The 72089-nt window shown below is 46.8% G+C and overlaps 1 protein-coding gene across 1 annotated transcript; it reads right to left on the bottom strand.

The window, feature by feature from the left end:
• Positions 1 to 34562: 34562 nt before the first annotated feature.
• LOC135898624 (protein Tob1-like) lies at positions 34563 to 66263 on the bottom strand. The gene is made up of 4 exons (XM_065427673.1): positions 65708 to 66263; positions 49231 to 49399; positions 44520 to 44718; positions 34563 to 41384 (listed from the first exon to the last, which is right to left on the bottom strand). The coding sequence occupies exons 1-4, from the start codon at positions 65715 to 65717 to the stop codon at positions 40551 to 40553; spliced, it is 1212 nt and encodes a 403-aa protein (XP_065283745.1). The 5' UTR covers positions 65718 to 66263; the 3' UTR covers positions 34563 to 40550.
• Between the last annotated feature and the right edge of the window lie 5826 nt (positions 66264 to 72089).

The raw sequence follows: 72089 nt of genomic DNA, 5'->3' as shown, positions 1-72089 counted from the left end.
AAAGATACCAAGCAATCAATCAAAAATTTACTTTAATTGATGCAAAAACTTTTGCCGCTGCTGTTGTTGTGTTTTAGATGTTGTCAAAACAGACAAACGTCGGCACTGCATTGTCCAAATTCGTTTTATGCAGTAGCGTGACCTTCAGTGACCGGCCCTATACTGTATGTGATCTGTACTGCGTTCTACCTCATTCTTTATATTTGTCCTGTTGCTCTCGCTTTCCTCTTTCCTCCCCTCCTTCCTATCTTCCATTTCTGTGTTGTTGTAACCTCCCTTCTGAAGACTAGGCAAGCGTTGTGCCCCTTCCGGTGGCAATCGCCAGCCTGCTCCTCGCTTTCCCTTCCCTGTTAATTGTACATACGTGTTCAAAATAGGTAATAATAATAACAATAATTCTTCGCTACTGTGTCTGCCCGCGTTATAGTTCTCAGAGACAAGTGATGTGCAGAGTACTGGACCAGTTGGACAATCGACCACTATCAGAACTAAAAGGTTTAGGTCAATGCTCCGAAAAAACATCCGCGTTGAAGGCCTTACTCGCGTTATTGAGGTTCCTGCGGTCTACGGGGCTTCACGATAGACTCTGAGAATTCCGCCCCCTACCGCTCTTTACTGTACGCCCTTTGTTCGTGCTTGTCTCTCTTTCTTTCTATCTTCCTCTTCCGCTCTGTTTCTCTTTTTATCCCCCTTAACCCTTCCCCCTGCGCAGGGTAGCCAACCGGAACTACCTCTGGTTAACCTCCCTGCCTTTCTCTGCATTATCTTATCTCTCTCTCTCTCTCTCTCTCTTCGCTACTGCGGAAATCACACAATACCTCTCTCTCTCCCTCTCTCTCTCTCTCTCTCTCTCTCTCTCTCTCTCTCTCTCTCTCTCTGTGTGTCTGTGTGTGTGTGCACTCGATGCGAAGCGAGCGCTGACGAAGTTGTCAGCGTACAAAAGGAAACCTCGTAACCACTGTAATCGATGAAAGGAAGCCCTGGAGATGCGCTCGGCAGATGGGCCCGCGGATCGCGTCGTGAACGCCACGAAGCGTTCCAACCATCTTGGCCGACATCCAAGACGTCCGCCGAGTTTGAAAATCCAATTACTGCGCGGTGGCGCATTCCGATTCACTATTTGTAATCGTTATTCGCATGCGCGGAGATTGCAAATTTTACAATCCCGTTCGGCGGTCGCCTGCAAACGCTGAATATTGTATCTCATCGTGACTCTTTACGTTTCGCAAGGAAGGCACATGTTCGCTACGCCGTAAAACGCGCTCACATGCTCGTTACCACCAAGCCAGACGAGATGAAACTTCTGCAGTAAAACACGTTGTCGGACTGGTTGGTGCATAGCTTTCAAAAAATGAAGCGCCAAAAGTAACGGCACACTAAGCAGGAACAAAGACAGGACAAGGCGCCTTGTCCTGTTTTTGTTTCTTGGTAGTGTGCCGTCACTGTTGGCGTTACATCTTTTGAAAAGAAACTTCTGCGATGAGGGGAGAGATAACGTTCATAGTTGCTTGCGCGTACTCGGAAATAAAATTGCTACGGAGGGCTCCTGTGACCCTTTGCGTAGCATTTGAGTGAAGCGTTTTCAAGGCATCCTCGCTTAACGTTGCTTCCAACAAATACGAGGGACCTTCGGTAATTTCTTTGTTCATGCACGTAAGAGGTCCAAGCATCGACATCGCATCACCTTTTTTTTTCTGCACCCGTTAGCAGCGAGTATTTCAAGTGCGCATCTCTGAATATTTATTAACCGTACGATCGTAAAAGCTGATATAGAGGAAGAGATGAATGACCGAAGTGCATTTACACTAGTTGGTGCTCCGTCGTATCTGCACGTAATGTTGAATTCAATTCAATTAAATTAAGTTCACTTTATTTCAACAACAAAATGTTGAGGACCACGAACAAAAAGCCTTTTTGGTCCGCAGCCCTTTCTAACAGGCAGTGACAGAGCATAAGGTGAAGTATTACATATTCAATTAGAGTCAATTGAGTCCCAGTAGGATGAGTGACCAGCCCAACGCACATATATAGAATGAATACAAGTGAAACATAAGGCATATACAGCACATATAAAGTGAATGTATGTAACAATACACCTGAAACAGAAAGAAAAAAGAGAACGCAAATTACGCTAATGTGGGTTATACATCTATGAAATTTATGAATGTGTAACAAGATACATACTGCAATGCACAATTCGGCAAATACACTGTAACAAAAAAATGCAATTTATTTATTTATTTATTTATTTTACCCTCAGGGCAAAGCATTACAGAGGGGAGTGGGTAATACATAACACAGAAATACAAGCAACAGCAGAGAACAATTACGAAGACATAGATAAGTTAGGATAAGTGATCAACACAATATATCATTCAATAGAAGCGGTAACAGCAGTCCGAAACAATACAGGGTCAGGAATTGTGGCAATTGAGGAAGGAAGGTGGTTCCAGTCATATGACGTGCGAGGAATAAAAGAATCCAAGAATATTTTAGTTTTGCATGTAGAAATGCCTACCTTATGTATGTGATCTGTGCGGCGTGAAACATATGAAGGGCGAAGAAGTAACTCGTAGCCAATGGACTCATGATAAAATATTTTGTGAAAAAGGCACAGGCGTGCAATTTTGCGTCGTGATGCAAGTGAAGTTAGGCCCAGGGTAGTCTTCATAGTGGTTACGCTTGATGTACGCCGAAAGTCAGAAAGAATAAACCGCGCTGATTTGTGTTGTAACATCTCCAGTAGGTCGATCAAACTCTTAACACCAGGGTCCCAGATTGATGAAGCATATTCCAGTTGTGAACGTACGAGTGTGGTATAGAGTAGAAGTTTGATGCTAGTTGGGGCTGCGTGAAAGTTGCGTTTCAGATATCCGAGCATGCGATTAGCCTTGTTAGTGATGTGCTCAATGTGCGCATGCCAGCTAAGGTTAGACGTAATATGAATTCCGAGGTACTTGTATCTTGTAACAGGATCAAGCACCACACCATTAAGAGTATATACTGGTAATTCACTATTAACACGAGAGATGCGCATAAGTTTGCACTTTTCAGCATTTAAAGTCATATTCCAAGTTTTGCACCATGTTGAGATAGCGTTAAGGTCAGACTGAATCATGTGCTTATCACTATCATTTGTTATTTGCCGAAAAAGGACGCAGTCATCGGCGAAAAGATGTACAGAAGAGGAAAGGTTACTGGGTAAGTCATTGATAAATATAAGAAAAAGCAGGGGCCCCAAGACAGTGCCTTGGGGCACACCGGAAAGAACAGGGTGAACGGCGGAGTTAACATTATTGACGGAAACAAATTGCTGTCGATGGGTAAGGAACACTTCAATCCATTTTAGAATGTTAGTGTCTAATCCTACCATGCGCAGCTTTAGTAACAAAAGATGATGGGAAACCTTATCAAATGCCTTCGCGAAATCTAGAAAGATGCAGTCGGCGATAGAGCGGCAGTCTAAAATTGCGTGAAGTTTGTGCGTGAATAAGAGTAGCTGTGTTTCGCATGAATAAGACTTCCTAAAACCGTGCTGAGAAGGATGAAAAAACGAGTTTGATTCAAGGAAAGTGACAATATGTGAAAAGAGTATGTGCTCCAAGATTTTGCATGGGATGCTGGTAATAGATATGGGCCGGTAGTTAAAAGGCGAGTGTTTATTACCAGATTTATGTACAGGAACCACCTTACCTATCTTCCAATCGGCCGGTAGTTCACCGTTTTCCAATGATTGCTGAAATATTTTAGTTAAGGCAAGTGATGAATACATTTTAGTACTTTTTAGGAACTTTGTAGTAATGAGATCGACACCAGCACTGGAAGATATCTTAAGATTGTCAATTATTTTAGCTATACCATCAGGGTGGATGACTACAGGGTACATAGGGAGGAAGTTGCTATGATCCAGTTGAGGCAAATCCGTAGTTTCACCATGTGAAAAAAAGCTCGAAAAAACATCGTTCAGTACATTTGCACAGGCAGTATCGGATATTGGTTCGTCACTTGAATTCGTTAGTATTATTCGAGACGTTTCAGAGGGGTTAATGACGCTCCAAAATTTTCTTGGGTTATTGAGCAACATACCCGGTAGAGTGTTATTCTGGTAATTTGCTTTAGCGTTTATGACCGCAAAATTGTAACTGAAAGCTGCAGACCGATAACGGGACCAGTGATGTTCAGTGCGCGATTCTTTAGCTGAACGGAAGAAGCGTTTTTTACGGTTAGACAAGCGCTTAAGATGCGCGTTATACCATGGCGCATGCAGGTGATAAGATATTACGCGAGTGGGTATGAAACGGCTGGTGAGATCTAAGATTTTGTTCTTGAATAAGAGCCAGTTTGCGTTCACCGATCGCGAGTCGAATTTGTCGAAAAAGGTGGCCAGGAAAGAGCCCAGTTCATTATTAACTTTGTTGAAGTCGGCGCGATGATACATGCGTATTATTTTAGTGTGACTAGCAGATTTTTGTATGGGAATGTTTACAGAAAAATTTAGCAAAGAATGGTCGCTTAACTGGGGCATGTAGGTTATTTCTGAACACAGTTCTGGGCATGTTGTTAGTACGAGGTCTAATGTACTTCTCGTAACTTCAGTGACTCTAGTAGGCTGAGTAACAATTTGGGTAAGATTGAACAGTGAACATAAATTAGTGAATTCCTTGCATAGCGCCGAAGAGGAGGATGGTTGCACCGAGGACCAATTGATGCCCGGAAAGTTAAAATCACCCAATAGAAAGATAGGTGACGAGGGGTAACGCGTTACTATGACATTAATGGTATCGTGAAGGTCTGCAACAAATGTAGGAGAGGCATTAGGCGGCCGGTAGCATGCGCCTAGGATTATTCTGCGGTAGCCTAGTTGAAGAGATACCCATATGATTTCGATGCTTGACGTTATGTGAAGAGAATATGATTCTATTTTTTTACTGACTGCTATTAGTACGCCGCCACCTTGCCGATCTTTCCTGTCACAACGATAGAAGTGGAACCGATTTGATGAATCGAATATCTCAGAATCACGTATGTATTCGTGCAGCCAAGTTTCAGTTAGGACGACGATGTCAGCGGAACACGCACTTATGGCAGAGGAGAGTTCAGTACGTCTTTTGATGACACTTCGGATATTAGTAAATAAAATTGATGTTTGAGCTGCGCTTAACCCACGGCCACTACCCCTCGGTAACTGTTAGGCAGATTTACAAGAGCTAGATGCAGCGGGGAGAGGCGAAGGCGTGCGCTGGGTCACCGGCTTGGTACGTTCTGCGGTAATCTCAAATGTCTTATCGTTTACAGGGTCATACATGTAGGATCTATCGTTTACGACTAATTTATTGTATTTTAATTTAAAAGATGGGGCACCGGGCAGTGATTTGGCGAAGCCTATAAGTTTTTTGCGTGCTTGGCGTGTGGCAAACGAGTAATCTTCTGCCACTTGAATGTCTTCTTCTTTTATGTCTTTTTTACATTTCAGGATTCTTTCTCTGGTTTTGAAGTTGTTGAACTTCACAATCACCGGACGGCATCCAGAATTAGAATACCGCCCTAATCGATGAGCCCTATCTATGTCATTCGGCGATAGTTCGGGGTCAACGTATTTTGACAGGACATTTAGAAGTTTTTGTTCTGTTTCATCCCATGTTTCATGGGCATTCTTATCGGCGATACCATGAAAAATTAAATTATTTCTACGACTCTGGTCTTCTAATTCATGAATTCGTGCCTGCAGCAGTTGATTTTGTTTGCGAATATCAAGAGCAGTGCATTCGAGGTCCTGCTTTACTCCGTCAATTGCGTCAAGTGAGTGTTCAACTGTCGTAAGCCTGGAATTCATATTTGCGAGAGCTGAATTAATACTCTGCTGTCCGCACCGTAGTTCTTCCACGGTTTTTTTTTATATCTCCGTTACTTGCTGAAAGCGCGACTGACTGTGCCTGCAGTTCCTTCAAGATACGAAGTATTTCCATGTTTTGCTCCGATTGTGTTGATATGACGTTAGCGGCACTGCTGCTTTCCTCGCTCGAGGTGTCTGTGCTCGAAGCACCACCGATAATTTTGGTACGCGTGTGAGAAGGACCTGGATTTACTTCCACATCTCCCGACAACAGCAAAAGAAGACAGCTGTTGAAACATTCAGTCAACACGCTCAAAAACACCCGTGGGCACGGGAGCAGCAGTAAGCATTGATTGTCACTTTTCTTAGCATACAAAGGAATGTGGTTACGCACCTGGATGGCAAACAAAGGCGGTCTGTTACTCATTGTCGCTGCGACGCTGCTCACGTGCCCACTGAAGCGGTCCCACGGATACCGGCGCTTAAATACTGGCGTTGAACTTGCAGTCGATGACCATGCCGCAGCTCTGGAGTGGAAAGGACTGTTCACAAATCTTGAGGGCGCCGCCTGGTGAACGAACGGAGGCAATTGACACGAGGCAAACTGCGTCACTTGGTGCAAAGAAGCACTGTCACGGGCAGGATTGCAGATACTGTAGATGCCGTGTGCCACAAGTGGAAGCAGCACCTGGATGGCAAACAAAGGCGGTCTGTTACTCATTGTCGCTGCGACGCTGCTCACGTGCCCACTGAAGCGGTCCCACGGATACCGGCGCTTAAATACTGGCGTTGAACTTGCAGTCGATGACCATGCCGCAGCTCTGGAGTGGAAAGGACTGTTCACAAATCTTGAGGGCGCCGCCTGGTGAACGAACGGAGGCAATTGACACGAGGCAAACTGCGTCACTTGGTGCAAAGAAGCACTGTCACGGGCAGGATTGCAGATACTGTAGATGCCGTGTGCCACAAGTGGAAGCAGCACCTGGATGGCAAACAAAGGCGGTCTGTTACTCATTGTCGCTGCGACGCTGATCACGTGCCCATTATGTTTTTTATTTTTTTATTTTTGCTGTAACAAAGGAAAGAAATGAAAAAAACACGATAACGAATGTTTAGACAATGTAAATTTTGTTTAGACAAGACGGTAAGCTAAATCACAATATTTGGTAGGTGCAATTAGTCCTTGCCCGTGGCATTTGCCATAGTTCACAAATGCGCGTATTCAGCTTCCTATCACTACGTTTTAAGTACGACATAGTAATTAACGTGTTATTATTTCTGTTAATAACCTGTCTTGTACCACTAAATTAGTGTTTGCTAAAAAATATCAGGTATAGGAAGTAAACTCAGTTTTTCTTTTTTTAAGTGGTAGCATGTGGGCGTTGTGAAGAACATCCAGAATACTCCAGACGGCCTTTTTTCTATTTTATCTAGCGCTGTGACATTAGTAAGATTAGTGGTACCCCAAACAAGATGGCAATAGTTAATTTGACTGAGAAGTAACGACTTGTATAGGAGGAGCTTGATGCTCTCAGGAAGAGAAAAAATCTTTACCTACACAAAATTCCACTCACACGGGATATTTTAGCAGCGACTAAATCCACATGTGTGTTCCACGACATATGTTGCTCGAATACAACCCCAAAGCATTTAGCAGTAGGGACAATTGGAATAATCGAATTATTGAGTTGTAATGTTAAGTCTAGCAACGTTGCGATTTTTCGGGTCTGAGCAGAAGATCTGTCGTTTTCTTAGTATTTGTCGCGAGCCAATTTGCGGTAGACGAAGAGGACAGCTTTATTAGCGCCTGATTTGCAATGCCGATAGCCTCTATGGAACTTGGTACCGTAACCAGAATAGTCGTGTCGTCCTTGTACATAATAAGTTTTGCATTACTATCTATAGTAACTAAGTCATTATTATACACACAAGAAAGCAGAGGGCCCAAGATACTTCCTTGTGGCACTCCCGCGTGAACTGGCCTTGAATATGACATGTTTCTGTCTATGATCACTTGTTGCGTGCGGTGTTGAAGATATGATCGTATTAGTTCAAGGAAGACGCTACGAAAACCGTAATGTTCTAGTTTGTTGAGTAGTGTATTACGATTGATACAATCGAACGCCTTCGAATAATCAACAAAGATACACAGAGTTACATAGCTGTTGTTCAAACAACTGCAATGTAATTTCTTTTTGAGTAAGTAAGGCAGCTTCTGTTTACTGCCCTTTCACAAAGCCATACTGCATAATAGCGATCAGTTTGCGTTTGATTAGAAATGGTATCATCCGAGCATGTACCAGTTTTTCTATACCTTTAGAAAGAATGGGACACAGATATTGGTCGCTAGTTAACTCGTTTTTATCACCGCTTTTGTGCAAAACTATTACCTTCGCAATCTGAAATCCTTTCCGGAACGTACCGCTGGAGAATATTAAGTTAAATATTTGTACTATTGCAGGCAGAATTAAGTCTAAGGCATGCTTAATTGGCATGGTCTCAAATCCGTCGACCCCACAATATGGACTGTTCTTGGTTGACATGAAAGTAATGAATACCTCATTTTCCATAGTCAGTACTAAAAAACGCAGATAGATAAGTCCGGCAGCCAAAGTAATTCAAAGAATTAGAATCATGAGTACTGTTTACTAAAGTTGTAAAATAGTCTTTGAAAGTATTTGCAAGCGCTTCATCAGATAAAACTTTATCACCTAATCTTATTCCCATCTCGTCGCCCGAGAAAACCATTAATACACCTCCAGGCAACATCGGATTTCTCTATAACGTCATTATTGAACAAATTGCGTAAATACTGTCTCATCTCTCTGCGCAAAAGACTATTTGCTTTGCTCTTTTGTACCTTAAAATCATGCAATGCTTTTCATTTCTGGTGTCAATAAAGGTGTTATGTAGGTGGTTTTTGGCGCGAATTTCACTGATACAATTTTTAGTTATCCGACGTTTTGTGCCCTTACGTACCGGTTTAACCAGTCTGTGTTTAAAGCATTTATCATAGGCATTGCTACTGGACAGCCGCCACCGTGTGGCTGCACTGAGGAGAAAGAAGACGACGTGGCCCCGCTTGAGATAGCGTCGCCATCTTCGCCACCGTTGGTCTACGTGTAATATTGTAAATAGACTTGTACATAAGCTACACGTAACATTAATTTAACCTTTAACCTAGCGCAATAAATATTTATAAGCAGTTTCTGGGCCTCTGGTACGCATCGGCTCGCATTGCGTCGCAGTGCGTCGCGAAAGTTGTTCAGGCTGTGCACATTGATATTTCTAACCGTTTGTGGGAAGCGGTGTTTGCATGTTGTAAGTGAACACTGGGTCACGAAGAGAAATATTGGAAGGTGATCACTTATATGGGCACTCACAACACCACCAAGTCGCCTGCATGGTCAACGCTATGGCTTCGACGAACCACTTGTAGTACATATAGTACAACTTCCTTATGCTTGTTTCTTTTTTCTCTCTTTCTTTCGTTCTTTCTTATGCTTCTTTGAAAACTCTGGACTCGTAGTTTGTTGTGCGCAATTTGTAGCTGGTTGGGGCTTCGTTGCTAGCTGTGTTTGTGGTCGATTGTCCTTTGTTGGTATTATCGTACGCGTGTCTCGAGTCTTGTCCTCTGACATCGAGTTTTCTCGTCAACAAAAGGTTCCTGCGGCTGTATTACATCTAGAGACCATGACTATATGACTCTTGCATCCTCCTTCACGCAATGCACTTCTTGGCCTGTAAATTATCTTACAATAAATAATAATAATAATAATAATAATAATAATAATAATAATAATAATAATAATAATAATAATAATAATAATAATAATAATAATAATACTGATGATGATGATGATGATGAGGAGGAGGAGGATGAGGAGGAGGAGGAGGAGGAGGAGGAGGAGGAGGAGGAGGAGGAGAAGGAGGAGGAGGAGGGTGGTGATGATGACGATGTACCCGCCGTGGTTGCTCAGTGGCTATGGTGTTGGGCTGCTCAGCACGAGGTCGCGGGATCGAATCCCGGCCACGGCGGCCGCATTTCGATGGGGGCGAAATGGGAAAACACCTGTGTGCTTAGATTTAGGTGCACGTTAAAGAACCCCAGGTGGTCAAAATTCCCGGAGTCCTCCACTACGGCGTGCCTCATAATCAGAAAGTGGTTTTGGCACGTAAAACCCCAAATATTATTATTTATGATGATGATGATGATGATGACACTTATTATTAGTAGTAGTATTCTTATTAATCTGCCCAAACAAGAACGATCATTTCCGTTGCGCCTCCAATGTACAGAAGTTGGCTTCCCATTGCTTTTTCCTCGCTAATTTGAAATCGTTCCCTGTTGGATTGGTTTCTCAATCGCTCGTGTCTTTTCTTTTTTTTTCTTTCTTCCTCTTCTCATCCGTCTTCGAAAGCGGAAGAGAATCCCCTGTTTTTTTGTGCTCCTGCGTGCGCGCACCCACACTGGAGGGCTTCTTTCCCGCAACGCAGTGGTTCATCCGTCAGCGAGCCGCTCGGCTTGCACGGTGAACAAATCGCCCCCCCCCCCCCCCCCCCCCGTTGAGCAACACAAACGCTTCCCGCTTAGCCACCCAACCTCGCTTACGCCCATTTTCGCCGACTTCGTTCGTTCCTATAACCGAGTACTAAACCGGGTGCTCTTCTTTCTTTCTTTTTTTTCTGGTCAACATATTTTTCTTAATATAGCCTACGACATATATCCCTCCTCAGACCCTAAAAGAGTCCATGGGCATAATGGCTTTTCACGTCGGTTCTTATTACTCACCCGTACGTTGCCCCCAGGAAGCGAAAATAAAAACAATTTCTTGTTTTACACATCACGGATATATAGGTGCTGAAATGTGCGCTATTTCCCTATGTTTGTGGACAAATTCACGATCTCCCCTCGTTTCCTGTCGTAAAAAAAGACCGCTCTTCTTTGCCTAAAGACAGAGACGGAGATGTAACATAATCTTATAGTCCAAATAACTCACATATTATCTAACCTGATAGTCATAACTCCCATATCCAATTATTCCATATGACATGTGAGAACCTAGATGGTTCTATATGAAATCCGAAATGTTTCATATAAGATTATTGCATATGGAAGTTAGGGCGCATGTGGGTTTTTTTTTTTTTGGATAGGGAGGTTGCATGTTCATTCTGCATCCTTGATACTCGTGTCATATCGCAGCATGTGACATGAACTTCGTGGGCGCTTTTCGTTTCCTGCGACCGCAAGCGGTCCGCATATGGACATATAATCAATTTTTCCCGAAACCTGATAGCAACAATATGACTAAACCGCTTTTATACATTTCTGCATGCGTCTGAATTCATGTCTGCGATGAATGTTTCGCGTAGTTTCTTCAGAGTGAATAATGAAAATGATTGAAGATAATATGCAATATAATGCACAATGTACCTTAATATATTTATTTATTTATTTTATTGTACCCTCAAGACTGAAATACTAGAGAGGGGAATGAGTAAAAAACGTACACAAGTATCTATTCACAAGTATGTATTCACAAGTAGTATGTATTCACAAGTACGTATTCACAAGTACACACAAGTATTTGGAGAATCCAGCTCAATGGGAATTTACGCATTGAGCTGGATTACTCGAAGAGTTATACATTTCGTGCACGAGAGATAACGATGCGTAGCGGATTATTTTATTTATTTTATTCATTTCATACCCACATCGCCTCGTTCGCATACAACATTTCGCTTACCAATTTTTTAATTACTAGATACTCTAACGCCCATATTGGAATTAGCGAATGAAAGCCGGTGATTTCACGAGGAACGACTTTTTTTGTGTCGAGCACCAGTTGTGAGATGAGCGCTGTTAGACTTGCGGCAAGAAATGCTATGTTGTGGACAAGCACAGTATAATTTTTGTGAAGGAATTTGGTCGTTATGGTCCGAACTAACACGAGATCCGGTATTGAAGTTTGTGGATTTCTGTTGCATTCCTCTCGGTTGCTTTGGGATTGGGTTCAACTTAAGACAGACGTATTCAAACGCCATACGCCTGAAACGCGAACCCCTAAATTGTGCGCATACTGTTTCTTTCTTATTTCGAGTGGTCTGCAGTGTGGTGAACCAGGGTGCGGTGTATATGTGCCTAACGGCGTCGACATATTTAAATAGTAGCCTACCTTTAATGATGGTGAATGCAGCCAACCTGCCTCCCTTTACGTCAGCTATCTTCCATGAAATGAACGGAAATAGACAAGGTAACCAATGAAAGGTACACGATATACGAAAAAAGTACTAGGAAGAATATCTTGTTCGGAATTCATACACGCTCATTTTCTTACACCGAAAAAGAATACATAAACCCAGGTACTTATCTTTCAGTGTTTAAAGCGCTCATCAGTTTGTGGGCTGTCGTCTGACATCTCACTCGCTTCCTTCCATTAGCTGTTATTAAGTTGTAGTTCCCGTTCTTATTGTTCGTGTGTAAAAAGCTAATTTGTGCTGGTGCGTGATTAAAGGTGTAATGAGGTTACATGTAATGTTCCAGATGCAAATTCCAGCTCATATTTGTTGGCGAGTCGAATGATTCTTGGTGTTTTCAGCTCTATCGTGTAATAAATTTCACTCTTTTTTTGTAATGTGTTTTTTTTCTTTGAGTAATGAAACGCCCTTTATAAATATAATGGGCTTATCTTAGCAATGCCATGTGAATATAAAAGAATCTCATTAGTCGGTTGAACGTGAACGCTGACAAAGCCTGGCGATTCACCTTCAGAGTAATTGATTTTCATCCTGAGCAGCTACGTCTTCATTAAGTACAAACGGGTTAACAAATTAACAAACAAACAAAAAGAGGTCGAGGCAGTAGCGTTAGAAGCTTGAGTAACCTTTCTGCGGAAGTAAGTCAATCGGCGGGACTCAGTTCATTGTTTATTTCAAAGCTCTTTGGAACTCACGACAAAGACGCGCAGACAACGGCAGCAGACGACGCAGTGGGTGTTTACCTTCGCCGGCGCTCTTGTCGTCTGCGCCGCACAGAAGAATCTAAGCCAGCCGTTCTACGCCACACACACACACACACACACACACACACACACACACAAAGAAAACGAATTCCCCATTGTTTAACTATCAAAGAGAAAATTACTTGACAGTATTAACCTTACTAACGGAACGCGAGGGCATAGACATATCCCGCGGGCTTCCCGAGCGGCGAGGTTTCCAAATGTCGCCGCAGATGGCGCAGCGACTCGCATAGAGGAGCAGATGAGTCCCGCATCGTCGTTTCGCGTACGGCTATTTTTGACCGCGCCAATCTCGTCTCGGAGTCCTTTTTATGCAGCGACGAAAAAGCTATTCCGTATCGGCGAGCAGCTTCATACGAAAGACGCGCTTCGTGCACTTTGCCTTTTCTTTCTTTTCTTTCTTGTTCGATCGAGATAGTCGATCGTAAAGTAGGCGGACGATGAAGCGAATTACTTTTCTACGTGTCTGGGATTGAGGCCGCACACAATGTTTCTTTCTTTCACGCCGTTTCTTTCGCTCTGGAAACAATGTGCAGCCAATTTGCACTGCGACGCAGTGAATTTCGTAAGGCCGTTCGCGTATATATATATATATATATATATATATATATATATATATATATATATATACTCTTATAGTATAAGGTTAGTGGCGTCGCCAAGGAGCTGACAGATATGGTAAATGAGAAGCATGGAGCACTTATTTGGCCATGCCAACGTTCTGCGCACCGGCGAATAAATAGAAGAAAAACGAGAAAGTGGCAGTTTAAGCGTACGGAAAGAGTTAGGGAACTTATGTGGTCGCGCTTACGCTCTGTGCGCCGACGAACAGCGGGGAAAATGGGGAGGTGACATATGTGAACGTTAAGGAGGGCTCAGTACAGGTTAACGTTCCTCTCTCCGGCGAACGAGACCCGGTAGCACAGGTTGCACCTCTGTGATCATAACCCTGTAGGGAGCGACATTTAGGGAGGCATGATGAATGACTTCCCTAAGCTATATGTATATATCCCAGTATGATCTCCGACATCCTACAGCGGCTTTCCCTAAATTCCCTAAATGTGCGCCAAGAAAAACAAGAATAAAGGGACAGACGGGCTTAAGGCAGCACTGCGCCCGTGCTTACGGGCTCACGGCGCACCACCCCCCCCCCCCCCAATGAAAAGGGGGGGAGGGGGAGTCGTTCTGTGCTGCGACCGAAGAGTGAAGCGTTCGCCAAGGGCCAGTGGGTCGCCGAAATGCCACGGGGTCGCCTATGCGGACCGGCTATCGATCCGTCCCCAAAGCAGTGCCGCGGCGGGGTCAAGGTTGGCCGCGACGCGCACGCGCGGCTCCCTCTACCGCCCCGGCACGGCGCATGCGCAGTGGCGTCGGACCTCGTTTCTTCCCCTCTTCCCGGGCGCGGCGCTGCGTCCGGGACCGGCTTCAGAATAGGGAGGCATAAAGGAAAAGAAAGATACCGAGGGAGGGAACGGGGAGAGAGAGCGCCAGCATCTCTCGAGCGCGTTAGCTATAGCAGCAGCCCTGAAGGGTGCGTTCGTTTTAGTTTGTGATCGCGCCCATCCCCTCCCCTTCCTCTTTCGTCCCCTCCCCTCTCTCCCTATCTCCCTAGCGCGGGCGCCCGGTTCTCCCGTCAGCGGCGACGGCACCGAGTGAGATGGCTTGTTTTGGAATTGTGATACAGTTTTGCGCAATGTGCGCTTGTCTCGGCCGCGCCCGGGATTAACGACATTTCTCCTTCCTTAGTTCCTCCTTCCGCCTCCTCCCCAGCTCTCTCTCTCCCCTTTCTCTCCCTATTTTTTTAATATTTTTATTTAGGACCCGCTTTTTTTCCCCCACTCTTCGGCGCTCGTATCGTTCGCGATGCCGGTAGCTCTCCGGGACTGTTTATTATCGGCGGTCGTTACAGCAGCGAGCGACCATTAGTAAATATTCATGCTGACATGCCCATTTTCTCTACCGTACCCCAGTTTTTCTATCTCCCTAAAGGAAACAAAAACAGCAATACTCGTTAAGCAGGTAAGCGAGAAATTGAGTGACGCTACCGAATGGTCCTTCCTTTTCTCCCACCAACGTTATTCCCGTTCTTCGCTTAGGACATTGTGTTGGTAAACATTGTTAAGCAAAGTTTGGTTGCTATGCCTCCTTCTGGCTTTCTCTCTTTCCCCCTTTATGCGTCCTCTCTGTTCCCGGCCCTCATTCGTTTCCTTACCCCTACACATTGCGTCAGAGGCGCCGGCGGACTGTTACTATACGGCTTGTAACGTTAACGCTAACGCAATGGAACACGTCGCTCGATACTGCTCCGCATTTCTAGAGGCGTTGCTGTTCCAATCTTCAATTCTTTTCTCGCTTTACGAGCGCCATCTGCGGGATGGAGATTCGCTGTTCTTTGTTTCTACGGGGTTGCGTCACAATTATTTTTTTTTTGCTCCTTAATTCCGCCAGTGTTTTCAGTTGGCGTTATCTGTAGCGGAAGACCGATCTCGACAGAGATGTGTCCTTTTTCTTTCTTCTTCTTTTAGTTCTTCTGCAGATGATTTACGGAATTGTTAACAGTGAGAGAGTTAGCAGAGGAGTCAGAGGAGAGGGTCACTAATGCTCATAAACCATAAGCCAGCATATATTAGGCTTACGCTTCAAATACGGAGGTTACCGATGCCCTATAGTTACACGGCCATGCTAACCGTGGCGTACCAACCTCCTTATGCCATTTCAAACACCACATCTGCAATAGCAAATCCTGTGTTTACCAGTGATAAGATATTCAGTTTCAGTAAAACCCTTTGCCTCCACCCATATATATATATATATATATATATATATATATATATATATATATATATATATATATATATATATATATATATATATATGTATATATACTGTGTCTCAACTACTATCTCATGCAGTTACATAATGCTACACAGAAAACCTTAGCCCGGGCATTTTGTTAACCAATTTAACTGCCCCATACGCCGACCCACTTAAATTTATCCTTTGACAATGCCTAAGCACGGTGGTATGCCGTAACTTAGGTTCAACCTAACCATCCTTATAACGCATATGTAGCTCGAATATAGATAGAATCACTAGCCCGCTCCTACGCCTTGACAAATGGACAGGCTGAGACGCCGTTTCTGAGATTACCCAGGCGACCCTCCTGCCATGCGACTATACTACACATGCGTTGCAAAGCACGTGCTTCATGGAACCCCTCGTGAAACCTATCACCTTAAATTATCACTGCATAGTAAATCTGGATTGATACGTTACGTTTGTGGAATACAGGGAAGACCATTCTAGTCATAATCGGAGGCTTCGCAAGCCAGCGAAATCTGCAAGGCAAAGGACGTCTGGCGACACCACCCTGAAGTTCTCGCACTAGCGCCTGTGACGTCATGAATCAGGTCTGCTCGGAACGAGCCAGTCCTTTATCAAACATGGATTGCTCTGGCATTCTACAGAAACAAGAAAGGCAACCAATGAGGTTTGATGCCTTCTTATAGCGCATAAACGTCCTGAAACACTCCTAAATTTGTCTGGATCTGTTGCATCTGTGACGTCACTGTGACGTAATGCCGAGGCTCTTTGGGCGCGTGACTCGGCGAAAAGATCTCCCTTGTCTTCGCCGCTAATGTTCAACACTTTAATGCCAAATCAATGCAAATAGCGACTGAAAGGTTTGGGCACACAAAGAGGGCAGAGTTGCTGATTTACACGCAGTATAACTATTGACGCAGTCTGTAGTCCCCCCCCCTTTGTTTTTGTCACTGCTTCGCTGATTAGGCAAGGACAAATCACCTGCGCAAGCCTACAAACGGTTTCTTGAAGGGGGTAAAACTACACAATGTTTACTTCACAATTCTTTAAGACACACCCGAGTAAACCTACCACGTGCGGTGCCATCGATTCTGACGATCGTGATTAATAATGTTTTGCTTTTTGAAATGTAGCATAATCACGATTAGTTATAGAAATAAATTTACAAGATCAGCAGACCGTCGTCATAGGCTGCTCCTGATCGGCCTTGGCTTCGTGAGGACGTGTCAATTATTGCTCTAAAACCCGCGTACCCGTGCACAAACAAAAATCGTTAATATCCTATGGTCTAGAGTTTTCCCTTGTCTTTTGTTTTGTGAACAAATGTTTGTTCACGAAAAGTATACACGAACACTTATCGGCGAAACTTGTGAGACAGTGAGACAGCGTGCTGTCATAGGCAATCAATCTACTTTGCCGATAAACATCTATAAACATTCTGCTGACTGTCTAATTAAATTTTAATAGTCCTTGAACAACCCGTACACTTACGAACGGGTTGTTTGTAGACATTAGCCGACGCAGACATTAGTGCAGACGCAGACATTCGTCAACAAAATGTGCGAGGCCTTAGCTCCGCACGTTGTAACTGTACCATCTGTAGACGACCACTGGTAATCGTATGTACAGTCATACCGAACACTAACTTTTTGTGGCAGCTCAAGCAATACATATACTTCTCAGAGAATTCTTTGCGCAAAGTGCACGTCAAGATTATTTAGGAGATATTTACGTCCGGATTATCTACAGGCTTCACGGGTAAATATAGGCTATACGCCTTCTGCGGGCTGCCTAATCCTTGTCAGGCCTCGAGGAATGCAAGCCCTTGCGAACTGGTTGCTCGAAGAAGCTCTCATAAATATGGACGTGCTCTCGCCAAACGTCGTGAGACCACAACTCGACGTGCTATGTATAGGTACACTTCACGGAACTTCGCAGACAGACGTATAAAGGCTTTTACGCCTGGTCTCTCGTTGTTGCGAGACGTTAAGCGATACTGTCTTGCACGGTGGTGTGACGTACGTTCGCGGACCGCGGAGCGCAACAAAATATCCCGCGGTGCACTCGAAGCTCAGAGCCCGCTCGACTCCGCATCGCCCAGCTCGTATCGATCAGTGCCGCGGCATCGCACTCGAGTAGATTGATCACTGACGACACTCCGAGCGTCGCGACTTGGCAGAGAGATGGATGTAGACCTTGTTCGTGTGTTTATACGGGGCCTCCTCTCTCTCTCGCTGCTGGTTACACGTTTACTCACTGGTGTACTGATCTATGCTCTCACTGCTGCTGCTGATCCGATGCGGTGATCGCGTACCGGCAGTTACTTCTGGCCCTGTAATGCGAACGAGAAGAATGAAGGGGATGGTTGGGCTCTTGGGCTCTCGAGAGGGCATCCTAAAAAGAAACGCTGCAATCAGTTTAGAAGAACGAAGTCGCCATCTTTTTTTTATTATTCGAAAAAAGAACTCCATTTTAGTTCAGTTTGCAAGGAAAGCGTCATCACTGAAGTAGGAAACGACAGCCAAATTTCCGTCTGTACTTCGTTTGGCTCCGGAAACCTGGCTCCAGGCGCGTCAACGCTACGTCACTGGTTTCGAAACATTCTCTCGTATTTGGGTCGTTGTGGCCGCCTGTGAAAGGTTCTCGAAAGTTGTCAAGTTCCACATTTGGCTCTTTTAGTATACAATGTAGTCCACCTTCACCGACAAAAAAGAAAGGCAAACCAAGTCCGAGGCGACGCCTTTGATGATGATGATGATAGCAACTTTATTGTACCGCCGGATAAGGAGGCCCCTACTCCCCGTCCCCGGCACACAGGCCTTGGGGACGGGGGCCGGAACCTCCGCGATTAGAAGCAAGCAAACAGGTCTTGACTCTTCGCGGCTTCTTCCGCCAGGCGGATGGCGTGTTGCTGTGGAGTAGGGTCCTCGCTCCGCAGCAGGGGTTCCCAGGCCTCTCTACAATTTATGTTTGCTTTAGCCCCTGGTGAGCTAGCGCATTCCCAGATTATGTGATCGAGGGTCCCTCTCGCCCCACAGTGTTTGCACTTATCGGTTTCTCTGTCATGCATAACATGGTATGCCCAGACCGGGTTTACGAAGTTCCCAGCTTGCAGGCGCCGCCATGCGACTGCCTCTCTATTGTTTAGACTTTTATCCGGTGGTGGCACCAGTCTCCTGCGTAGCCGATAATTTTCGACAATCTCCGTATAATTTTGCACACGCTCGTCCATGTTCCGGCAGTCGGGCGATTCCACAGCCACCTTTAAACAAACTCATGACGTCACGGTTGGTTGGTGCGGCAACTTCAAGGTGGCGTCGCCACCAGTCTTGGCGTCGATTCTGGCTTGTCAGGCTTCCTGTCGAGAAAAGGGCGATAATCTGTTTTTTTTTAATATTAAAGAGGGGAGATTTACCCATACAGCCTAAGTCATTTACCTTTTTAGTGTCTCTTTATTTACAGAAGTGCAAGCCATTAAAAAAACGGGCGATAAATTATCGGGTTTCATTTATCCAAGTATACAATTATTTGTCACGCTAGGCCTAATTTACGGCCCCTGGAGTAAAATCCTAGGCCATATGCTTGTATACCTGTATCGCGCATACCCCTGCATACCCCTGTATAACCCTTGCATACTCCTAGACTAAGGGCCCCGACCATTAGCGGTTTTCTGATTATTCTTTTTATAAAGTTTATCTATCTATCTATCTACCTGTATCGCGCTATAGCTGGCAGTATATTATCCCAACCAATTTCGCAATTTCACCACACCACCTGGTTGTCTGCCGTGCACAACTGCGCTTAACATTGCCTGGGGACCCAGTCTGTAACTTTGAGTGACCACCGGTCATCAGCCCCACGCGTCACGTGACCTGCCCAAATTCGTTTGTTGCTCTCAACGTCATTGTAGCACGGGCTAACCCCCCGTTTGCTGATTACCCACTGCTCTCTTCCTGTGTCTTAAAGTTACGCCTACTATATTTTTTTTATTTGTAGCATACCTTACAAGGCCCCTACATGGGGATTGAATAAGGGGGGAATAGAATAAAGTACATACAGTCTAGTAACAATAATAATAATAATAATAATAATAATAATAGTAATAAACACCAGCCAAGTGCACAGCCTAAAGGTCAGAGAAACATATTAGCTACATAAAGCCGCATATGAGTACAATAAAAAGGAACTCTATAAGTTTGTAACAAACGTATAGAAGTGCAAGAAAAGGTAGAAACAATAACACAGAACAGTCAGTGTGATAATAATAGTTAACAAGGGTTAAGCGAGTGGAGTGAGTGCTTGAATTTTTAACGGTCAGTTTCCGCAAGTATGTTGTCGGGGAGGTTATTCCAGAGCCGAATGGCACGTGGGATTGCAGACGAGTTAAATGCTTCTGTTTTACCGTAGATGCGCGTGAAGCTATCATGATTGTGTAATCCGTGCGACGTGTGTATATGTATCGCATTATCGCTCATTGCGCAGTTCTTAACTTCTTGTCAAGCTTCTTTCCTCACCTCCAAGTTTATGTCACCTGCGTGAGTACCTCCACGAAGCAATTATTGTAGACATTTTGTTTATTCGAGGATTACGGTAGGCTGCCGATTATCACTTGGGTCTGTCTGCCATATGTGCTCCTACACGTATCTTTCTTTCTTTATACTATTTTTTTTGCAAGTAGATGAGAATCGTGTTTGTCACTGAATTTTCATTTTGTAATGAAGGAAAACGTAAATTCAAGGGAAGGAAAAGGCAAATCCGCCGTACCTGGCAGCCCGAGGGATACCGCAGGCGGCAGGAGCACTGACTAACACTTTGGCCGTTAGGGTCATAGTAACACGCGCACGAACGCACGTATGTACCCTGCATAGTGAATGGAAGGAGAGCCGTCGGTTTAACGTCGGCTCACGACCCACCACATACTTGTCATGACGATGTTGAGTCATGTTGAGTCATGTTGAGTCATGTTGAGTCATGCTGAGTATGTTGAGTCATGTCATGACGGCACCATTGCCTTTTTATTCCAGCTTCGCTGTCATTTCTTTCCCTTACAGAAAGTGTTCTGTTCATCGCAAATGTAAGGCTCACCCGATAGTAATGCTGCGTTTCTGTTTAAAAAGAAACTTAATTTCCGAGGTGCTTTATTCGGCTTCGTCTGACCCTGTGAACCTAAATAAAAACATTATGCAAAAAAGGGGGAGGCGTGCAGACGGGACACAAGAGAAGAGAAGTGGACAACACGAACGCCTCTTCTTTTGTGTCCTCACCTTTTTTGCATAATGAATCCTTACCAACTAGCTCAGCTTTCTGTCGTTCTAAATAAAAACCTTCCCCAGCGATTTCTGCAAACCACGCCAGAGTAAAAAATCTGGACTCTGAATTATTTTGACTTTTGCGTGGCTAAGTGCCAGTGTTTCAATTCACTCACTAGAATATTCACCTAATACAATGCCGAAAATAAAATGGAGGCCCGTAAGTAATTCCGAAAGTCGGTTGAAAGTTCACAACAAGAAAAAATCGTTAAACTAAAAGTGCAATGAGCGATTGCAAGCAGGAATTCTTTATTTATCGAAAGTAGTAGTTGAATTGAGACTGAAATAAACCAGTATTGTGATAGACATCTAAAGACATCTATGATAATAATATTTGCTTGCGTAGACAGCAAACGAAAGTATTTATTCCAGACCCTCGAAATACCCCTCACGTTTTAAGAAACGATGTCTTGTCGATGAATTCTGTGAACACAGATTTCATATCGGTTTTAACACTTTTGGGACGCTGCTTCATTCAAGGCAGTTCTGCATTACTTTCTTTTCGACAGGAATGATCTGGAAAAAAAAAAGATGTCCAAGGTCCTCTAATATCTGCTAGCTATGTTTGCGAGTTCATCAATTCCCCACTGAAAATTCACTGCCTTTTACCCATCTAATTTTCGCCTGAATGAAAACCAAAAATCCGTTAAATCAAGTGAAAACTCCGCTATCATGACTATACTGCATTACGCAACTCCTGATTGCACCCGTCGTTATTTGGTTTCTCAACTTTTCTTCCTCAAAAGTTCATTTCTTCCTTTCATGCATACCTCGCAAACATTCCTTTGTGTCCTAAGCACTAACGTGTTCTGGAAGTTTTCAATTATGTTAGCTCATGAACAAACAATGACTGCATAAGGTATGCAATTCACAAAGTCTGTACGCTGATTGAACATTAGCAATTTACATGTATATAGGTTACTTTCGAAGTTCTAAGTAATTATTTTTCTCTGCCACGTCCTGCAAACCCTAAAGTGAATATCGCACAATGAAAATGTGATGTGAAATACTCTACAAAACGTACGACGCAAGAAGACCCGTGGGCTACAGGATGGAGGTTATGCAGATACGTACGCTAGACCGACACAGCTCTGGCTTTCAGCTATTCTTGAGTAGCGTCCAGGTTAGCCCTTTGTTGCCAACCCAGTTCTGAGTTTCGACACCGCCAAATTTCGCCATCTAATCTTAGCCGAGAAACTCCACAGGTGACAAAACGTTCGTTCATTAGTTCGCACTATGGAAAGCAGGTTGCTTGGTTGCGAGTGCTTCAATACTGACTCCTGTGCGGCTGCAATACCTCTGTTCAACTCTGTAGACGGGTACAGTAACCACTCTGGTCATCTTCAACGAAAGCAAGCAATATACTTCGGTTCAAACTAGCGTCAAGGGTGCGTTGGCGTAGCCCACCTATATCGCCACCCTCGAAATCATTATGAAACCAGTTTAACTGATTTAACGTTCAGAGGCGGTGGAGCGACAAGAGAGCTGTTCAAAGTCTGTTCAGCAGCGTACGTAAAGTTTTGCTAAAGTTAACGCACGGATTACCCATAAGCCCGTGCAAGTGCTCGAGTGCAACTAAAATAGCTCGCCGACGAACACAGTCCTTGCGACCAGCCGCAAATAATCGTTACACGCTGAATGAATACCGTTTTGACGTTCCCACTAGAAGCAAGTCTTGCGACAACTCGGCTTTGAACACGCGCCCACCTTTTTGTCCGCGCCAAAAAAAGGTTAGCTTTCACGGCAGATTTGGTTGCAGAGTGCTCTTTCTACGCGCCTGGAAATTGAAAGGTCACGCCACGTTCACGTTACGCTCAGTAATCACACAGTTTGCGAAAGCAGACGTCGCGTTGCAGCAGAGTCTCAATTCAGCTGCGAGCTGCATCCTATGCTTTCCGTGCTTGTTTGATATCCACTTTACATATTAAAATTAATACAGCATATAAAAAATCAATTACACAGAATTGCTTCAAATAAACCTGCACCACAGTATTGCGTGAGAAGAAAGCATCATAAGGACACCGAAAATTAGAACTAATTATGGTATACAGCATATAAACTGTCAAATTCCCATTTTCTTAAATGGAATAGTGCAAGAAAATAACTTTAATGAACACGCCAATAAAAAACATATCCAGAAGGTTAGTGTTAGAATATGATACTGCGCAAAATTGAGGTTTTCTTCTGCGTTTTCCTGGAAACTTTATTTCTATTTCATTTGTGTGCATTTTTAATTATTTAAGTTTAATCGTGAATGAACTGTATGTGAAAAAAACTGTTTAAAATTATTGTCTGAGTTATCTTGAGCGAACACTATTGTTCTCAGCATTCTTATGTACTAGAGTGCATATACACAGTGTACGTGAATATTTCTGTATATTTGTAACTTTCCGTTAAATAATTGCTCTCTTTATTTATCGATTGCTAGTTTGTAGTTAATTGTACAATGTGTGTCTATGTATACAATGAAATTGCATCCCATTTCATTTCTTGTATGTGCGCTTTCTCCGCTTGAAATGCTATCTGGAGCAAGAGTCCTTGTCAGGCTATATGCCTGTAGCTCTTGCTTCACTTTCTTTTGTATCTTGAAAGAAATAATAAACTTCTTCTCCTTCGTCTTCTTCAAGCAAAAAAAAAGCACAGTTATATTGCTGGACATGATACGGCCAGTCTACGGCGCTCAGGTTGTCGACGTCATCGTTCGCTCTTTTTTGAAAGCTCAGTAAAGTTCTCGTCCACTGCATCACAACGAAAAGCCATCGGTGGCCGTTTTAAACTCGTTGAAAGCTCTGCCAAAGTCACTGCGTTCTTCGAGACAAAGCAAGCTCCTGGTGATGGGTCGTGTTTCCAAGGCGTTCTTCTCGCTGAAAGCTGTGCCAGAGTACGTCTGCTCCATCACACGGCCAAGCCTTTGGCGGCAATGCGGAGGTGCTGGCTTCCGAGTCTTCTGGTCGAGAGGTGTTCTTCAGGTAAAGGAAGATATACTCGACGACGTCACACCAGACATGGTCGGCACCGTACTGGCCCGCTGGAGGTACAGTCGGCCTTCGACAACGTCTCGCACACGGCGGCTCTCGGGAAACTCGGTGGTACTACTCATTGCGGACAGCAGACAGAACAACTGCGTACGATCCTTCTTTGGTGGGTGCACAGACACCATAGTGATGAGCCACCTCAGGTCGAGAGGGCGTAGCGTCCCACCGACATGCGCGCCGCAAAGCGCTGTTATCTCATTAATCTATAGCGATGCTCGCATTTCCAGCACGTCTCGAGGTCGTACCGTGTACGGGGCACTCCACGTTTGCGCACGACATCGCAGTATCGGCGAACGAGGGCTCCCTGGGAGACAGCAGGACGCCTTACAAGCGGCGACAGTTGCCATTAGCAACTACGTCGAGTCGTGCGACCTCTGGCGTGCCCCAAAGCGAACGGCGGTCATCAAACTACGTCGGAAAGCACTGTAACAACAGCAGAAAAATAAAAGGAAGCGTGGCTGCTCCCACACTGACAAAGCGGGAGCACAAGAGGATCACGTCGAGGTTCACGGATGCGGCCAGGTAGCCAGACAGGGACACTCCCCCCGTCAGCGTCTTGAACCGAAAGCTTCAGCAGATCCCCGTGGTGACAGTGTCGCGAGCAGACACAGTCGGTGCAGAATGTGGATGCCATCGCGTTGGCCATTGGCCGAAACCGCGGCATACATCGGGTCGTCGAGCTCAACGAATCACAGGCCGCTTGCAGAATCACGCTAAAGGTACAAACTCGCGGGTAGATAGTAAAAACGTTGACACCAGCCAAGCTACGCATTGCAGCCTTTCGCATTGATGCATCTCCCAAACGTCCTCCGAGCAAACTAATTTGATTCGGATTGAACCTCAAGAGAGCGTACGCCAGCTAGTCCTACTCCCCATTCTTCTCTGATTACTCAACGCTCAGCAAAACTCTACAACACGTAAGATACAAGAAGACCTGGGGGTGTTATGGGCCACAGGATGAAGTTTGTACAGATACGTGCACTGGACCATCACCGCTCTGGCTTCCAGCTATTCTTGACTAGCGTCCAGTTCAGCCCTTTGTTGCCAACTCAGTTCTGAATTTCGACAGTGCCGAATTTCGCCATCTCTTCGAAGCCCACAGCCTCCGCAGGGAGCCACACGCTATTTTATTAGTTCGCAATATAGAAAGCAGGTTGCTTGGTTACGAGTCATTTAATACTGGCCTCTACGACTGCAATGTCTCGGTGTGTTGCTTAGACACATCTACGCGGGCATCAAATCAGTCTGAGGGAACTAAACCCATACATGTAATTATTAGACAAGCTATTTGGATACTTAGCAAACTACTTTGGACGTTTTACTTACTGTCGTAGCACCCACCGTGGTTGCTCAGTGGCTGTTGTGTTGGGCTGCTGAGCACGAGGTTGCGGGATCTAATCCCGGCCACGGGTGCCGCATTTCGATGGGCGCGATATGCGAAACCACCCCTGTACTTAGATTTAGGTGCACATTAAAAAGTGTCCTCGATACACCTCGCACCGGCTGTCACTAGCGACCGCGTTGGCACGCCTTGATGACAGGCCACTTTCAGAACAGTCAGTCTTAGAATGCCGGCATGAACTGTCGTCACAGCGAAAGTCGGTCAAGGCTTTGTTGACCTTTCTACGTGACAGTGGCCTATTGGAAAGACTATAATGACCCCATTCCGTCCTTTTTCATAATTTTTCTCACGCTTTTATTGTTGTCACGCTCTTCTTTCCGTCGTTACTTCCCCTATCCCTTCCCCTAGCGCAGGGTAGCGAACCGGAGGTTTTAACTCTGGTTAACCTTTCTGCCTTTCTCTCATTTGCATCTCTCTCTTAAAGAACCCCAGGTGGTCAAAATTTTCGGAGTCCTCCCCTACGGCGCGCCTCATAATCAGAAAATGGTTTTGTAATTTAAAACCCCATAATTTAATTAATTTCTTTACTGGCGTAGCCTGGATGCGATTCCAACAATCAAGGCAGCGTGACAAGGCAAGGACTTATTAGTCACTGTGTGAGAGGCAAGATGTTGGCCTTCTACTTTGCAGTTAAATGTATATGAAAAAAAAGAAGCATTAAGTGAGCTAGAGCTGTGTATTTCATTTCTTAAAGGCAATATGCTTGTCTTGTGCCAATGTAACACTATCACGTTTCCCAGAAAACGACGCAAAAGTGAAAGGGAGATGGGGGACACCATTGTACAATTCTCACACAGGCTCCCTGTGCCCTGATCATAAACTGTGCCAATGCCTGACCCTAGATAGTTAAGTCTTCATCAACAAGAAGAGGTTCAATACATTATAAGCTTAATAAAAAGCATGGGAATCTTTCTGCCCGTTTAGACAAAAGCAAGAGAGGCTAGCATGCACACAAAAACGCCGCTGCGTTCATGACATGACGTCATATGACGTCATCTCATTGGTTTCGTGCTTTGAAGTGAAAGTCAAACAAAAAGAAGTCTGATCTTCGTTCTCTTTTTTTTTGCGTAGACTGAAATTCTACGTATGCTTGATCTGTCGGTATTTTCGTGCAATATTGTACCGATGTGTATATATATATTTTTTTTTCATGAGCGTATCTAATATAGTGGGTGGGTCCTATGCGTTATGAATCTGTTTTATTCGTATTCGAATATTTTATAGTTCATTGTGGACAATGTAGGTTGAAGATGCTTTGTCTTTTTTCTGGAATGCTGTAACTAAACCATGCTGTGTTTATTTTCCCTACTGAATGTAAGCGAACATGGCCAAACTCCAAGCGGAGCAGGAGACTGTCGGGCCTCGATGAATTTTGCTCCTGCTGCCATTTCTCTCACAACTAGAAGCAGAATAATTAATACTTTCTTTCTCTCTCTCTTTCTTTCTTTCTTTTCTTCTTCTTTCCTTCCTTCCTTTCTTTCTTTCTTTCTTTCTTTGATACCGCATCAGCCCTCTTTCACAGCTGCACAGCTGAAAGCAACTGATCCTTACCACAATCCCGCGCTTGCCTTAGCAGGCTGTAGAGAAGTGGCGCTCGTGGGTCATTTGTACGCAGTATTATCTACTCTGCAATCAGAATTGAATCTCGTGAGATATACCTCATTTGCCAGTGGATACCTTCGCAAGTAGGTATGGCGGGAATGAAGAGTCTGGTCAATTGTGCCCACGACTATGAAGAGTTTTTCAATTGTGCCCACGACTATGACTGCCCCAAAATGTTTCTTAAGAGGCAGCTTTAGCTTGGGTGCTCCTATCTGAATACATCTAAAAGGAGAATTCGTTTTTCTCGGCAACCAATACACCAAATTTGCCGAAGTTTGTTGCATTTAAAAGCTTAAAATCTAGTGACTGTTGGTTTCGAATTTTTTATTTAGGGCGTCAATTTTTTATTATGGATTGGCAAAATGTGAAAATTTTCAGCAAGCAAAACTATCAGGTTTATAACGCTGTAACTCAGCAAGGAATAGTGATATTACAATTCTGTGAATTGCATATCACAGTACGTGTAAAGCGGACAAAATTGATATGTTACACGTGAAGCAAAAAAACAGTAATATGGAAATGCAGCTTTTGCAGAACCCTTGTAAACAATGTAAAAAATTCACGTAAGATATAAATTGACATATCGAATTTGTCCGCTTTGAATGATCTAACGCATGCCGTTTACTGAGCCGCAATATCTGTCCTTGACACAGACTTATTAAGTTGTAAACTACGTGCTTCTATATTGTTTCAAACTTTCGAATTTTTGAAAATCTTTTTAAAACACTTCAGGCACTAAATCAAAATTCCGCTTGCTAGAGTCACTAGAATTTACCTTTTTCTGTCAAATGCAACAAACTTCATTAGAATCGGTCCAAGGGCTATCTCGGAAAAGGTTGTTGCGTCTTACATGTATTTGAATGGCCGCGTCGGAGTTGGGCTCGAGCTAAAGCTTCCTCTTAAGTTTGACGGATGAGACGCGTCTACTGAATTGTTACTACGTCATCAAGAAGTGCCCCGACCGGCGTGTCGCAAGTGGACAATTGCCACTCTTTTTTCTTGACCAATGCTTGCCTCGTTGCGTTAGGGCTATAGTGCTGAAACTACGAGTTGGTCGTGCTCTGGTGTCTGAATGTTCACACCATCAAGGACGCAGGCAAAGATGCGCGTTGTGTGATTTTTGCAGTTCCTACGGGACACTTAAACAGCAGACATTGGAATGTCCCGTGTTCCTTGCTCTGGACACGTTGAAACTAAGGGATTATTGTCTAGTAGGCAGGCTTCGTGCCTTTTCCGATGGTGGTTTCCCAAGACTGCTCTTTCCCTTCTTTAACTCTGTCCATATATATATATATATATATATATATATATATATATATATATATATATATATATATATATATATATATATATATATATATATATATATATATATATATATATATTGCAGTCCATTCAAAGGGAACGCCTTTTTGGAGAAGGCGTGTAAGGGGATGAGCCATGTCAGCAAACCGGGGAATGAAGCGGCGAAAATAGGAGCACAAGCCCAAGAAACTTCTTAACTGCTTGACAGAGTTGGGTACTCTAAATGCTTCTACGGCCGCAGTCTTTTGCGGATCTGGTCGGATGCCTTCTTTAGCGACCAGATGGCCTAGCACAAGAGTTTGCCGTTCCCCAAAACGGCATTTTTTTGAATTGAGCACAAGACCCGCTTTCTCCAAGCAGTTCAAGACCAAATCCAAACTTTTGTTGTGCTCACTAAACGTTCGCCCGAAGATCACAACATCGTCTAAGTAGCACATGCAAACTTCCCATTTTAAGCCGCGTAATATCGTGTCCATGAACCTTTCGAACGTTGCGGGCGCGTTACACAACCCGAAAGGCATCACGTTAAACTCGAATAGTCCGTCGGGTGTTACAAATGCTGTCTTTTCTCTGCCGTCCTTGTGTATAGGAATTTGCCAGTAACCTGACCGTAAATCGATTGAGGAAAAGTAAGATGCCGCAAAGAGACAGTCGATGGCGTCGTCAATTCGGGGGAGCGGATATACATCTTTCTTAGTAACGGCGTTTAGGCGACGGTAATCAACACAGAACCGCCACGTACCGTCTTTCTTCTTCACCTATATTACGGGGGCTGCCCAAGGACTAGATGATTCTCGAATAACGCCTTTGCATAGCATTTCTTGGACCTGATCACTGATTATCTTGCGTTCTGATGGGGATACACGATAGGGTTTTTGTCGGATTGGCTGGGCGGCTCCTGTGTTGATGCGGTGACGAGTTCTGGACGCAGGAATTGATGGCGGTCCATTGTGCTGCGCAAAGTCGAATACCGAGGTATGTTTCGTAAGCAGGGCCATCAAAACTTGACGCTCATTATCGCTGAGTGATTTATCAATCATGGAAAGTATCTTCGAGCTCCCGGAGCTCGAGACACTGGTTGCTCCTTCATCGGGGAGTTCCGCAAGTACTGCCACCGATACGGGATAGTCTTTCGGAAACGTGGCAATCTTTAGGCCTTGAGGTAGCACTGCCGCTTCAGTGGAACAGTTTAGCGCCCACAGCCCCGCGCATCCATTGGTCACTGAGACCACGCAGTGCGGAACTAATACGTTTTTCTTGAGGCAGTTCCGATGTACAGGTTCCACTGCAGCATCGAACGAGACAGGAGTCGGAGATGAACAGGCGACGGCAACACGCATCGCGGATAAGGCGGGCACAACTGTATCCTCAGACACGCACAGCACACTCTCCGGGCAAGCTGCACCTTCAAAGAGCACAGGTGAAACACTGGTGTCGACACTGAGTTCTCCCGTCCGGCAATCAACATTCGCACCACACAACTGCAAAAAGTCGATCCCCAGAATCACGTCATGCGAGGAGCGAGGAAGAACAGTAAACTCTGCATTAAAAACTTTCCCACCCAAAGACACATCCACGTTACACACACCAACCGGGTATAATGCTTCACCACTGACTCCACGGAAACTTGTGCACTGGTCCCAACGAAACATAACCTTGCGTCCCAGAAGGCCTTTAAACCCCACACTCATGACCGAGACAGTTGCTCCCGTGTCGACTAAAGCCATTGTGGAGACCCCATCAATCAGTACATGAACCTTATTCTTTAGCATAAAAATAGTTGGAGGCAGTTGAGTCGGCAGCACACATTTTCCAGCGACCTCACCTCCATCGGCCGCGCTGGCTAGTTTCCCGGCGGGGGCGACACGAAACGGCGCCGAGGCGATGGTGACGTGAATCGCGGCCGAGGGGATGGTGATCGGGAGGCTCGGAAGGCTGGTGGTGGCGTCAGAGTACGGTCGGAGGCAGGGGAGCGGTAGCGGTTCCGGGTTCTTTCTGCTCCAAAGTAGGTCTCCTGGGCGGTGCATCGGTCCTCTCGAAAGTGGCTTCCTGAAGAGGAGTCTCCTGGCCACTGAGTGCGCAGTGTACGACCGCTAGACCGCGTAGTCGGCGCTGACGATCCGTAGTTTGATGCTCGGCGTCGGCTACAGTACCTAGCTATATGGCCAGGCATGCCGCAACAGTAACACACTGGCGAAGGGCGAACTTCAGAATGCGGGTTGAAGTAATCTGCCGAAGACATCGGTTGAGGGTAACGAGGCTCTTCCCCTTGAAAGTCGTAGGTAGCGGCGGGTCTTCGTGGACGAAAGTTGCGTGGGCGTGGATCAAAGCGTTGAGGGGGCGAATCATTGCGTGGTGGTTCGGTCGTAATGTAATGCGGTTCGTCTCTGGAGCCGATAAGATCCGCGACGTTCACCGAGTGGTTCCAAGTAGCCGAAGGGGGTTCCCGAAAAGTGTCTCGGAAAACGGAGGAGCTGCAACGAGGCGCCGCATAACGTGCCTGTTCGTCATGTCGCTGGAGCTCCTCGCGGACTATCTGGCGGATGGCGGACGAAAGGTCTGGGAGCAGAGGACTCGTGTCAACACTTGCTACAGTCGTTACATTGGCCAGCCGTCCAAACTTTGGTGTAATTCGGCGAGTCTTCAGCGCCTCGAACGTACGGCAGTGCCGTATCAGTTCTGATACAGTGTGCAAGTTCTCTTTACCAATGAGGAAGTTGTACACGTCTTCCGCTATTCCTTTTACCACGTGCCCCACTTTATCTTCCTCTGTCATTTGAGAGTTGACGGTGCGGCACAGCTTCAAAATTTCTTCGATGTAGGTAGTGCAAGTCTCGCCGGGTACCTGAGCTCTCTGGGCTAATGTGAGTTCCGCACGTTTCCTCTTTGCGTCCGAGTCACCGAAACACTTTTTGATTTCCTCAACGAAGCGTGTCCAAGTAGTTAGCATGTCCGCGTGGTTGTCGTACCATACCAACGCCGTGCCGGCCAAGAAGAAAACAACTTTCCTAAGCTGACTGGCAGCGTTCCAGTTATTGTATTGGCTTACCCTTTCGTAATGGGTTAGCCACTCATCCACATCTTCCTCTGCCTTCGCCGAGAACGTGCGTGACTCTCGGTAGTGCTGGATAGGGACTGGGCTCGCCGAGGCACTGCTGGGGAGGGTATTTTGCTCTGTGGCCATGACTGAGCGCGACGGCGAAAGTCCGGCGAGGCGACGGCTTCGGCGTAGCTCTTGTGCTGGTGGCTCCGTTGTAGGTCGTGGGAGTTACCCCGCACAGCTCCACCAAATGTTACATGGCTCATCCCCTTACACGCCTTCTCCAAAAAGGCGTTCCCTTTGAATGGACTGCAGATTGCGACTCATCATTTCGCCAGCTCAAGTTCCTGTTGACATCCCAACCAATTCTTCGCCACTTTGATCCTTCATCACCAACTAAGATTCACACCGATGCCAGTGGCGTAGGCATCGGTGATGTGCTAGTTCAGCGTGTTGGCGACCGAGAGCACGTGATCTCTTACGCTAGCCGGTCCTTGAGCCGCTCCGAGCGCAACTACACAGTCACCGAACAAGAGTGTCTGGCGGTCATCTTCGCCGTGCAACGGTTTCGTTCGTATCTCTATGGGCACCCCTTCACTGTCGTTACAGATCATCATTCGCTATGCTGGCTTGTGAATCTGCGGGATCCCTCAGGACGACTAGCGCGCTGGGCCCTCCGTCTACAGGAATACGATTTCGTTATTTGCTACAAAAGTGGTCGGCGGCATGCTGACGCTGATTGTCTCTCTCGGATGCCACTTGAAACAACTGAATGTGATGCGGACAATTTTGATGAGTACATCGCTTTTGTGTCCCCGGAATTTCCGGATATGGGTACCGTCATATCCGAGCAGCACAAGGACGAGAGCTTACAACCGCTCTGCGCGGCAGCACAGGAGTCACCTGCGGGCAGTCGCTTTCGCCTACGGGATGGCGGCGCGCTGTATAAGAAGAGCTACTCGACCACCGGTGCACGCTACCTTTTAGTTGTCCCCACGAACCTTCGCCACCAAGTATTACACGCCATGCACGATGACCCAACTTCCGGTCATCTTGGTTCCACACGGACACTCTACCGGGCTCAAGAACGTTTTTACTGGCCTAAGATGCGGAAAGATATCGAACGGTACGTCGCCAGCTGCTCTACATGCCAGCGCTACAAGCGTCCGCCACAAGCGCCACATGGCCTGCTTCAACCAGTTCCCCCTTCTAGCGTCCCCTTTGAGCAAGTTGGTATAGATCTTCTGGGCCCTTTCCCGCGATCCTCCAAGGGTAATCGTTGGGTTATCGTTTGCGTAGATCACCTTACCCGCTATTGTGAGACCGCCGCATTGCCATCGGCCACAGCTACAGAAGTTTCTATCTTCTTGCTGGCTAACATTATACTCCGACATGGACCTCCTCGCATAGTAATCAGCGATCGTGGGCGACAGTTTACCGCGGACGTGGTTGAAGAAACCCTTTGTCTGTGTTCATGTAGCTTCCGCCATTCTACGCCCTACCATCCACAAACTAATGGTCTGGTCGAGCGCACAAACAGAACGCTTGCCAACATGCTGTCCATGTACGTCGATTCAGCACACAAGAATTGGGACAGTATCTTGCCTTTCATTACCTATGCCTTCAATACCGCGAGACACGAGACCACTGGTTACTCACCATTTTTCCTTCTGTATGCTCGTCCGCCGCGCTACACCCTCGACACAATATTTCCCTACTTCGCTCATGACAACGAATCAATTGATGAGCTCCTATGTCGAGCAGAAGAAGCGCGACGCCTCGCTAGGCTACGCACCATAGCATCGCAGGACCGGTCCAAGATACGCTATGACGGGCGTCACCGCCACGTTTCCTTCGATCCTGGTGACCTTGTGTGGCTCTGGACGCCGTTGCGGAAGCGTGGCTTGTGCCAGAAGTTTCTCGCCCACTACGTCGGCCCTTACGTTATTCTGGAGCGCCTCAGCGATGTAAACTACCGCATTGCGCGTCTCACGAGCAGTGGACGACGCTCCGCCAAGGCTGAAGTGACACACGTCGCGCGTCTGAGGCGTTACAATCCGCGAGATGACTGACTCGCCCGGCGGGCTTCGTCTGCCAGCGGGGAAATGTCACAAGCTGTCATGAACCACGCCTGCCGCGCAAACAACCAGATGAAAGAAAGAAGAGAACGACGTGAGCCAAGCTGCCGCGAGACCGCTCTTCAACAACCGCGCCTATCAACCAGATTCATCTGGTTCTGCATTAAAACACCTCGTGTGTAACATTATATATATATATAAAGCACCAAGTACTAATCATGTTTGAGCCGAACAGCTGTAAGGGCCAATTAAAGAGACTCTGGAACGTACGCGATTCCTTAATCAGCGAGTTTTAGAAACACCATACCAAAGTGAATTAGCGTGCCCAAAAAAAGTCCCGAACACTGCGCATGCGCCTAATTCACATACTGCTTGGTCTCTTTTGCGTTTTCTAGTCTTCCTTCTTACACTCAGCCGATAGCGTTACAAAAATAACGGTGCATTGAGTCTAAAACTCCCGAATGTGACATCTCGTTTTCATGTCTCTTTAGAGAGCCACTACATATGAACATTAAATTAGGTTGGGATATAACATTTCGCTTCTTCAGCGGCAAAACGGCCGCCTGTACCATTACAGGGTGTTCGCTAGCCGGATAAAACGGCAAGAATGATAGACGGGTGGCGACGACTCCCTGAAGTTCCCACACCAGCGCGCCATGACGTCATAAATTCTGACAGCGTGTACGATCGGGCCTACTCAATCGTTTACCGGTCAAGAAAGAATACATTGCATTCTAAAAGAACCATTCACTCAACATAGCAAGTTCTGAGAGCTTCTCCTGTACCGAAACGGCCTAAGTAAGCATAAGTGTCTTGAAATCTGTGACGTCACACTGAGGTGTCGATGTTTAAATTTCGACGCAAAAATGAATAAGAGTAAGTTTGACCTGCATTTTCTGCAGTGATATTCAATACGTTTTCTTGCCAAATGACGGAAAAGAGAGTGTCTTATGAACGCTTTTTTTAGTTCGACTTCATTCAGTGTGCTTCTGATTCTCTCTTTATCAGGGCACTATCTCTGTGCTTCCAGAATACATGCTTCCAATTTTGGCGGTGAAAGCTCCCGGAGCTATTCGAGCTCCGTGCCACGCCACCAAAAACACCAGAGACACGTTTGTGACGCTTTTGTCCAACATTTATTAAAAACTTATTAAAATGTAACAAGATGTGAAGAAACAGTGCAGACAATGTGTGGCTGCCTCATCTGCAGACGAACGCGACGGACGCGTCGTCTGCACTAAGTCAAAGTACAAAAGATAAAAGGGACTTCCTGTTGTATTATATGCATCTTTTTTTTTTCTCCTTTGGAATCTTAGGACGTGGATATCACTGCGCTTCCTTCCATATCACACACTCATCTCTTCCACCCTTTCTCCTTTCTTTCATTTTGCGCAAAGCCCAAAGAGGCGGCGCCGAGAAGACGACGAGAAACGCAGGACATGAAAGTGAAACAGACGTCAAGACAGCTAACAGACGATAAGCCGGAATGGCTCGTGCGAAATTTTTAAATAACTGTAAGTCCTCTGTAAGGACCTTTACAACACGGGCTGTCGTATTTTGCGACGTACATAAGCATCGACCATATGTCTTTAGTCTGTTGCTTCGCATAGATCTGTTCGGCAGGAGTGTGGCCAGCACGTTCGTAAATTTCCAGGAGCTTCCAATAAACGGCCAGGCTGATGTACAACCGTTTCCTTTGTTCGTGTTCCCATTTCGTCTTGGCACCGCCTCGTACCACTGCGCTCTGCGCTAAATGAATGCCTTCCAACGCACAGCCAGGTCACCAGCACTTTCATTGCAACAGGAGGACCTCGCTTCGTAGCGCCACCTACTCCACTCCACGCGCAACAACAGGAACTGCTGCAGCAACAACAACGGAACCGCCGCAAACACAACCACACCGACCCGACCCGACCCACTCGACGCTCAGCCCCTACGGTATAACGGTCCCAGCTCGCTCTTAAGCCTAGCTTTATCCACTGACGTACGAAAATAGCTTCCAGGACACGACGCCTCCCTTTCTTCAAAGAAACGGCAAAGCCTCGAAAAAGAAAAACATTGCCGGCATACCCGCGCTTAAAGAACGCCAGAGCTTGTCGCCGTCTGCCAGCAGTGACGTCGTCTGCCAACTTTCCGACGCTGTCGTCTGCTGCCAGCCGCGGTGATTTGGCGGGGCAGTTCGCGCGGACGGGCAGCCGTGTGGCGGTTATATCGGATTCTGCAGGAAGGTCTTAGGACTATTTGTGATCGGAGCTCTTGAATCGCACCAGTTGCAAAACTCTCTATGTATACTGCGTTTTCCGACACGCGGCGCAATGTTTTTCGTTCACAATTTGGACATATATACAAGCCTTCGCACCCCTAATAGTTGACATACGGACCTCAAACAGTCAACAATATGTTGAGTTCTGGTGCGAGTGGCTTGTTTTGTTTTCGCTCACAAATCGCGCGTACGTATGCGAGTTCATTTCTTCCTGGTAGGCTGTCGCGATATTTTTTCTCCCCACGCAGACAAAGTCATCGTCCTTCTTAAATCAATTTGTTCTATCTCTTTTTCTCGGCTGAGGCTTGGCCTCGAGTATCATATTTTACCCCTTACGGCATGAACTTTGGCCACATGGTATCCCCATCCTTGTCGTCCCAAATACCATGAATGTTATTCTGTCAAATTCTGCTGTATTGGTGTTCTGCGCATATCGCAAGAATCATAGCTGCCTCGTGAGCCAGTCAGAGCTGGGAAGATGGTGACAGCGGTCCAAAGTAGGCACTCCAGGTAACCACCTGAGGCTGGATTATCGAAAGCGGAGTTCAACGACTTGTGCGACCAAGGAGTTCCGATTTTTTTTTTTATTCCTTCCCCTCGTTCCTTCTTACCGCGTCAAGGATTTCTTTGGGAGTTCGCGGGTCTGTTGTTGAGTCCGTCGTGTTACGATGGAGCGTAGATAGATATAGTATATATATATATGTAATATATGCATGTACATATTTACGGACCCAGAAGCAAAATTGTTAGGGGGGCGGGGGTGCAGAGGGCGCACCCCCACGCTTATTGCGCCGCACACAAAATAGATTCTCTCCTTTTGCCGTCCATCTCACTGCCCCCTTCACTGCACGCTCCTTCCGGTGTCTCGCTCCTTCCTTCCCGCCTCGACGTTAAAACATTCCCTCGCGGGCAGCTCACCTCCTACGATGCGCGCGCAGCGCCATGCCTACCGAAATCCAACCTTTGTACTGACGCTCCCTCTGCCCGAAAAATGCAGCGGACCCGAACGAACTAAAAAACGACAACCTAAGAAACTCTTATACTCTCGTAGATATAAAAAATATGACGATTACAACGACGAAGCTTGACGACAACGATGGTATACGCTACGTGCAATGCCACCCGGTTTGCTGCAAAGCGCGTCTGGCAAAAAAATAGTAATAATCAAGTACCGGAACCCGTCGTCTGCAGAAAACTAAAAGGGGCCTCGAAAGATGCCGTCTGCACGCACTGCTGTTTAAGCGCAGTCCTACTTCGCGTTAGGCGTAAGGCCACTTGCCGTTTATTTATCGCAATCCGATTATCAATATTGAAATACACTCGTTCTCTTTTCTTTTTTTTTGCAAATATAAAGTATTACACTCATCAACGGTTCCACACAGAAAGCAACGCCCATTGCGTTTTCTCGAGCGGTTGCAGACGATGTTCAGTATTACGGCCACCCTCGTCGGCTCTGAGGAACAGCCACTGTCGTCTGCAACTGCTAACGTGCAACAATGTGGCTCTCTCGCAGACGAAGCCAACGCAATTTTCTGTGGGCCACACTTGTGCTACTTGGGCCACGCAATGAGTATATAGCCTGCCCGCTGTAACTAACGCGGCCTGAGTAACGAACGCACCCTACAGCGCCCCCAGTGGCAATGCGTGTATAGAGAAGTACATACAACCCGGTCATCACGCGGTCATTCTGTATCAAACACACCGACACACCTCGTAGTAGAAAAAACATGTACAGAAAAAACGACATGGAAAAAGGCAAGTCAGAAAGGTTGTCCACAATATATATCTAAAATTAAAAAAAGGGGGAAATGGGAAACCAGGCAACTGCAATGCGGCTAATTATTCGAGAGAAACAGAGTCTGGGCACTACGTCACTTCCGCTGAGTACCCTGGCGTGCCATTGGCTGCAAGGGTGAGAACTCGCATGACAGGTCGCTGCAACGTAATGACACCGCCGGCTCTGCCGGGACTAAGCGGAGTGGCGTCACGGCAGTAATGAACTAGTCGTAACTTTGCACTCGACTAGACCTCAACTTCACAACGCGTCGCCTTCATCAGCTCTGTCCTCCGAGATGGAGTGAAGTCATAACGCCACCTTCAGTCATTTGATTTGCTAGCTTATAGATTTGGTGACGTGATGGAAGCGACTGCCAGAAAAAGCGTTGAACGAAACCACTATGGCGTAATGTGCCTCGTCACACCATACGTCAACAGTTCACTGCACCAGATGCGACGTCACAGTCACCTCAGAGGCAGTGCATGACGTCAGAAATGACATGCTCAGACTCTGTCCCCGTCGTATGGTGCTGGTGCCGATCGCTATTTTACCATATAAAAGAAACAGGATCACTGGCTCACTTCTCAAAACGTCAAGCCACCGGAATAATTGAACGATAGAGTGGTTTTCCGCAGATGACTAGGCCTTCTTGGCTCGCTAGTCTAAATGGGTGCTAATCTCGATTGCCTCTTTTTTTTTTTTCGTCATGTAACAATTATAGCCGAACACCTCTCTGCAATGTTGCGTCGCAGAAAAATAGCTACACCGAAGAGGTTCAAAGCTCTAAAGCGGTTGACGGTTAGCACATTATTATGCGAGCTTCTGCAAGGACGAATGTCGCAGACGACAGGAAAACCCGGTCGTCGGCGTGAATATAGAAAGCGACCGTCTGCTTGCATCCCTGAGGCCAAGTGCATGTTTGTTTCTTATCGTCTGCTCGCTACAATGGCCTTGGTTGCAGCAACTGCATAACAATGCGAATGTGACTTTCACGATATTCGCCCTCCCCCCCAACACTACCCCTAACCACGAGATGAGCACCCAACAACACTGCGAGCCGACCACGGCAATAGTAGTGCACACTGGCGAAACTGGCACCATCTGCTTCCAGACATCCTTTCATCGGCAGTCATACATTCATCGCCAAACTGGAGCCTAATTTATTACACTTTTAAATACATGTTTTTATTCACATTTTGGGGCTCTTTTTCTCTTTCTCATGTGGCTTCTTTTTGTTGCTAAAACAGTCCCGCTCTGACAATGCCGTGACAAACGTCTATGCTAGCAGATGGCACTTGTTCCTGTGTACCGCATAAGAACCTCCAGACGCCCAAAATGTCAACAGTTATGTTCCAACATCAATAGCAACTACGGTTTTCTAAACGTTACGTCTGGAAAACATATGCGTCGTCAAAAATAGACATTTTTTTTTCTTGGTCTTTCTGTTAACGAATATATATATTTCAGGCGCTATGGATTGGCCTTGCAACGGAAGTTTGTGCGATGTGTCTAATACAATAGCGAAGGTGTACACTTACAGCAAGAAATTACGTTACGCAAGAAAGCGTTTGTGTTTCTTTTAGCTACTCTGAGATGCATGCGTTAACGGAGAGGACACCCATGATTCTTATAACGGTGATCATCATGCTCCTCTTCACAGTTTTCATAACAGTAACCACACCATGTTTTTTTCGTGCGTATCCAATACCATGAACTGAAACAATACCGGAAGAAAAAAATCTCTTCTCTACGGGACTAAGCTAGCGATGGTTGTGTGATAAACGCTCAAATTGCACGGTATATATTTTTGTCGCTTTATGCACCCTTTCTTTCCTGCGAAAACAAAGTTTTGGCAGCCGTAGAAGCTAAGGCCTGCAATTCAGTTCTGTAGCAACTCCGCCCATGCGACTTTCTTTAACGCACAGTATGCGCAGATCCCATCGCCATTTTTAATACTACGGGCAGAATTCAGGCCAGGACTGACACATCTGCTCTACAACAGAGCTACAACCTGACATATCGAACAGATCAGATCCGTCTATTTTGTACAATGTTCCTTCTCAGGACACTCAGGATAGGACTGTTCCTTGTTCTTTCTTTGTGACCTCTTCAACGTGTGATGAAGCGAGAGCGATTCAATAATGGCAAACTCCATCGTTTTCATGAAAACGCCGTTACATTGTCGGCTCCGTCAAACCAGCTGGCCACAGTGCAACATGCGAATTATGTCCTTCCCATTAAAAAGAAATAAAGGAATCCTATAGGAAAAGGACTGTCCTTTGTCGCAGCTCCACCGTGACTTTTTCCAGTGTAAACAGGCAACTCCACATTTTGAGCCACCAATATATACGCTGCTGTTCTCAAATATTAATCTCGCTTCAAAAGCCTAAACTTTAGTCCAGTAAAACGCTCTTCTTGATGCAGCGTTATGCAACCGGTGAAGACATGTTTTGTACGATGTCCTTTTCATCTTTGTCTACGAAGAAGCGACCGTTTTTGCTCTTTTTCACTCTTAGATGACAGAAATGGCTGGGAACTCATAATCCGGGAGCAACCACTTAGTACCGTGTTTGACTTCATCCGCAACTGTCCTTTAAAAACATCCACTCTGATTGAGCGGAAGCTTAGTAGACCTGCAACCATCTAGGATTACGAAATTACTTGAAACGATAGTTAAACACGAAACGGTCTGCTGCCCCCGGATTAAGGAGTCACCAAAAATCTATGCAGTCTTATCGAGTGTTGCAGTTAGGCCTCCGACCTGGTGACACAGCGAGCCAACCTAAATACCCCAATCCCCAGGCAAGCGCAACTTCCTCCCCCTTCTCCAGGGCGTCTAGAGGTCCTGCTCATCTTTGCTCCGTCTTCCGCGTTTCGTCTACCCCTGTCACGATCACATCCAAAAAAGAACCAGTGTCGCCGCAGTTTCGGCCTCCGCCAACCCCCTCGGTTGACCAGGCGGCAGCCCGCCTTTTCTTTTTCTCAAACGCGAGATGTGGGCCCCGCTACAAAATAACGAAACAACACAAAAAAAAGAAAACACGAGTGGCGGCTTCTCCGACTAGTTTGCCAACAGCAGATGCTGTTGGAGCGCAGCTCCCAGTTCGGCGGCCGCCCCGGACACGGCCGGGTGGTGGTGGTGGTGCGGATGGTGGTGGTGGTGGTGATGTCCCTGAAGCGAGCCACCAGCCGCCGCCGCCGCCGCCAAGAACGGAGACGCCGCGGCCGCAAACCGCGACGCGGTCGTGGGAGGCGGCGGGCAAGACGCGGCTGCGGCGGCCGCAGCCACCTGCGAAGCCACGACGGCAGCGGCCGCATCGCCGAACGCATCGACGGGGAGGGCGGCGGCCGCTGCTGCCGCCGCCGCCGTTCCGTACAAGTCGTGCGGCGACAGAGGGTTGCCGGCCGACGGCGGCGGCACCGCCGCTGCCCGGGCGACGTGTTGCTGCTGCTGCTGCTGTTGCTGCTGCTGCTGTTGTTGCTGATGTTGTTGCTGCTGTTCCCGCCGCAGGCTCAGCTCGGTGGGCGAGAGCCTCTGGGCACGCTTGGAGCTTGTCTTGAGCTTGGTCGAGCCGAACTTTGTCTGCGCGAAGCTGGCCGTGGTGAAGGTGAGAGAGCGCGTGCCCGTACCGTTGACGACTGGTGCGCCGGGGCCCGGGACGCCGTTGGCGCAGGGACCCGCGGCGGCGGCGGCCACGGCTGCGACGGCGGCCAGCGCGGGGGCCGAGGCGGCCGACTGGGCGGCGGCCGAGCCCGGCGACAGGGGCGTCATGCTGACGCCGGGACCCAGGCCGAGGCCGGCCAGCTGAGCGACCAGCGCTTCGTCGGCAGAGCCGGGGCTCGTCGAGCAGCAGCGCGACTCGGAGGCCGACGTCTGAGGGCCGCCCAGAAGCACCTGGACGAAGAATGTGTAGACAACGAAGCGTTTGCGAAGCGATTCTCGAAGACCGTTTTGACGCGAGAGCAATGCAAGCTAAAGCGCAAATTGATGGGAGTGGCGAGTTGCAGAGGAATGGAAATGTGCACATTAAGATGCGTAACAAGATTTTATGATCTAACAAAAAAAACTTGCATATTCTGGCAACACAACAGAGAAGTAACTAGAGGTCGTGAAGAAAGGGCTTTATTCGAGTGTGTGCTTGAACATGACGATGATTATGGCGATGGTGATGAGATGGTGATGATTGAGAGGTTGGGGAGGGCCATAAGGTGACGCGTGCAAGGCATTTGTCCAGTGCCAACATTCTGACATGTCCATTTGTCAATGACCTAGTTTCTTCAGGAAGAGTGTCACTCCATTCCTTGGGCTTATATCAGTGCCAAGAGGCAACTGCTGGCAAGTAGTCTGATCAGTGTCTGGATACGCAAGGCGCCATGCGTTACAGAGTGAATAACAGCATACCTTTTCGAAGACTAACTGCAGGCGCGTATTGCTTGCTATTTGCTCCGTTCTTTGCGTAATTAATAGTGCTAACGAGGGCCGTTGTTCTCCTGACAAGAGTAAGAGAACGTCTTATATAAATTCGAAATGGCTGCCGGCTTCATTTTTTTTTTATTTGTACCCGACTCTCAACCAGGTCTGTCGGCCTGCCAACTCTCATTAGGTTTATGCAAGACAAGATGGCATATATTCGTCTACACTGAGCAAAATAAAACATACCTTTGTCTCTTGAATCAACTTTGTGTACGCACTTTCAGATGCTGTGAGTACACGTGTCGACCTGCACTGTTTCTTTTCTTACCTGAGGCGCGGCTATTCCGACCACCGTCAAATTCCATCATATCATCGATTTCGCTTTTTTTTTCAGATACGATTGACTGTTTCTAAAACGGCTACGCTTTCTCTGCTTCGCTCATAACGTAAATACGACAAAATTCGACAATCTGACAGAATTTGTTTGCCCAGAATAGTGACCCCAAAAACCAATTAAGAAAAGCTTGTACTTGTTCAAGGAGGGGGCGCGCTTCATGTGTCAAACAGTATATACCAATGTTGTTGCTACAGTTGAAGCTGGCACTGAGATTCATTTGACGAAACTACTGCACTGGCCCTCTTTCAGGACCTCCACCCGAATCTTCGACTGCCATTGCGCTTGAGTAGGACTGTTGTGGACAGACTGACACAAAGCAAAAGAAGTCCTAGACTTATAGTTTACGAATGGTAGCTTTTCCTTCGCAATAATGTATCTGGGTATGTGAAAAAATATGTACTCGTCTATCTCTAACACCTGCCGTCGAGGATGTTCAGAGGGCTATCAGCAGCGTTCTAAGTGCCATGACAAGTGCCTCAATCATCCAATAAATTGATTGGAAATAGTGCTGTTTACTAGTGCAAAGACAGGACAAGCACATCTGCAACAGAGTTCTCTCCTTTTTCTATTCGGCTGTTCCGCATTTGCGCTGGAATTTCAACCTCAGTGCCATAAACCTCCAGGTCATTGGAACTTAGACTGCAGGGAAAAGTCCGGCATGCCTCACAACCCATTTCCCGCTGCTGTTCTCTATGTGCCCCACGCCTGCAGACACGATCCTTTTTCAACGTGACCGTCAAATTGGAGGATACCGAGAAATAAAGGCAGCGGCCTTTTCCAGAGCTAAGCTGATAACACGTAATAGAACGCGTCGACCAAAGTGTGAAAAGACTATGTCACGTGAACACCTCAATGCACACTGTAGTCGAAAGATCGACGCAACCTCGCCTGGTTAGGGTGAAGCTCAGTATCAGTGTATGCGGTTCATACTGACAGACACGGGTTATGGGATGAACAGGAAAGAGGAACGAAACATTTGAGCACGACATTGTATCAAACATTTGATTATTCAAACCATAATACATGCGTTTGCCAGCTCAAAGCAAGTTAACCTACCTGCACTGTAGAACCCTGGGATGGACTCAGGCATAAATAAGAGATGGTGTAATGGTCGCTTCCTTATACAAAATGGCTGTGTAGAGTTCTGGAAACGCCAACATATTCAATGCATCATTGGCTAGATTATCTGTTATTTGTGTTGCACCGGCATTCATTATTCGGAGTTGTTTGAAGATGTCAGTGACACGCTCACCTGTGTAGGTACTGTCATGCCATGTAGGGAAGAGACGTGCGTATGGCACAATGCACGGTGTTACCACTTCATTTTGTTATCATGACTGGCTACATTCTTTTACTCCTCCTTCAACGTAACCCTCAACCAGATGGATTTCGTACAACCCAAGCTCTGCACGCATTGCAGCCACGAAAACTTCCTATACGTCCCTCGGCTTCGCCACTTCATCGCAAGCCGCCTTCCTACAGGGGGTGACCACCTAAGTACGCAGTGGCAAACACAGTGCTGTCCAGCTCAGAGAGAATTTATATGGATGCTCAAGCCAGATACAACCACTTATGTCCGTTACGTCATCGCAGTAGGAAACCTTTTCTTTCATACTATCGACGCGTCTCTGGAAAACTACACGAAGGTTTTGGAGCGCGGTGGCACAAAGGGCAAGATAAATAATTAAGATTAATAATTTATAATAATAAGAATAATAATAAAGATTAATTAAGATTAATATTAAGCCTTACTTTGCTCGAACTAATAAATTTAAATACAGCTTTTTCCCACGTACCGTTGAATTCTGGAACTTAATTCCCGGAACAATTAGGTCACTGCCATTAGACGATTTCCTGTTAAAAGTTAACCACACTTGATTTTATGTATTTTCTTGTTCTTATAGTGTATTTACTCATACTCGTTTTTGTACTTATTCTCAGTGTTGCTGCTATTTTGAGTTTCATTTGTGTCATCTGCCTTATTTCTTGTGAATTTTTAATGTTATTGTTTACTTGGTTTCTTGTATGACTTTTATTTTGTCTAACCCATCCCTGCGATAGCCCCGTATAGGGGCTGCAGTATGTACAAACAAACAAACAAACAAACAAATAAATGCAGTTTTTGTGGGCCGACCTTGTACCCAAATGCTGAGATTGACCACCGAGTACAGGTTTCCGCCATGTATTCTGAATCTGAAAACTTGGTCGTCTGCACCCACCTGCGCCGCACCCTTCTCGCCAATCCGGTAGGAGACCTCGCCGGGGTCTATCCAGATGCTGAGGTCGGGGGGCAGGTTCTCCCGGACGTCCCGCAGGTCGACGCCGCTCTCCCGAGCCGCGATCTGGAACACCGGGTCCAGCGGGGGTGACGTCTTCACGCAGCGAAATGCCGAGCCCCGGTATGGCTTCTCCGGATACCTGCCGGTGCAAGCATCGTCAAGACCACGTTCGACAAAAATAAAAAGAACACGCGCGCGCAATAATGTCACTGAGCGGTCATCGAGACGCGAGAGAGCTTCAGCAAACCGGAAATTCCGGTTCCGGTACGGTGTACTGCAATAGGGCATGCCACTGGTTCAAGCGTTTCAAGGCGCACCAACCAGGGGAGGTATTCTGTAAGAGTCCGCGTAGTGTCCACGTCCATTTCGTCTGCTGTAGAAGTTTTGATTTGGTTGGCCTGGGCTGCACTTCCACAGTAGCAAGGCGCCACAGCCAATCAGCAATTCAGAAGAAGACGAAATGGACATGTCCACTAGATGGACTAGAGAAATAGTGTCCACTAGATGGACTCTTATAAAATACTTCCCCATGCCAATTATAAACTCTCGCGTAGCGAAAACCGGTTGTATCGACCGACTCTGATTACAAGGTACGCTGTGTGGACGGCGTCCTGCCGGCTAGCAGCGAAATACTCTTGTTTAGACAGGCACTGCCGCTTTGCCTGACATCATCCTGCCTAAGGATGGCATCATATCTCTCAGAACTTGGGCAAAAAAAATGGAATACTCCAACTTCCTTTGCTCCAGTAACCGCTTAACCAGCGTTTTTCTGAAGTTATTCTGAAAGTGTTTCTGAGAGTGTTCGCACTAATCGATCCAGTACGTTCTGTGCATTGGCAGAAGCACGGTGAACGTGTTCCTCCGGCGATTCCAGGGAACCTCAAAGATAGAATTAAATACCGCTAAGGCAATTACTCATGCAAAGGGTGTTGCCATAATTTTGTTCTAAAGTGCAGGGTGTGAACGCTACAGCTCAAGCCCAAAAGCAGGGTTTGAGTTCCTAGCTTACACACTTTCAAGTCGCTATGCGAGTTGCGAAATTACAACCGGAAAAGTGCACTGTCAGAACTCTGTTTATTCTTATCACAGTAAACACTTTTTACATCCTTGAAGGTGCTGGTTTGTTCCATTAAAACCTCCCTACCCTTGATGATACAAAGAAATTGTTCTAGACGACACCGATTTCAAACCACACCCGTAATCAGAGAATCCGTAGCTCGAAACTGCGTGTTTTGTTCCACTGTGGAGCACCGAAGTACCTGAGAGAGGAGTTTGAAAGTGATTGCTAGTGCTAATAATGTTTATTTCATACAGATTTCGTGTGCCTGTCACATCTGTTATCATGGTTACTTGCCACAAAAACGCTTCCAAAAAAGAAAACGCCTTTTGTCACCATCAACGACTTGATTACCCCTTAAGGGGGATAGTGCCGACCACGGAACAAATTAAGCGTCATTCGTACACACGTCAGGGTGCTAGAACGTTGAGTGCGTGAAGTATATAGAATGCGAGCGTTAGTCCAAACTCAGGGCTTCTCTCCTACGCATTATAGCAGCGATGCGGCGCCAATCCTTCGTGCGTTGGTCACCTAAGCTTAAACGGTCTCGTGCGAAATCTCCGCAACGTACGAAGAAAAAGAAAAAGGTGCCGAGCACTATACACTGCGAAGTTAAGCGTTATTTAGAAGCACCTGGGCGATTTCCCGCTCGATGCCAATGTAGCGTAGAACGACGCCGAGACGGGAACTCTCGCCAGTCAAGGTTGCCACGAAGAAAAACAATAAAAGCAAGCAGTCGTCCAGCGCGTGTACAGGGTCGTGTGAGCTGGATGACGTGGCAACAGAGCACCGGGGACGCTCATCGATCGGACTGCAAGGGCGTCGTCACGGCATGAAAGGCGCAACGTTATCGCACCGTACGTGGCCCAACTGAAGGCTCATCAACGCATGAGGAACAATAGAGGCCTTGATTGCTCTAGTGGCGGATAGATTCGTCCGTGCGCAGCGACACCTTTTTTTTGTAGTTCCCGTCGCCTTCTTGCAGACTGCTGAGCGAATGCAAACGGCACGAGAAGTGCTCGTGCACCGAGCTTTGGTCGCACTTGACGCTCGTGCGACCCCGTGTCCATCACCACAGACATCAGTGTGTTCATTCGGGATGGTTGGCGCATTTCGTCAAGCAGCAGAATTTTTTGTAAAAATAGCGCGACAGAGGACAAAAGGTTCACAAGGGACATACATCAGTGTGTTCATTCGGGATAATTGGTGCATTTCGTCAAACAGCAGAGTTTTTTTAAATATCGGCACAGAGGACAAAAAGTTCACAAGGGACAGCGCTCTCTCAACCTGTGCCTATTTTTCTTTTTCCTGCGTCGTGCTGATCGAAATTCTGCTGTTTGACGTGGACATCGGCGTTTATTATTTTCGAAATTGAGCAAGGAGAGACAATCGGGAAGAAAACTCCAGCCTTAACCAGAAGCGGAGTGGCTTCGTGCCCCACATTTCGATTATTAGCCCATCTCCTAGCTTGGTTGCACTTCTTATTGAGAAAATGTTGTCGATCTGTACGAAGCTCGCTGTATCACACCACCGACGACAAAAAAAAACGGTTGATACGCACATTTTTATAGCCTTGAGTCTGCGTCGCTGTCTTAGATGAAGCATTAACACAAGCATGAACGCGGCTAGCTTCGTCCCGGTGTTAAAGTAAACAGAAGAAAAGCGTTTTACTTTATCCACGTACACTCAAGTGCTGCTCTGCACAAGTACCCGTGCCGTTTCTTCAAATAATGGGCTTTCACGTTTGTAAGAGGCTATATAGTTTAGCAATAAGAACTTGCTGTCAAAGGCATTGGGTCACTAAACTTGCTTTGGGGCTAGGGGGTTAAACGGACCCTAGGTGGTCTAGATTAATCCGGAACTCCCGCATTACGTCTCTGAAGGCCCTCGTGTTGCTTTGGGCAAGAACACAAAGCCCGTAATTTAAAGCTTGAGCTTCAGCTCGATCTGGCAGTGCATGATGTATCGAGTAACTGTCTCAAGTAAGTGTCTGTAGTTACTCGATCAACAGTCTTGAGCTGCTGTGTCGTGTTCTGGGCTGTCCTAGTATCGTATTTCAGAATAGCCACATTATATTATGCCACTCGTGTTTCTTTTTCTTTTACCCTTTATTGAAACCTTATAGTATTCAAGCAAGACAGATTTCACAGGAACGTGGATACCTAAAGCGATCAACAGTGGTCCGACAACCGCTGGAGCGAACTGCTTGACAATGGGACTTGTCAACGTCGCTTGTAAAAAAACGTTGGCTACAGCCTGAGAGATGCCTTTTATGGCCGATGTTACTCACTCCCTTGTATCATTATATCAAAGTATTAGCGTTATCATTGCTTTCTATTCCGACATTTGTACTACCAATCCGTCACAGTATTGCTTCATTTGGGCGTTCTGTGCGCTTTGTTATACCTACGTGCTACTCATGACCTATATTGATGTTGTTACAACTATAGTTAACATCTGTTGTGCGTCTACCGTAAATGCAAGAATTATTTCATTATCCGCCCCTCTCCACACGCGTATACCTACGTAAATGCCCATGTTGTGAACCCGTATGGTAAATGAATGAAATAAAAATAAAGTCAAATCGCCATAATTACAAATTCGTAGAGACAACGTAACTTTCTTTGAGTTATAAGAAGTTGGAATACGCGCAATGTTCCTACACGAGGAAAAGGAAACTGGCTATATACGCGAAGAGAATGTACAGACGTGCAAACGTGTTGAACGAAAAGTTCGTGTAACAAGCAACCGTCAGGCATGAGTCCTAACTGTGTGCGTCGCGCCACCGCTAGACTGTACACCTCTTAGCGACACGACGTCATATCTACATTGAGCGCAAAAACATCTTGTCTCGAAGCTTTTCTCTTTGTAATAAGAAACGCACAGCTTGAATAAAGGCATTCGCGAAATATCAGACATATAGTCGACGTCGATGCACCACGTTTTTCCGTCTTTCCTAAAGAAAAGTCGTGACACAAAAAAGACATTATGTGGGAGTGCGTAAGCAGGCTTATTTCACGGATCTTACTAGCCGAAACTTATATGGCCCAACTCAGGGATGTTGACTTGCCCAAATCATGATGACCTCTCCCGTTCCGAACGTTTTTAAAGCCAAGAGACGCCTTTTGAAAGCTCGGTTGGTGCGCGGGAAATGGAGCGTGACATGGGTAGTGGCAGCAGTCCCTGCACTGACATCTCATATTTCCGATACCGTGGTTAGTGCGATTCCGAAACTATAGCCTGAAGTCCGCCATATTGGTTACGTCAGAAAAAAAAATACTAGAGAAGCGCGCTTTTGGATCTTGAGCACGGTGCGCCCGTGATCTAAGGTAGGTAAATCACAGGCTCTGCGAAAGAAAAAAAAACATAAATGTTCTCAGCAACTCAAAGTGACAATCCAAGAGTGACTAAACTGCTTATGTGCTTGGCAATATCAAGTTTTAACTGCAGTCTTCAGTTTCATGTCGTATGCAAAGGCGTCGAGGAAATTGGGTTTAGTCGCAGAACCCCTGACCCACGCACTTTTGATCACGAGTACACGTCGGAAACGCGTTCCGTGAGGTCCCCGCCTCGGTGTCCTATTTGTCAACGCACCAGTGTCCGCGGAACTTGCGCCTGAGCGCCCGGTCCAGCTCCTCGGCGAACTGGTTGACCCGTCTTCGGGGCAGCTTGTTGTACAGAAAGGAAACGAGGAAGTTGAGCGCCACCTGGATCTCAACCTGCATCCTGCTGGGAGCCGCGCCTGCCTCCGAGGAGTCGGCCACTGCAGAGAGAAAAAGAAACACAGAAGTGGTTTGACGTCCCAAAACAAGCAAGCTAATCGCTTGTGGTGTGTAACAAATGAGGTATGATGTGACAAGCACCACAAACTATCACGTCACTCGCTCCAAGTTTGTCGACAGGTCCACCGGAGCAAGCATACTTCAAGGCGAACCTGCGCATTGTTGCGCTTATTGTAAGCAACAACTGATCGATTATATTCAGTCGTCGATTACGCAGGCGTCACTAATCGCAGTAAGGTGGAAACCTGCGCGAATTGGAATCGATGCATTCTTTGGATCAGCGTGAAAACAGACGGCAACAAAAACACCACGTGTGTGTGTGTGTTTGTGTGTGTGTGTGTGTGTGTGTGTGTGTGTGTGTGTGTGTGTGTGTGTGTGTGTGTGTGTGTGTGTGTGTGTGGTATGTGTGTGTGTGTGTAGTGTGTGGTATGTGTGTGTGTGTAGTGTGTGGTATGTGTGTGTGTGTGTGGTGTGTGTGTGCGTGTGCGCGCGTGTGTGTGTGCGTGTGTGTCTGTGTGTGTGCGTGTGTGTGTGTGTGTGTGTGTGTGTGTGTGTGTGTGTGTGTGTGTGTGTGTGTGTGTGTGTGTGTGTGTGTGTGTGTGTGTGTGTGTGTGTTTGTGTCGCCGTAGTTTGCCGCCACGCTGACCCAAAGAATACGTCACTAATTTCGGTGACAATTTTTCCTTTACACATTAGCGTACATTAAGTGAAACGCCCTTTACACACGCCTTTGGGAATGGAGCAGCCATTTTCCAGAGCTTTAGTAACGAACACAGCCTTCGAGCTCTCTGGCCTTGAAGCCACCTCTACACATGGAAGTAAAATGTTGAGCACGCGTGTACATTGTTTTTAGCGACCGAATGAGGAAATAGAAAGAGGCGATACATTTCACGGTCATCCTCGATCGCTTCCTTCCGGGAGTGGTGGACGAGTGAGTGTCAGATTTGTAATTCTCTGTTGCCCCCAGCGGTGCCTTTGTTTGTCCTAAACAGCCCATCGGACCGTTTTCAAGACGATCACGTGACACCGCAACTCTACGCCACGCATGCGCGTTGCTTGTCGTACGACGCTGCCGGCTTCATTACGTCTCGCGCCACGTATATACAAGTGCCTGGAAGCCTACGCCAAGCACGCCGTTCTGTCAGCCCTTCTCTGCTTCAGCCTATTCGCTTCATCGGCCAGTTCGGCGGCTTTTACCGCATTCGGCTTCGAGCCGCGGACGATACAAAGGCCCGAGTGGCGACCGCAATACAGGGGCCGCCCAACAGGCTGCACCCGAAGCTGACCAACCCTCCCCAAACCGCATCTTAGCGACGGCACAGCTCAACGACCCTTCAAAGCTGACGGGCAAAGTTGGTATGGATAAGTGTGGCACGGTCGACTGTTTGAAAAGAGTATTTAGATTCACTTGTACTCTGGCAGGAGAGTAGCAAGTGGGAGAAATACAGGCGTTTCTGTATCAGACCTCCTCCTGAAAATTTTGTTGATCGCCATTAGAACACTGTACTATGGAAGAGGCAGAGGCTGTTAGCAGAGACTCGTAACCAGTTACGCTGTCTATCGTTACGCTTGCCATCACAATGCAGCAAGGCCAAGTGCGAGTTCGGCTCAAGTGAACGTGAAGCGAAAGGCAAAGCTCAGTGATGAGGATTTGACAGTAATAAGCCAGAATTGTAACCAAAATAAGAACTGCGGTCCCGTCTTGCAGTTTCACTCACGCTTGTGGTCTAACAACGACATGTGTTGACGTCGCCACGGCATATGGCTGAATTCGTCTGGAGCAATTGTGTGCAGCCGATTTGTCGCCATGTTCTTTTTTTGTTTAGCGCAAATCTGAGGCGCCCGTTCCTGCGTCGGCGTAGGCGTTGTCCCTCGTAACGGAGCGAATTGAGAGAGAGAGAGAGAGAGAAGGAGATGAAAGACAACGATAGCGGAGAGACCGCGAGGAGGATAGCGGAGGAGGAGGGTACGGCGACAGCGAGAGGAGAAAGGCGCAGTTCCGCGCAAGACGGGCTGTGCGGCGACGATAGCTACGAGATGGCGCCAGAGTAGTGCGCGTCGTCTATATGGAAGCAACGCATTGCATGATCGGAGGTCTGTCTGCGGCGGCTGCTGTGAATCGCGCCCTCGCGTCACCCTCTCGCGATCTCCCAATTAGCGAGGCAGTCGCATCACACTTCGTTCTGTTTGCAACGTGCCGCACGAGTCAGATTTTCCGTGCCAGCCAATATACTGCGAAATGAAAACACGTATAGAGATGCGCTCAAATTTCTCATTAGGGAGCATCGTAATCATCGGTGATTTCATTTTTAATCCTCCGGGTCCTCTGACCGGGCCCCTGATAAAGAACATAGCGTTCCGGAGATAATGAGGGCGGAACATACTTTTAAGAAAAGGTTGACCTCGGATACACAGATACGTGCCCGGGACAAGCAGTCACGAAATCGCAGAACAGTCACTCATTACGTCACCACTCTGGAATTACGCGCTAGAACATATCCAGCCCACTCATAGCCTCATGTCCTTTGAGCTTTCGGCTTCATTTTTTAAGCTCCCACGATAATGTTGATTATGGTGATGACAATATGGAGCGGAAAGCTTATGACCGAGTAAGAATTCAGAGCAAATTTTGGAAGGGGTCTAACGAAAGCGACCTCAACGGAGAGCTCGATCCTGCTCCAGCGCTGCTAACGTGGACGTGCGTATGAAATGTGATGCATGTTCTTCACCCACTACTTCCTTCTTGTACGCATTACGCGGTAGCTACGCCAAACTTTCCGCCAATGACCTACATGTAACGAAAGCCTTGGACCTGTCAGCGTTGCCCAACTTTCATTTTTTCCTCACGTCTCCTTCCACGTTCAAAAACAAAGTGACCTTTCTTTTTCACGTCACCGCAATTTCACATCGCGAAACGTGTTCTGCATGCCGCGAATGCGACAGGAACAATCTGCGCTACGAGCGGCCGTGTTTGTAAACAAAGGTAAATCTGTTAGAGGACGAGCACAGACAAGGAGAGCGTCTTTCTGTCCGTCTCTGTCAACTTGCAGCCCTTTTGTCTCCCCAACTAGCCAAACAAGATCGAGCAACCGCTGCGAAGCGGTGTAAAGTTGCATCGTCGCCATCATCACCGCCATAATCAACATCAGCCTATATTTCGTCTCTATTTCACGGACTGCTTTGCATACATATTTCCTAATCTCGTCACGCCACCCAAATCTCGGCCGTCCTCGACTGCGATTTTCTTCTCTCGGCGAACATTCGGCTTATTGTAATGTTTAAGTAACTAAATTACCTGCTCTGCCCGGCTCCACTCCTTCCTGTTGAACCTCAACTATATTGTCGGCTACACCCGTTTCTTGTATTTCTCTATCAATGCTCCAGTCCTCCTGCTTGTTATAGCTGAGGACGTACAGCTCGCTGTGCCGGCAAAGCCGCCGCACGCACACACGTACATACGCAAAGACGCACACATGCATACAGGCGAATGCATCGTATACACGATGAGGCTTTGTTTCTCCTTCGCTTTCCCAGTTTGTCGCATCGAATACAATCGTCGCAGCAATACTCAAACAAAACTACGGTATGCCCGAAGGTATTCGCCAAAGCTGAATCTAGAGTAGACTCCCCGCTAATTGTGCCGAATGTACGGGAACGTTAGCTTCAAAGACAATGGCGGAGATAAACATTTACACGAACACACAAACAATTTGCATTTGGATCCTCATATCAGCTTCGCTTGGGGAGCCTTTCTCACCACGCACTTACGTCGTCCGTATTGGATCCTTGTTAAGTGCACGCAGACAGTCTCGTGCACTTGTTCCCGTTATTGGTCGCCTATATTATGGCCTATTATTTGTATTTCAACCCCTGCCACACGTCTCCGAGCCTATATGAGGCGGGCGCGTACAAATAACTGCGCCCCAATCACGTGCATGCCAGTCGTGCAGCGGATCAGATTACGCTTGTCCGCATAATACGAAGCGGCAACCACATGGAGCGTATTTCACGCGTATTTCTGGCGCGCAAGCACCCCGCATCCGCATGACCTCTTTATACACTCCGCGGCGATCGCACTGTAATCCCCACCAAAACGTGCTCCATTTGGTTAGCGCTGAACCCAGATACAGCGTAGAGCGTGTACGTTTACTTTCTGTTCAGTTTTTCTTTCCTGTATATGCTGCCAGCTGCATTTATTGATTCATTGTAACGGTGCTCTTTTTCGCAGAAAGGTGCCTACGTAAGCTAGTAATTGGCGACTTATTGTGGCAAAGAAAAACAGAGCGAGAACAGGACACAGTGCTGTGTCCTGTGTAAGTTGTCGCTTCGTCAATAGCATTGTTGCTGTTCGTTCGTTTGTTTGTTTGTTTGTTTGTTTGTTTGTTTGTTTGTTTGTTTGTTCGTTTGTTATTTCTCTGCAGGTAAGGGGCACTTTATTGGCACATATTTTAGTGTTGCACTGATTTGTTCATATCCTACTCCCATATAAAATACCACGGCAGTTAAAGGCATAAGATGAACAAAAGTAAATGAAAACGTAAATACTGCCCATCAATAAATTTACGCGCTGACGCAGGGCGACGCCGCGGCGCCGCAAATGTACGCTCCATGTGGTTCCCGCTGCAGCACGCGCATCGAGGCATCCGAGCCTCGTCGGTCGTACAGAAGCGCCGCCACATCTTAGTGACGCCACATTTCGCACTTCCGGCGCACGTCGTGCGCAACCGCTATCCTTATGTGTTGCCCCGGAGGGATCGTTGCGTGTATTTACGAAATGCGAAACGATGTGAACTAATGTGGCGCGAACGCCGACATCTGTACCCTGCCAAATCGACTTAAACACCGGCCCTGACAGCACTCGCGCCGGCAGCTTGTTTCGTAATCTGCAGCCCGTGTACCGTTCTCTACGCCCTGCGCGCGAATTACGTCACGCGTCGAAATGTGAAACTCCAGAGTCCCCCCCCCCCTTTCGCGTTGACGCCTTCGTCGTTGGCATTTTCAGCTCGCGTCTCATTCAATTTTACCCCTTCAGTGGACCCAAAGTGCTGTAGAAAAGGCCTATTTTCACACGGCCCACGCATCACATACAGAGGGAGGGAAAATAAAAGTGAATAATAGAAGGGCAGGGTCTGATCTGTCAGAACCACTCGCTTCGCAGAAAAGGTTGTTTCATATTCTATTGGGTAAGGTGCGTTGTAGCCTTGGTAATCGTTGGGTAGCAAACCGGAGTTTTAACCCGTTAACCTCCCTGCCTTTCCCATCCCGTTTATCTCTCTCTCTATCTTGTGTTATCTCTCTCTCTATCTTGTGTTATGTTATTTCTCTCTCTCCGTCTGCAAAATTTTTATAGGTAAACGTATAATGGTTTGCAGCAAGTACGGACGCGAGCACAAGACGTAGAAACAGACAGGACAACGCTTGTCCTGTCTACTTCTACTTGTGCTCGCGTCCGTACTTGCTGGAAACCATTATACGTTCACCATGCACCAACTGGCCCAGCAAACTACTCTACTTTTATAGGCAAAGTTCTCACAATCCAGGGCTCCTGGATTGTGAAAGAAATCCGCTAGCCCTTCAAACAGTACGAGTGCAAGCAAAACGTGAAAAAAACCTGCTGTGCAATTTGCGAGAGCCTGACGCCGAGAGCCACTGAACCCCGTCGTGCGGCAAGGTCCAAAGGGTTCACGTACGAAAATTGCAGCAATTTTCCGCTTCGAAACGCAAAATTTCATTCATTTCATGCCGATCAGTTAAGCCTAACTTGGTCGAAGTGAATGAACACCTCTCAAAGCCGACACATTTTTTTTTGCAGGAAGTGCGAAATGTGCACTAGCCTATAACCTGCAGCCGTAAGCTTTACATCCTTCTAACGACGCAAGAAATGCGTTGGAACTAAGTTTCCAATGGGCGGAATTAATTGACGGCTGAAGGGGCCAAGTGTTATTATACAGATGGTCTAAATAGTCATTTTGTAATGCTGCCGGCATTGCAGAGTAGTTGAAGTTAAAAGATCAATCGACGGCGAAAGCCCGCTCCCCGATTGCGCGGCGGCACTTCAAACGCGCCTAAGCGCGCGCGCGACTGGGCGCGTTCCTTTTGCTGACGTCACCAGAACAGCGGTGAACGATGGGCGCGCTGATTGGAACAATGTTGACAGTACACACAGTGCGCAGGCGGCGGAGAGCGGTGGATCAGGCGCTGTGCGGCCTGACCTCCATGCGACCTTGTTCCACAGCGAGCCCCGCATCGATTTGCCCTAGTTTTCGCGGGGGGAACCGCCATTCGGAAGCACAGAAAGAGGGAAGGACGAACACCCTCCTCGGCCCTGTTCCCTTTTCTCCTCTGCGCATCAATCCCGCCCTTTGTCTTCTTCTTCTTCATCCTCAGCTTCCTCTCGTTCCCTTCTTTCTCACCTGTCCCTGTTTTACTCTCTCATTATCTCTCTCTCTCTCTCTCTGCTGGGCAGCTCGCAGCGGCCCCTGTCGGCCAGCGCGTGCTTCCGCCCACGCGTCGTCTGCTGGTGCCCTTTTCTTTTGCTGCGCGGCGCTCTCCCTGCTGTGCCGTCTGCTACTATGCGGTTTCGTCTGCTCGCGTGGGGCTACGCGTCGTCTGCTGTTAGCCGGCCTCTTATTGGGACTCTGGCAGCGGCTCTCAGTGATTGAATCCAGCTGCGCGAGCTGCCAGCAGCCGCGCTCGAGAGCTCAATTCCGACGGTGCCATATAACGGAACTCCACGTGTGTAACGAGAAACGATGTCCATCGTTTATTTCGACGTCGTAATCGCAAAACAAAAAGAACTCGTATTCTCGCAAGGTGAGACGGCACCTATTCCTTGTAAATTACGGCGCTACAAGTGTGTGGCAGAAATAAAGATGGGTGAGAGGAAGTTGTGAGCCAATAAAAAACATTGAAAAGGGAAAGGCATGTTGCATCGTGAAGTACCGTCATTCTGTGGAATGGGGCTTAGAAGTGCATTCAGAGTATTTCTAGCGTTGCCACTGATGTACTTCAGGTCCCACACTCGCCTCAGAAATAGCAAAAAGCCAATATGCAAAGCCCTCCAAGAATCGTAAACCGTCTTTCACGTCCTCCAAAAGTAATAAAGCTAACAGACTTGTGAGCGGTTATGTTAAATCCTTGGTGTGGTACAAATTTCACTCGCCTTCTACACTTTCGCCTATATTTCCGTCCACGGAGATCAACACGAAAACTACGGACAAGGCTCAACAGGAAAAAATAAAAAACAATATGCCTTAAATACACACCATATACGCACGAGAACATATGGCATCATACATCGCGATGCCATATGGAAAGGCTTCTCTCTGCGTGCGCGTCAAAAGGACCACGTTCAAGGTGCGCGACAGAGCTAACTTTCTCGTTGAACCTCGTCGTGAATTTTATTTTGCTTTTCCAACTCTTTTTCGGCCGCGTTTTATGGCGTCCCCAATGTTCCGACTCTAAAGCAGCTGTCCCGTTCCGTCCTCTTACTAAGATGATTCGTTACTTTCGCGTGAAAAACTCCTGGCAAATAACTCGCATTTTCTTTTCCTTTCGTTAATTTCTTTATTTATGTTTTTGCGCCCTTAAACTTGATTTTTCTTTTCTTTCGCGCAGCGGGTGACGTCATCTTCGTTAACAAAAGACGTCCGTGTGTCGAGAACGAAAAAAAAAACAAAAAACTCGTATCGCGTTTCTTGACAGACAAAACACGACGACCCGTCAGGTTGCGAAAACTGGCGAGAACACGCGTCCACGAAAGGCGCCATCTTGAGTGGGTACGCGAACGCCGCGCTTACTTTTTGCGAAGAAGTCGTAGCGCAATTCTAAAACTTTAAAAAAAAATTATGTGGTTCTACGTGCCAAAACCACTTTCTCATTATGAGGCACGCCGTAGTGGAGGACTCCGGAAATTTCGACCACCTGGGGTTCTTTAACGTGCACCTAAATCCAAGTACACGGGTGTTTTTCGCATTTCGTCCCCATCGAAATGCGGCCGCCGTGGTCCGGGATTCGATCCCGCGACCTCGCGCTAAGCAGCCCAACACCACAGCCACTGGGCAACCACGGCGAGTCGCAATTCTAAAACTAGTATTCTCGGTCGTGTTCCCGCGCCAAGCGATGCGTTCTTGCCGCCGAAAAGATTCTCACATCGTGTGTCGTACATACGTAAGCATAGAACCGCGTCTTGTCCTAATACAACTTAGTACAACGACTTAGTGCAGGTGACTTGGTATTAAGTCACCTGCACCTTCAGACCAGTTGTTCACGAGGTTTGCGCAGTCTCTATAAGCATACGACTGTTCGATTTTGAACACAACGCGGAATTACATCTACAGCAGTAAGCGTCTGTTGTAGTACACTCTGTAATGGATACGAACTCGAAAAGAAAGAAAGAAAGAAAGAAAGAAAGAAAGAAAGAAAGAAAGAAAGGAAGAAAGAAAGAAAGAAAGAAAGAAAGAAAGAAAGAAAGAAAGAAAGAAAGAAAGAAAAGAAGGAAGGAAGAAAGAAAGAAAGAAAGAAAGAAAGAAAGAAAGAAAGAAAGAAAGAAAGAAAGAAAGAAAGAAAGAAAGAAAGAAAGAAAGAAAGAAAGAAAGAAAGAAAGAAGGAAGGAAGGAAGGAAGGAAGGAAGGATGGAAGAAAGAAAGGAAGAAAGACAGAAAGAAAAAAAGCAAGAAAGAAAGAAAGAAAGAAAGAAAGACAACTACTAGCGTCACCTCATAATAACCGGAAGAGGAAATCAGCCCCTCGCAGATGGCATTGCCGCCTAGCGAGCGCTTCAGAATTAAAAAGCTTTTCTTTTGGGATACTCCCATTGGAAACTAGGTAGCTGTTTGTGGCAACGTCATCTGAATGCGGTCACTGGCAGTGGCCTCACTACGTGGCACTGAAAAAAGGCCCTGTGATAGCCTATTATTTTAGGGGACGTTAGTGAAATAAACGAAGGCAAAAAAAAAATCGACGTGGGCTAAACGTAACGCAAACCTGGTTATTATTTTATTTAAACGACACTTATTAAAATCTATTGCATTAGTTATCGCAATTCTGTCCCGTCAGCTGGATTACTCGAAGAGGTGGACTACACTTCATCAATACACATGAGGTCCAATTTGATTTGAATCACTGCATTTCATGCAGCCTCCAATCGCAGCATGTGCGTACAACTTCGGGGCGTTAATTTCTATTAATTATTAAAATTATTACCGATACCTCTCTGTACCGACACCGATGAGTTTCTTTTCTTTCTGATATTTGAAGGTGTAAGTGTGCCTTCACTTACGTCAACACAAGGCTGGAGCCCTACAGATTGATTGATTGATTCATTCATTCATTCATTCATTCATTCATTCATTCATTCATTCATTATGTTTTGATATTTCTGCGTTGGCGCAGTGGTGCGGGATTTCTCCTTTTTCTACCATCTGGTCTAACTGAAAATAAAGCCAAATTTCAGAAACCTGCGCTTTTTCGCATACAAGTTTTTCTTTTGCACCCCTCTTCCATGACAGTTCTGACGCCTCTGTGTAGGCGGGGCACGAACCCACAACCTCGCAAGCGCTCAGCAGCGAACGGCTACCTTTGCCGCTGACACGCGTCAATGCAAGGCACGATAGCCCACTCTGCGTACTCTGAGAAAGCACACGGCGAGGCTAAATATAACAAAGAAATCAAGCAGGCACAAGAAGCGTGCGTTGCGCGTTTGAAAGAGCAGAGCAGGCTGCGAACAGCTGTCTTCTCCGAGGCCGGCCGCTTATTTCTCTTAGAAGCCCTGCAGCACACCTCGCTCCCCCCTCCCCACCACCACTACCACCCTCGCCCCTGCCCAGCTGTGTATGCCCTTTCCCTCTCCTCTCGTCATCTCAAGCTCGTTCGATCGCGTCTCCTGTCTCGCAATATATATATATATATATATATATATATATATATATATATATATATATATATATATATATATATATATATATATATATATATATATATATATCCCTGGCATTCAGTTTCATCTCGACAGAGTAGTCGGACAGTATGACAAAGGAAGGAAATTTTGTTATAACTTTTGCAAGGGGTGCGCCCTCCGAAGTAATCACCGATACAGGGTGCGGGAAACGTGTAAACGTTTTTCTTTGAAGACTGCATAGGCCCTCTCGAAGAAGGGCATGCCCTAACAGTTTGACCTTTTTGACAAGAAATATCGGTAGTCTATCTCACAACCGCTAAGCGTTCGGAATAGAGGCGGATTTGTTAGCAGCTTTTGTGGGTCACAGTAACAATAACAATAATATTTTTTATTAATAATAATGGTATCCATGTCTCCATTGACAAAACTGTTGGACGAATTACATCAGGAAGCATGAGGACTGCATGCAGAATTTATATTCAGCTTAAAAGAAAGAATGCTTTGCCCGGCAATCTACATTCTGACGAGACACAATTGGGCCTGCACTACGGTCAAAACAGGTGATGATCGGCCGGTACACACGATCAAGCGCCGGCTTGAAAAATATCACGTAGCTATGCGCGAGGAATTTTCCACTCTTAGACACTAGTGACGTCACACTGACGAACCGACGATGCACCAAGTCAAATGAGCACACTGACGAGCCAGGCGGTAATGTTCACCGCGTCCACGCTTTCGGCTGGCAGCTCCTTGACAGTTATAAAGCTCGGGCCATACACTCGTTTCACACACTCATGACGAGGCGCCACCTCCTCCTCATTGGCTGAGCCGTCACGTGCTCATTAACGCAGGCACTAGACCACGCCTCTAGTCAGGCAGATGTCTGCGGCGTGACGTGTTCAATGACGTAGGCACTAGGCCACGCCTTTAGTCAGGCAGATATGTCTGCGGCGTGACGTGTTCAATGACGTAGGCACTAGGCCACGCCTTTAGTCAGGCAGATATGTCTGCGGCGTGACGTGTTCCATGACGTAGGCACTAGGCCACGCCTTTAGTCAGGCAGATGTCTGCGCCGTGACGTGTTAAATGACGTAGGCACTAGGCCACGCCTTTAGTCGACCTGGACCGTGGAGCCGCCATCGGATCGGGGGAAGCGCGGATCGTCTCGCAGCCCGGAGGTCCGGGTTCGAGTCCCACCAAAGACCGAAACCTACGAAATTTTCTTTTTCGAAGACATTAACTTTGTGTTACGGGAACCTCCCTGAGAAATTTGACGTCAATACGGGCATTTTATTGGCGCGTTCTTACTGTTCGCGCCGTCGGCCATTTTCGGTACCATCGGTCGGTCACGCCGCCGACTGTGACGCCGCATTCTCGCGTAATGAGACGTATACTGCTTTCGCATTAAAAAAAAACGAAGTCCAAGTTTACGAGGACATTCCCTACGGTGCTGTCAATGCCACGATATTATACTGTTCCGCCACTTAATTTAATCGGTCGGTGGAAAGTCCACCCAAGTCGTGTTTCCGTGGTCCATTAATTCTCAAGAGACAGGCTACGAACTCAAGACCTCGCACGCCTTCTTAAGCAGTCTGTGGACTCTGAAAACAACTTTCTATGTCTGCTGACCCGCGAGTAGGTAGACGGACAGGAGATGCATTAACCACTTATTCGTATGACAGTCGATGTGAATTGTAGAGCCAAAATGGCTAAAGTATGCTTAAGAGACGTCGATGGCAAAGCAGACTGAAACAAATGTAGTTACTGATTTAATTTTGCCTTGACTAAGGTGCAACAGCTGTTGTTATATAAAATCCAACATTAGCGTCGCCGAGCCTTTTAACCATGTGGCGAGGTGAGTAACGAGGCTAAGCTTCATAAATGATCATTTATACTGCCTGTGAAAAAAAAATCTTTTTAAACTTCGTTCTGCAGCATCACAGTTATCCTCCGAAACTTATGAGCTCATGCATCTCCTTGAGCAACCCATATAGACTCTGCTAGTAACCATTCTCAAAACGAAGTCTATCGTGAAAGAGTAGCCTAAATATCTTTCTATGACGTAGTTCAGTGTACAAACGAAATAAGAGACGTATGTCTAGAAGATGTCCGAAAGATCACAAAGTTGTCGACGAAGAGTCCACAGACTGGTCTGGTCTATTTTATTTTATTTTTTTTTACGTTGGGAGCAGCAGCTGTCGCTAAACAGACAAAGGACGAGCACTTTTTGCGTATAATAGTAGGGCCCTTCTCACGTGCCGTCGTGGCAACAGCAACTACGCTGTCTTTTGTTGTTGTTGTTTTTTTCGAACGCTGCGTTCGCGGGGTGGGTTTGCAGGGACGTGTAGAAGACCTTCTCGCGGGACACCCGACGCGGAGCCGTTGTGGACCGCCGACGCCGCCGCGGCAGAGGGTGTTTTATTTTTCTCGCGTATTTATAGCAGCCCTGGCTGCCGCGTAGTGGCTCGGTCGACAGGACGCCGGGAAAAGAGGCCCCTGGGTGCAGCAGGCGATCCCTCGCGATCCGAGCGCTAGCACACGTGACACGTTGCCGCGAAGTCGACCCCCGCGGTCTGTGACTCGGGCGCCCTTCGCGGTCGCCAGCGAGCTCCGATCCCTCGCACGATTAGGGGCCGCCCAACACCTGCGACCGCGTTGAGGCCCGGGGGCAGCTCGACGGAACGCTGTCCCAAGTCGGGCGGGAGCTCCGAAAGCTATGGCTTAATGGAGAGGCAGACCTCCAACGTATGTTTTGAAAAAATGGCCAGGCTTAGCTTGGTTAAGCCAAGAATGCGCTGCATATTGCGCGAGTTGGGGCCCAGCTTTTCCTCCGGCTGTCGTGACGTCACGTCACGTGGTTGCGCTAAAGGTCAATGGTGGCTGCCCGGCCGCGCCCAAGGGCTGAACTGAGTGATTGCATTATGCAACGCATAAAAATGGAAGCAACCTAATAACAAACATAGCAAACTTAAAAGAGAATAGACCCACATATGAGACGCGCAGCAATGAATATGAGACGCGCAGCAATGAACAATGGCTCTTACCCTCAATGGTATGGCTCATACCCTCAATAGTGGCTGCGCGGCCGCGCCCAAGGGCTGAACTGAGTGATTGCAATATGCTACGCATAAAAAGAGAGAACTGAGTGGCGGCATGTCGGTTATATCAACGTCCGTTCAGATGCGTCATGGCGTGATCTTTTTTTACGTTGGTTGATGACCTGTAAATGCGTCAGCCGCAATGGGGATAGTGACACTCCAACAGCCTTAAGATATCTCCAGGACATGTTAAGTTTCCCCAGTAAGTGTTCCTTTTTTTTTACATATTGTCGCGGGGAGTTTACAGATGTTTCGTGTAAGCTTGCGCGTTTATGCCGATGTATTAGTGACGCTGCCACGTCAGTGACGTCACTAAAGTGCCCTACCATGCATATCGTTTCCGTTACAAAACAGAAAGCATGCACGTTTGGCCAAGTATGAATTTGGGGACAGCCCTGCTAACAATGGCAACAATGAAGACTACAACCAAAGATGAAGAGTGAAGAGAAAATAAGAAACGTGAAAACTGCAACTAAGTGTAAGAAAAATCATGTTAACAAGCAAACAAAAAAAGGACAACAGTTGGCCTTCGAAGTAATACGTCGTTGAACGCGTGGCGATTGATTGAGAATTTCGGGAGCGGGATGAAAAGCGCGAACTGCCTTTAGGCTTCCCCTTCCGTCTCCAGACATTGTAACCTCCGGCTGAGGAATCACATGCGTATCACTACACGCACCAATCCAAGATGGCGAGTCAATCCAAAACTTTGAATTATTCAGATAGCGACGTGAGCTTAAGCAACCCCTCACCTTTCCTTCTTTTTTCTTTCGTTTTGGCTTTCGAATGTTCCACTATCAAAGCACGCGCCACACTATGCACCGCTGTGAAGCCTCAGTGAGCCCCATGATACGAAAACACGAAGGAAAAAAGGTAAGAACCGAATCAGAGCATGTCACGGTGGTTCGCGTAATCGCTCGGTTCCCCAATTCACGCCGTCACATGACCTACGCAATCAACAAAGTTCATTCAGTCTCTTGATTTTCGGAGAATAGCATATCGATAGAGAGAGAGGTAAACATTTATTTTGCTCTAGGTCAGGAGTCTTATCTATAGAGATTAGACTGGATTTTTCTTCATTCGGGTTAATTTTTTTTCTTCTTTCGTTCTTCAATGTTGAACAATATCTTGGCCGAATGAACAATGTCTTTACCTAGCCTGAATGGAAGCTTGACGATTATTAGGTCAGTATGCTAAGAAAAGGACCAGATAAACTGTCTCAAGTTTCATGTGTTTGCTTGCTTCTCTAAAGTTGCAGGTGGGTGCTCCACCAGCACACCTTGACCAATGAAGCCACAATTAAACGACTCCGATTTGCAGGCGATTGTTTTGATGACAAAGAGAAGTCGTGTTTTGTTTTGATTAGTTTTGTTTGGTTAAGATAAGCTGCTCCAACGCCACTTTTTTATCAACTCTCGGCCACTCTCTCGATTGACAAAGCAGCATCTCGAGAAAGATGCATAAGAGATGGAGAAGATAAAGCGCGACTAGCGCCTCCCATTTCATTTTTTGTCGCTTGCTCTCCAGTTGAAAAATAAAGGCTCCAGGAACACGCAAAATTTTCTGTCAAACCATAATAAATGTATTTCTGTTTGCAGACAAACTTCTATAAAGACCAAGATAAAATTAGCACAATATAGATAACATGCAACACCGTTTGAGTTCTCATTGTTCGTTTTTTAATGATCCAAAACATAGACAGGAGGTGCCCGTGATGTTCTTTTTATCAATCCTCTATCAAGGTATCCCTGTAATCGGATGATAATCTCAGAAGGCAAATAAACAGTAAAAAGCGAGAGAGAAAGATAAGAGTGAGAGAGATAAGTACCATCTACGTTTATTTTTGTTTATTTGTTTCTTTCTCGAACGTCCCAAAACAAAGGCCGCAAGAGCAAGTTAAAGTATTTGCTCGCTCACGAGCAATCGGAGACACAGAAGTAAGGGTGAGATGGATAAGATAAGATGCTGTCCTAGCTATTTCCCTTTCTTCATTGTTTGCTTCTTTCTCCAACATTACGAAACACAGTCTCCACGGGTACAATATTGAAGCATCTGCTCGCACGCGACCATCCCGAAGCACAAAGATAAGAAAATAGTGCGATAGAGAAGATAAAGGGCTCTCCTAGTTCACTTCCCTCCTTTATGCGGGGGCTTTGTTTATCTCTTTAACCTGACAGAACGAAAGATGTAAGATCAAAACATCATTCTATTTACATGCACACAATCATTCGGAGACGCAGAGATAAGATAAGGACGAGATGAGTAAGATAAAGAGCTGTCCTATCTAGCCCTCTTCCTTCACATGTCTGCTTCTTTCTCGAACTCTCCCAAAACACAGGCAGCAGAGGGCGCACTATCGAAGTATCTACTCGCGTACGAGCCATCCCGAGAGAAAGATAAGGGCGAGAGGGATAAGACGAAGGCGTCGTACCCTACTTCGCTCCCCCTCCCCCTGTTTGCTCGCTTTATTTTCGGACGTTCCAAGCACAGGCAGAACTGCAGCATCGGCGCCCACCGCGCTCTGTTTTTGTCCCGGCGACTGCCATTGGAGGAACGTCTAGATCGATAACTCTATATGTGGTCGAGGATTGGAGCCAGCGAGCCGAGATAGAAAAGAGATAAAGTACAAAGGAGCGCCGTCCGGCACGCGTCTCTCGATTTTCAAGGTCCCCTCCCAACAGGGAACTATTTGACGAAAAAACTAGGGAAAAAGAACGTAAAGCTCCCTTCAACTCGATCATGGCGGAACAGGTGCTTCGAGCGTTAACAGCTGTAAACAGTTGATCCCTAATGTAACCCTTTTCTTTTTTGTTGCTCAAGTCCTGCGGGTTTCATAGTAGGCTCGGTGAAGAAAGCTACTATCGATGGCCTACCTTACGAATGCCACTAGTCGATAAACGCTGTGAGCTACGTCATCAGTTGGCCACCATACCAACGATGGTTAAAGTCACCCTGCTGTGTTGTTCTCCGCGGACTTCCCCGTGAATCCCAAATAAAAATGGTAAGCCTAATCCTCGCGCAGTCTCGCACCCAACGCAATCTGTCAGTGGCACGGCAAAACCGATAACCTGGAGGAGGAAAAAATATTCAAGGTCACCGCATTACCCCACAGAGACGGCGATATGGAGCGAGTTGCGAGGAGGTTCGAGCGAGCAAGGGTGGCGAAGGAGGGAAAGGGGGGTTGGTTATTGTTGTCGCGAACAGGACTGTTTACAAACACCGATAACGAACGAGTGCTGCCGAGATAAACGGCGTGCAAACTTTCGAACAAAAAAGAAGATGGAGCACGGACTCACCGGAATGCATCCAAAGACGAAGTGTGTCACGGGAGTCCGGCGACAGCGGCTAGCTTGCCTAGAGGTCGCAGGAAACACAGCTGGCAGTCGGCGGCGGAGGCGATGAGATGCTATTCGCTTGCTTGGCCGTTGAGCAGAGACAGAAGACAAGGCGGTTGAAGAACCCGACTAGCGTTATATAGATATATAAACTGGCTTACACGAGTAGACAAATGAACCGACGTCTTCGCTTCGCGGGCGCACCGTAAATAGAGCCACACGAAGGGGGTACAAAAGAGAACGGCAACAGAGTTTCTTACGGGGAAGAATACAAACACGAACTGGCGTGGCAGCGAAACACCGGTGGCAAAAAATGAAAGCACGGCGGAACGTTGTCGCCGGAGTACAAAAAGAGAGGTCTGGGCAGCAGCGGAGACTGTTGTGTGTTCCTTCGAGTGGGCTTTTTTGGCGAACGAGTCCCAGCTTCTAACGGATGGCGCCAGCTAGCCGCGCGCTAGCTCGCACCGGCGGGGAGCCGTTGAGCCCGGCGCTGAATCGCGCCGCGCCGCGGGCCAGGGCTTTATACGGTGCGAGATCGTCTGCTCCGAAACGTATCGCTCCGCCCGAGAGCGCGCGCGTGCGTGCGCGCTGAGATATAGTTCGCGCTTGTTTTTTAAAAAAAACGGGACTAGTTCATTATTTACTGCAAAGCCGTAGGCGCTGCGGCCGAGGTAAATTGCGAGAAAAAAAAACTCTTCATGGCAACGTAACGATAGCTTGAGTACGTAATGAGAACGGGTTAAATATGCTACGTGGGCAAGAAGGCGAGGAAAATGGAAGTTTACGGAAACGGAAAAACAAGGTCGGCTTTAGCGAAGGCGTAGCAAAATACACCACCGAGCTCTGAACCGAGCTCAGCAACGACCACAGCGAGTTTTTTTCAAAAGTTGAAGAATTCGTCAAAAGCAGCCGCACCACGTAAAATGGAGACACATCTGGAGATTTTGTAAAAATTCTATCGTCTGCTCGCGTGTTTCTCAGGGCGAGAATCGTCTGCTATAGTGTGTATTCCTACGCGCGAGCAAGCAAATAGTTCGCGCTTGTTTATCGCGCTTCGTTTGTCGTCTGCCCGCGTTTTTCGGACTTCATTGTGTTCCTTTTCTTTCCCTCTTTCTCTCGCTCTCTCTTGTCTCCAGAATCCAGATCGCGTAGCTCTGAGGCGCGATTCGGAACTCGCCCGCGCGCGCCTCTTGGCTCCCCTCCACTCTTGAGAGGGTCCGCCAGAAAACAGCTGTTGGCAGGCGTTCCCGCAGCACGCCTAACTTGCGCGCAACATTTATTCCGCGCGCCAGACGACTGACACCTTCTCGAAGGAACGCCTGCGTGTCAGTGTGTGTTTTCGTTTTCTTGCGAGCTCACAGCCGCCGCTTTTGCTGTCGCTGTACCTTAGCCTGCTGCTTGCTCGGCTCCACCGTTGGCAGCCCTTGCTGAGCGGCAGCGGCTCGACTAACAAACTGATCGTTCTGTCCCATGTTTATTTTTTTTTTTGCGTAAGCTTAACGTCACAGCGGTGCCGCTGTGGGTGTTGTGCGGCATTTCATACACTCACCTACAGCAGCTGCTCTTAGCACATAGTACACCAGGCGAAAATTCCTGTCTCTCGGAACAAGAACGCCGTTTTGATGGAAGGCAGAAATGATACTCCTACAGTATGTAGGAGTATCATTTTACGAAATTTTACTGGTACATTGTGTAAATATTCCACTTACTGGGGCGTCATCGTCGCGACTTTCCGGCGTGGGCAACATTCCCTGACCACATGCAATTGAGGCTTAGGGAGGACTCCAATAAAGTCAACAAGCCTTCGCCGGATGTCTTTCTCGCAATTCGTCGTCATAAGTGCGGATGCGTTCCGAGATTTGAAGATACAGTCGTTATCGGGAGAAGCAAATGCGAATTGACTCGTCCCATCATTGAAAGTGCTCGCATTGAAGAGTTTGGCAATGCTTGTGTTAGCCAATCGCCTGTGTCATTATCAAAGAAGGAGTTGGAATTCCTGCCCATGCGTTAAACAATAGTTTTTGCCTATTCTGCAAGTGAGTTGTACTATCATTTGCTATTACCTTGTCAGTAGACAAGTGCGTGTAAGAACAAGCGAGATAAAAACGTGAGGGTATAAAAATGGCGTCCGTCCTGGCAATCAATGTTTGTTGGAAGTTAGCGCCAGTGTGTGTCTGCTTTTTCTTCTACATCCTTGTGCTATTTGCCCTACAGGAAAAAACTGCGAAATGTTACCCCAACAAGCCCAAATATCTACAGGTGCCTATGATAACGTTGCGATAATCCTATCCAAGGCATTAAAATACTGCGCGACATCTTTGCATATGGGTTGGCTGGCGCAGCAATATTATCTAGTAACACTTCAACCAACTTCCCCACACTTTTCTTTGACGTCGCTAAACTATGCGCAATATTGCGCAACATGACTCCCGCCCCGTCACCACCAGTTCCATGTGGTAATCATGTGGTAATCTCACATGATCAATAATATCTCGTTTAAAAACGCCTCTATGCGTTATACGAAACCTCGCATGTTTGAATAGATAGCACGCAGCTATTAAACATGGCATACATTGTCCATATTTATTTATTTAGTTAGTTATTGTCATACTGTCAAGGCCCGGGGGCATTACAGAAAGGAGTGGTGATTATTACAAACAAATTCGTTAACAATATTCTTGAAGTTTGTGGCGTCAGTATAGGCGGTCATGGAATCAGGGAGGTGGTTCCAGTCATTCCTTGTTCTTGGTAAAAAGGAATCAAATAAACGTTGGTGCGACAAATTGGAACTTCAACCTTAAAACGGATACGTGTGAAGAACAGCACTAATATCAAGCAACAGTTTGTGCAGCTGGGTGACGGTGGTGAAGCCGTATTGAAACGAACAGCTGTAATATAGAATGCATCTGCGCTATGGCTAGTTCATTGTAGCACAACGAATTCAGCAAACAACCGCAGTATTTTCGTGCGTGTATTTTCTTGGTCATCCTCTCAACGTAAGCATGAGTATGTGAGTCGGCTGAAAGAACACGCACACCAAACCGCACTACCAACGCCGACAGAAGAAATACGTGAAATGCGCAAAAGAAATGCCGGGTTGGTAGAAATAACATACCCGATACACTCAAATTATTGGCTGAAAGAACGTAGGCAACACAATGCTACGGTAGGCAAAAACAGTACACGCAACGCGCTGGCGGGTTCTGCACAAATAACACTCGCAACACATTGCCATTAACTGCCAAAACCATGGCATGAACGACAATTTCAAGAGGCGGTAACACATGCTGCACTCTGCCAGGGTGGCAAAAAGAAGACATGAGCCCAACAGCCAGGGTAGGCAGAATTAGCCCATGCAACACTCTGCCGGGGTGACGAAAAGAATAGATGAACCCCACTGCGAGGTTCGGCAGAATCAGCACATACAACTCACCGCCAGGGTGACAAAAAGAAGACATGAATTCCACTGCCAGGTTTGGCAGAATTACCACATGCAACACTCTGCCAGAGTGACAAAAAGAATACATGAACCCCACTGCGAGGTTCGGCAGTATCAGCACATACAACACACTGCGAGGATGATAAAAAGAAGACATGAACTCCACTGCCAGGTTTGGCAGAATTAGCACATGCAACACACTGCCAGGGTGACAAAAAGAAGACATGAACCCCACTTCGAGGTCCGGCAGAATCAGCTCATACAACTCACCGCCAGGTTGACAAAAAGAAGACATGAACTTCACTGCCATGTTTGGCAGAATGAGCACATGCAACACACTGCCAGGGTGACAAAAAGAAGACATGAACACCATCACAAGGATCGGCAAAATGAGCACATGCAACACAATGCCAGGATGTCAAAAAGATGACATGAACCCCACTGCCAAGGTTGGCAGAATTATCACATGCAACACAATGCCAGGTTGACAAAAAGAAGACATGAACTCCACTGCCAGGTTTGGCAGAATTAGCAAATGCAACACACTGCCAGGGTGACAAAAATAAGACAGGAACACCATCACAAGGATCGGCAGAATGAGCACATGCAACACACTGCCAGGATGATAACAAGAAGACGTGAACCCCACTGCCAAGGTTTGCCAGAATTAGCACATGCAACACTCTGCCAGGGTGACAAAAAGAATACATGAACCCCACTGCGAGGCTCGGCAGAATCAGCTCATACAACTCACCGCCAGGTCGACAAAAAGAAGAAATGAACTCCACAGCCAGGTTTGGCAGAATTACCACATGCAACACTCTGCCAGAGTGACAAAAAGAATACATGAACCCCACTGCGAGGTTCGGCAGTATCAGCATATACAACATACTGCGAGGATGATAAAAAGAGCACATGAACTCCACTGCCAGGTTTGGCAGAATTAGCACATGCAACACACTGCCAGGGTGACAAAAAGAAGACATGAACCCCACTTCGAGGTCCGGCAGAATCAGCTCATACAACTCACCGCCAGGTTGACAAAAAGAAGACATGAACTCCACTGCCAGGTTTGGCAGAATGAGCACTTACAACACTCTGCCAGGGCGACAAAAAGAATACATGAACCCCATTCCGGGGTTCGGCACGATTAGCACATGCAACACACTCCCAGGGTCACAAAAAGAAGACATGAACACCATCACAAAGATCGGCAGAATGAGCACATGCAACACACTGCCAGGATGATGAAAAGAAGACATTAACCCGACTGCCAAGGTTGGCAGAATTAGCACATGCAACACAAAGCCAGGATGTCAAAAAGATGACATGAACCCCACTGCCAGGGTCAGCAGAATTAGCACATGCAACACACTGCCAGGGTGACAAAAAGAAGACATGAACACCATCACAAGGATCGGCAGAAAGAGCACATGCAACACACTGCCAGGATGATAAAAGGAAGACATGAACCCCACTTCCAAGGTTGGCAGAATTAGCACATACAACACAAAGCCAGGATGTCAAAAAGATGGCATGAGCCCCACTGCCAGGATCGGCAGAATTAGCACACGCAACACACTGCCAGGGTGACAGAAAAAAGACATGAACCCCACTGCGATGGTTGGCAGAATTAGCACATGCAACACCATGCCAGGGTGACAAAAAGAAGACATGAACACCATCACAAGGATCGGCAGAATTAGCACATGCAACACACTGCCAGAATGATAAAAAGAAGACATGAACCCCACTGCCAAGGTTGGCAAAATTAGCACATGCAATACAATGCCAGGGTGTCAAATAGATGACATGAACCCCACTGCCAGGGTCGGCAAAATTAGAACATGCAACACACTGCCAGGGTGACAAAAAGAAGATATGAATGCCATCACAAGGATCGGCCGAATGAGCGCATGCAACACACTGCCAGGGTGACAAAAAGAAGACATGAACCCCATCACAAGGATCGGCAGAATGAGCACATGCAACACAATACCAGGATGTCAAAAAGATGACATGAACCCCACTACCAGGGTCGGCAGAATTAGCACATGCGACACACTGCCAGGGTTACAAAAAGATGACATGCACCCCACTGCCAGAATCGGCAGAATTTGCACATGCAACACACTGCCAGGGTGACAAAAAGAAGACGTGAACACCATCACAAGGATCAGCTGAATGAGCACATGCAACACACTGCCAGGATGATAAAAAGAAGACATGAACCCCACTGCCAGGTTCGGCAGAATTAGCACATGCAACACACTGCCAGGGTGACAAAAAGAAGACATGAACACCATCACAAGGATCGGCAGAAAGAGCCCATGCAACACAGTGCCAGGATCATAAAAGGAAGACATGAACCCCACCTCCAAGGTTGGCAGAATTAGCACATGCAAGCCAATGCCAGGGTGTCAAATAGATTACATGAACCCCACTGCCAGGGTCGGCAGAATTAGCACACGCAACGCACTACCAGGGTGACAAAAAGAAGACATGAACACCATCACAAGGATCGGCAGAATGAGCACATGCAACACACTGCCAGGATGATAAAAAGAAGACATGAACCCCACCTCCAAGGTTGGCAGAATTAGCACATGCAACACAAAGCCAGGATGTCAAAAAGATGGCATGAACCCCACTGCCAGGGTCGGCAGAATTAGCACACGCAACACACTGCCAGGGTGACAGAAACAAGACATAAAGCCCACTGCCAGGTTCGGCAGAATTAGCACGTGCAACACACCACCAGGGTGACAAAAGGAAGACATGAACATCATCACAAGGATCGGCAGAATAAGCACATACAACATACTGCCAGAATGATAAAAAGAAGACATGAAGACCATCACAAGGTTCGGCAGAATGAGCGCATGCAGCACACTGTCAGGATGA

This window comes from Dermacentor albipictus, chromosome 8 (genome assembly GCF_038994185.2).
Source record: "Dermacentor albipictus isolate Rhodes 1998 colony chromosome 8, USDA_Dalb.pri_finalv2, whole genome shotgun sequence".
In the NCBI taxonomy this organism is placed as follows: domain Eukaryota; kingdom Metazoa; phylum Arthropoda; class Arachnida; order Ixodida; family Ixodidae; genus Dermacentor; species Dermacentor albipictus.
The sequence above is the reverse complement of the archived record's forward strand: the minus strand, read 5'-3'. Positions and strand labels throughout refer to the sequence as shown.

Excerpts from the sequence above, each read along its gene's own strand:
- LOC135898624 (XM_065427673.1), bottom strand. Across the intron at positions 44,719-49,230 it reads CGCAAGTTCCGCGGACACTG|GTATCCGGAGAAGCCATACC; the intron begins GTGCGTTGACAA and ends TTGCACCGGCAG. Across the intron at positions 41,385-44,519 it reads GCGAGAAGGGTGCGGCGCAG|GTGCTTCTGGGCGGCCCTCA; the intron begins GTGGGTGCAGAC and ends TTCTTCGTCCAG.